This window comes from Bos grunniens, chromosome 18, assembly GCF_055505025.1.
Source record: "Bos grunniens cultivar Pamir isolate PY7600 chromosome 18, Bosgru_T2T1.0, whole genome shotgun sequence".
Classification (NCBI taxonomy): domain Eukaryota; kingdom Metazoa; phylum Chordata; class Mammalia; order Artiodactyla; family Bovidae; genus Bos; species Bos grunniens.
Window position 1 is genome coordinate 46030281 of NC_141182.1, and position 58880 is coordinate 46089160.

The 58880-nt window shown below is 49.9% G+C and overlaps 4 protein-coding genes across 6 annotated transcripts; 2 read left to right on the forward strand and 2 right to left on the reverse strand.

The window, feature by feature from the left end:
* Window positions 1-2007: 2007 nt before the first annotated feature.
* Window positions 2008-7355, reverse strand: LOC147353643 (protein FAM187B-like). Its single transcript, XM_086352257.1, has 2 exons — window positions 6586-7355; window positions 2008-2419 (listed from the first exon to the last, which is right to left on the reverse strand). The coding sequence occupies exons 1-2, from the start codon at window positions 7353-7355 to the stop codon at window positions 2032-2034; spliced, it is 1158 nt and encodes a 385-aa protein (XP_086208383.1). The 3' UTR covers window positions 2008-2031.
* A 2766-nt stretch (window positions 7356-10121) lies between these two features.
* LOC147353644 (protein FAM187B-like) lies at window positions 10122-13601 on the reverse strand. The gene has a single exon (XM_086352196.1). The coding sequence runs from the start codon at window positions 13567-13569 to the stop codon at window positions 12853-12855; it is 717 nt and encodes a 238-aa protein (XP_086208322.1). The 5' UTR covers window positions 13570-13601; the 3' UTR covers window positions 10122-12852.
* Window positions 13602-32326: 18725 nt separating this feature from the next.
* Window positions 32327-47336, forward strand: LSR (lipolysis stimulated lipoprotein receptor). 2 transcript variants are annotated; one of them, XM_086351977.1, is made up of 10 exons: window positions 32327-32465; window positions 33653-33997; window positions 39544-39663; window positions 41713-41769; window positions 42320-42466; window positions 45581-45742; window positions 45907-45966; window positions 46066-46197; window positions 46484-47115; window positions 47201-47336. In XM_086351977.1, the coding sequence occupies exons 1-10, from the start codon at window positions 32357-32359 to the stop codon at window positions 47234-47236; spliced, it is 1800 nt and encodes a 599-aa protein (XP_086208103.1). In that variant the 5' UTR covers window positions 32327-32356; the 3' UTR covers window positions 47237-47336. The 2 variants fall into 2 exon arrangements, with proteins under 2 accessions (XP_086208103.1, XP_086208104.1); XM_086351978.1 differs by lacking the exon at window positions 41713-41769.
* Window positions 47337-48322: 986 nt separating this feature from the next.
* USF2 (upstream transcription factor 2, c-fos interacting) lies at window positions 48323-58141 on the forward strand. 2 transcript variants are annotated; one of them, XM_086352146.1, is made up of 10 exons: window positions 48323-48548; window positions 48819-48865; window positions 48973-49091; window positions 49235-49435; window positions 49855-50005; window positions 50139-50226; window positions 50531-50589; window positions 57043-57137; window positions 57280-57408; window positions 57508-58141. In XM_086352146.1, the coding sequence occupies exons 1-10, from the start codon at window positions 48487-48489 to the stop codon at window positions 57595-57597; spliced, it is 1041 nt and encodes a 346-aa protein (XP_086208272.1). In that variant the 5' UTR covers window positions 48323-48486; the 3' UTR covers window positions 57598-58141. The 2 variants fall into 2 exon arrangements, with proteins under 2 accessions (XP_086208272.1, XP_086208273.1); XM_086352147.1 differs by having other exon boundaries at window positions 49235-49354.
* Window positions 58142-58880: the final 739 nt, after the last annotated feature.

The following is a 58880-nucleotide window of genomic DNA, read 5'->3' on the forward strand; positions in this document are numbered from 1 at the left end:
TGCCAGGCTCCTCTGTCCATGGAATTCTCCAAGTAAGAATACTGGACTGGGTTGCATGGCTGGGTGTTATCAGTTGCCTATTGCTGCTTAAAAAATAGCAATACATTTCATAACTTAAACAGCACCATTTATGATCCCCTAGTTTCTGTGGGTCAGGAGTCCAGACATGGCTTGGCCGAGTCCTCTACCCAGTCAAGGTGTTGGTCAGGATGTGTTCTTATCTGGTGGCTCAACCGGAGAAGAATATACTTCCAAACTCATTCAAATTTTTGGCAGAAATCATTCCCTTGCAGCCGTGTGCTAGAGACTCTGGCTTTCAGAGGGCTTCACCCTCAAAGGGTGACACTTGGAGCTCCCAGAGGCTGCCCACAGCTCCCTGCCAGGTGGGCTTCCTCAACACAGCTGCCTGCTTCATCAAGCCAGAAAAGCCTCTCCTGCTCTACATGGCTGAGATAGTCTTCTGTGATATAACCTAATCAAAGGAGCAACACCCAACACCTTCATAATATTCTATTGGTTGGAAGCAAGTCACAATGAAGGGTGGGTAGTCACACAAAGGCATGGACACTGGGAGTTGGGACTCCCTGAGGTCACCTTAAGGTCTACCCACCACAGTAGGGCACTAACAGCCTTGTGTGGGTTGTATGAACTTCAGTTCAGTGCTGTGCAGATAGGCCTGGGCATCAGACCTATGCTTGCCTTTGGCTGTTTCACTTTCAGCCGCTATGCAGTGAGCTGCTGTGGACACAGGGCACTGTGGGTTTCCTAGGAGAAGATCTGGGGGGCATCCAGAAGTCTCCTTTCTCTCTCCCATTGCCAGCCCCTTCCCAAGTTCACTGTGTGACCTCAGGCAGCTTGCTTGAGAGCTCTGTGCTTTAGTGTTCTCAGCTACAAAAAAGAGGTTCACAGTGTGGCTCATAGTTGGCTGTGAGGACCATAACGTTTGTGAAGGATGTGAGTTCTGACCGTGCCAGGCGGTCCCCCAAAATAACAACAAAAATAATTATTTTTGTTGTTCTCTGCCTCTGCTTCCCAGTGGGCCCCCCTTTAGCTCTCCACAAACACTCTCCCTTCTGGAGGTATCTTTGACTCCCTGGGTACCATGTGAAGCCTTAGGTGTTTCACCAACAGTGTCTGGGGTGTGAGGGGTGAGCACTGCCCTCTTCTCGGAGACAGAAGTTCTGGAAGTTTCAGATCTGCCCTGTTGTGCTTTCACAATGGAATATCAGGGCCATGAATTTTACAAGGCATTAATATTTATTTCTGACTCTTGCACTCTGTTAAATAGTGTATAACCTTTCCGGGAACAGCCAGCCAGGCCTGGTGATTGCCACAGGTCAGCGGGGCCAGGCCTAGTGCCTTGTCCCAGCACAGAGGCCTGTCTCTCCTTTCTCGGGGTGTCTGAGGGCGCTCTCGCCATTGCAAGAATCAGGAGGTGGGGTGCTCATCTGCTAACTGGGCCACCACTCTGGTGGCCCCTCTAACCTAGGGAGCTATGATTGAGGCCTGGAGGCCCCAGTGCCACTGAGACGGTGGGGGAGGCGGGGTGCAAGGAACGGGCAAGGAAAGGCAGCAGTCCAGTGCGGATCAGGGGCTTCTGGGGTGACCCACTCCCATCCCCCACCCCCCATCCCTGCCCTCATCCTTGGGAGAGTGTGGTGAGTGAGGTGGCTACGATTTCCACACCCAGAGACTCACTGCCCACATGGCCTCATTCCAGCCCTTCCTTCCTTCCTGTGAGAAGCACAAGGCTTTAGCCAGGCCACCAGGGTTTGAACTGGTGTCCCCCCACCCCCACCCCACGGTGACCAGACAGGAAGTCTAGCCTCAGTTCCCTCACCTGTGGCATGAGGATTGTGAATGAGTCGACAGAGCAGGACTTGGACCGGGGAGAGGTCAGTCACCCTTAGCTGCGGCCCTGTGTCGGGTCCACACACATGCAGAGTGAGGTGTGGGTGAGCCCAGAGCAGCAGGACGCGTGGGGCAATGAAAGCACAGGAGACCAGGTCTCCTGGACCCAAAGGGCTGACTTTATTTCACCAGGAACATCTTGTTTCTCTTCCGGCTCTGGGAAAAGCGGAATTGTTTGAACAGGCACCCCAGCACAGTTAAGACCGTGCCCACGAGCATCATCACGTTCAGCCCCTTAAGGACAGAGTTGGCGTTTTCTTTCCGGGTCTTCTCTGCCTCTGGTTGTTGTTTGGACTTTTCTGGGACCAGAAACTTCAGTGGATCCACACTGACCTTGGAGTTGAATTGAGCCATGAGCTCTTGCTGCACGAAGCACCTGTAAATGGCCGACTGGAAGACCTGCAGCCAGCTGCCGCCATTGGAGGAGTCCATGATGGTGCTGATGCTCTTGCCGGAGAGCTGGTCCTTCCACGTCAAGGAGAGGTTGTTGGCTTCCCACAATACGGGCCTGCGAAGGAGGACAAACTCAGTTGCAAAACCCCAGAGAGGGGGAGGGCAGACCGATGTCCGAAAGGAGGTAGAGATGGCAGTGCCCTTCTCCCTGGGAACAGCAAACAGAGCATCCCCCTCCAAGGAGAGCTATGCAGCAAAGAACAAAGGGAAGGTGGGGGCAGGATGGCTGGGAGCTCTCAGAGCCCAGCCGCTTACTTCCCCAGGACCACTTAACCAAATGCCTCTGCCTCTGTTTCTTCATCTGAAACCTGAGAGTGTCATGATTGCAGTGACCTCAGAGGGTTATTTGGAAGAATTAGCAAGACACTAACTGTGTGTGCACCTCTTTACCTGCCTGACCCTATTTCCTCTGCTCTCCCTCACTCACTCTGCCCCAGCCACACCTCCTAGAGGTTCCTCTGATGGCTGGGCACAGTCCTGCCCCGGATCTTTGCACTCAGCTTGGAATGCTCTCCCTCAATGCACAGAACTCTCTCACCTCCTCTCAGCCTTGGCTGAATGGCACCTTCTCAGGAACGCTTTCTCTGCTCTCCTTATTTAAAACTTTCACCTCCCTTTATCGCCAACTAAAATACTGGGTTCTCAACATTGTAAAAGCGATTATACTCCAATAATAAAAAAAAAGACTATGTGTTTCATTCATATCATTGGTTTATTGCTGCATGAGAGCAGGTATCTTTTTTGGTTATGTTCTTCATTGCCTCTCTGGTGCCTAGAGTTTAGATGCTTGGTTTATAAATGCTCAGTGAAAAACGTGATCAGTGAACACATAAATTAGGGATATAACACACCCATCATGGCTGGGAAACAAAAGGGACAAGCAACAGACAGTAATGACAAGGTGAAAGATTATAAAAGCAATAGTAACACCTGTTAGTGTGTGGGACCCTGTCGTAAATGTCTTTACTGGCATTTGCTCCCTTAGGAATCACAATGACCCTGAGGCCAGGTCCTGCAAGACCTCTGTACTTCCCAAATTCATGTCCTAACCGGAAACTCAGAATGTGACCTTATTTGAAAATAGAGTTGTTGCCATTGTAATTAGTTCAGATGAGGTCAGATGGGAGTTGTGAAAGGGAAAGTCGCTCAGTCGTGTCCAACTCTGCGACTCCCTGGACAGTAGCCTGCCAGGTGCCTCTGTCCATGGAATTCTCCAGGCCCCACTGGAGTGGGTAGCCATTTCCTTCTCCAGGGGATCTTCCCCACCCAGATCTCCTGCATTGCAAGCAGATTCCCTGCCATGTGAGCCACCAGGGTGGGAGTCTGGTGGGCCTTAAATCCACCGATATAACCTGTATCCATGAAAGAAAAGAGAAGAGGCAGAGACATGAGACACAGGGGGAGAACGCCAGGTGATGACAGAGGCAGAGGCTGGAGGGATGCAGTCACAAGTCAAGGCAGGCCAAGAACTGTGGCCACCACCAGAAGCCAGAAAGAGGCGAGGAAGGAGCCTATCCAGCCTCTCAGAGGGTACGTGGCCCTGTTGACACCTTGATCTGTCTGCAGAACTAGAAGAGAATTCCCTGTTGGTTGAAGCCACCTGGTTGGTGGTGTTTTGTTACAGTGGTCGTAGCAAACGAATACAACCCATATTATACAGATGGGGAAACTGAGGCCCAGAGAGGCCACAGGCTAAAATCACACAGCAGTAAAGTGGCAGAGGCCGAGATAGTAACCTCAAGTGAAATGCCCTTCCCCTCAGCTCCCTGGAGACATAGCAATTCTTGAAGCCTCAGTGACCTCTCTTTTCAAGTTCCCTGTGGTGGGCACTCAGGTGCCCCTTACTTGGCAAATGACATGGAATAGGTGTGCGATTCTAGATGGAAGGAGGAGTCACATGCACATTCACATTTCTGAATTGTGGGCTTTTTTTTTTTGAGGAAGCAGGTGTTACTTTTATACTTTGAGGAGGAGGAAGAAAGGAGAAAGGGAGACAAAAACATATGAGAGCAAGAAAAAGAGAAAGAAAAAGCTGGCATAAAACTCAGCATTAAAAAAAACCAAGATCATGGCATCTGGTCCCATTGCTTCATGGCAAATAGAAGGGGAAAAATGGAAGCAGTGACAGATTTTATTTTCTTGAGCTCCAAATCACTGAGGGTGGTGACTGCAGCCATGAAATTGAAAGACACTTGCTCCTTGGAAGAAAAGCTATGACAAACCTAGACAGAATATTAAAAAGGAGACATGACTTTGCCAACAAAAGTCTGTATAGTCAAAGCTAGGGTTTTTCCAATAGTCATGTATGGGATGTGAGAGTTGGACCACAAATAAGGCTGCTGCCGCTGCTGCTAAGTCACTTCAGTCGTGTCCGACTCTCTGAGACCCCATAGAGGGCAGCCCACCAGGCTCCCCCGTCCCTGGGATTCTCCAGGCAAGAACACTGGAGTGGGTTGCCATTTCCTTCTCCAATGTATGAAAGTGAAAAGTGAAAGTGAAGTCGCTCGGTTGTGTCTGACTCTTAGCGACCCCATGGACTGCAGCCCACCAGGCTCCTCCATCCATGGGATTTTCCAGGCAAGAGTACTGGAGGGGGGGTGCCATTGTCTTCTCCGCAAATAAGGCTGAGCACTGAAGAACTGATGCTTTTGAACTGTGGTTCTGGAGAAGACGCTTGAGAGTCCTTTGGACAGCAAGGAGATCAAACCAGTCAACCCTAAAGGAAATCAACTCTGAATAATTCTTCATTGGAAAGACTGATGCTGAAGCTGAAGCTCCGATCTTTGACCACCTGATTCAAAGAGCCAACTCACTGGAAAAGACTCTGATGCTGGGAAAGATTGAAGGCAGGAGGAGAAGGGGATGGCAGAGGATGAGGTGGTTGAATGGCACCACCGACTCAATGAACATGAGCTTGAGAAAGACAGATGGTGAAGGACAGGACACCTGGGGTGCTGCAGTCCATGGGGTCACAAAGAGTGGGACATAGTGACTGAACAATAACAACAACAGAAGTCACAGCTGGGATGACCAAGGGAAAGAAAACCAGATGGAGGCAATGAAGCCAGAGCCGGTAGTTGCAGAGCCCTCAAGAGGTTGCTCAGGCTCCCAACTTGCAAGGAAAGGGTTGCCACTGGCCAGTGGGGGAGAAAGGCAAAGGGGGTCCCCATGGCCAAGTATGTGTCATAAGGTCTGTGCTGCCGCCTCTCACCATGGATTCCCCCAGGCATTCCTCTGAGCTGAGGATTTCCCCAGGCATTCCTCATCTATGAATGAGCCTTCTTGGAGTTCACAGCTCCTTGGGTGAGGGAAGAAGGATGGCAGAGGATGTGGTTTAAGAAGAGTGTTTGCCTAGGGACCAGCCTAAAGGGTAAGTGCTGCCCTGTGAGTGGTTGCAGCTCTTATTGTTGGGGTAGTGACAGCCATTCCCCTCTCCAGGGTATCTTCCCCACCCAGGGACCAAACCCAGGTCTCCTGCATTGCATGCTGATATTTTACCATCTGAGCCACCAGGGAAGCAGGTGGGTGGGGGAAAACGTGAAGAAGGAAAGATTTTCCAGGGGCTCCAGGCAGGAACCCTTAAGAAGGAATGGCAACCCACTCCAGTATCCTTGCCTGGGAAATCCCATGAACAGAGGAGCCTGGTGGGCTACAGTCCATGGAGTTGCAAAGAGTCAAACATGACTTAGTGACTCAACCACTACCACCAGACAGGAAGACAGAACAAGAATGGGAGCTCCCAGGGACACAGGTCATGATAGGCATCCATCCTTTCATCCCAGGCTTGATGATCATTCCACATGAGTTTGAGGACTCAAGAGTCTCACAGCTTCCTGAGCTACCTACCTCACACTTCCATCACTTGCCTGAGCTTCTCCCATTCCAATCCTGACCACCCTGGTCCGTCTCCCCTCCTGGACTAGGGGCTTCCTAAGGACCAGATGTGCAGCTACCTGATGACCACCACGTCCACAGCACCACCCAGTGCAGGGCTGGGCCTAGGGTCAGCCGAGTACTCCTGGGTACTAGCTGTCCTTGTTCTATCTGTGTGTGGCTCAGTGGACACCAAGAGGGATATCCAAAGAAGCCCAAGTAGAGAGACTGCGGTACTGATTAGCAACACAGATTCCCTCCCTCTCTGCACAGGTTAACCACAAAGGCTCCCAGATGGGGAGAGCCTGGCAAGGGGTCAAGGGCAGGGCTGGTACTCGATTCCATCACCTGTAGATAGATCCTAAGGGGCAGGTGAGCCACGCAGATCCCACTTTGTTTCTAAGCTGGAAGTTGTCAAAAATGACATATTTCGCATCTATGAGTGTACACGGGATGTGGCAGGTCTCCACCTGCATCTCAGGCCTCAAGCGGCTGGACCACAACTTCTCATCTCCCAGATAGAGCCAGCAGGGCATTGGGTTTTCCAGGGACTCTTGGATGTAGCAGTACCCCAGGCGTTTGCGTTCACCTGGCTCCCCGCAGCGGTTACAGTCTTGCCAGGGCTCCCAGTGGGTGAAGACGAACTGCTTGCTACTCAGACTCAGGCTCTCATTCTGCAAGGGCTTTTGGTCCAGATCTTTGTGTGTAATATGTAGGGTGACGACATCTTGGAAGTCAATTTCATACCGCATCACTTTCTTGCCATCCTTGTCGTTGCAGTTATAAATGCCTGTATGGGAGGGTAGTGGATTTTTAATGAGAAGGTTGCCATTGAGCATTGTTACCATGTTGAGATTAGTAGTGGAATTGCTGGCCCAGGTGGTCTTGAGTGGTGTCAAGAATTGCCACTGTGCCCCAGGGGCATTGCAGTGCAGGATGATATCATTGTTTGAGAGCAGGGCCAGTTGACAATGCTTGTGATTAGGACAGCTGATAGGAAAGGGCGACTCGTGAACCGGGAGAGCAAAGCAGAGCAACAGCCACAGGGTGGTCAGCATGGTGGACTGCGACTGTGAAAGTGGGCTGGGCCCCACCCTGGACTTTGTGAGGTCATCCATGAACCTCAGGCCTCAGCCCTGATAGCAGGAAGAACTGTAGTCCACCTCCATGGGATGTGAGGTCACAATTCCCACATCTGTCCTGTGACAAGTTAGCAATCTTATTTCATTTCTCTCCCAAGCCTTCCACTCTGCTGGGGTAGAAGGACACAACTTGTCTATTCAGGATTTTCTCTATCACCTCTCTATTTTGGTGTTAAAGTGACACATGTGAGCGTTCAACACATTTTTCAGGGACCTCCCTGGTGGCTCAGGCGGTAAAGAATTCGCCTGTAATGCAAGAGACCTGGGTTCAATCTCTGGGTTGGGAAGATCCCCTGGAGAAGGGAATGGCAACCCACTCCAGTATTCTAGCCTGGAAAATCTCATGGACAGAGGAGCCTGGCAGGCTACAGTCCATGGGGTTGCAAAGAGTCGGACACGACTGAGCAGCTAAGCACACAGGCATGCTACCATGTTCTGGGCACACTTGCGAGTGCTGAGAACGGAGAGGTGACTAAATCCTCTCTGGTTCCCTTCTGACCTCCTACCCTTCCCCACCCAACTGCTCCGGCCATGCCGGCCTCCTGACTGTGCCCTGAATATATCAGGCAAGCAAAGAGCTCATGCCTTAGAATCTTTGTACATGCTGGTCCTCCCACAGAGGACCTGTGGGAGGTCTGCGAGACTCAACTCATTTTAAACAAATATATTTTTTTCTTGGTAGCCCCTTTCCCAGATTCTTTCCTAAACTCCTCAGCCAAAAATAAATAAATATTGAAAATCAAAATCACCAATAGAAACACAAAAATGTCAAAAGCATGGCACTAAATAGACCATGAAGAGGACCATGCTTGCTAACACAGTATGGGAGCTGAAACCAGAAGGCAGAGTGTCACCTTGTGTGGCCTTGGCTGGGAATGTGCATTGTTGGGTGACTCAATTTTCTTGCCACTCTGTGCATGTCTGCAAATGAATATGACTGTGGGTACCAACTTGGGGGTTACAAATAAATTCTAGTGAGTAGGTGAATTCACCAGTGTAGAATCCTTGAATGATGATGATCAGTCCAGTTCAGTTGCTCAGTCATGTCCGACTCTGTGCAACCCCATGGACAACAGCATGCCAGGCTTACCTGTCCATCACCAACTCCTGGAGCTTGCTCAAACTCATGTCCATCGAGTCAGTGATACCCTCCAAATATCTTGTCCTCTGGTTGTCCCCTTCTCCTGACTTCAATCTTTCCCAGCATCAGGGTCTTTTCTAATGAGTCAGCTCTTCGCATCAGGTGGCTGAAGTATTGGAGCTTCAGCGTCAGCATCAGTCCTTCCAATGAATATTCAGGATTGATTTCCTTGCAGTCCAAGGGATTCTTGAGAGTATTCTCCAACACCACAGCTCAAAAGCATCAATTCTTTGGCGCTCAGCCTTCCTTATGGTCCAACTGTCACATCCATACCTGACTACTGGAAAAACCATATCTTTGACTAGAAGAATCTTCGTTGGCAAAGTAATGTCTCTGCTTTTTAATATGCTGTCTAGGTTGGTCATAGCTTTTCTTTCAAGGAGCAAGCATCTTTTAATTTCATGGCTGCAGTCACCATCTGCAGTGAGTTTGGAGCCCGTGAAAATAAAGCCTTTCACTGTTTCCATTGTTTTCCCATCTATTTGCCATGAAATGATTGAACTGGATGCCATGATCTTAGTTTTTTGAATGTTGAGTTTTAAGCCAGCTTTTTCACTCTACTCTTTCACTTTCATCAAGTGGCTTTTTAGTTCCTCTTTGCTTTCTGCCATAAGGGTGGTGTCATCTGCACATCTGAGGTTATTGATATTTCTCCCGGCAATCTTGATTCCAGCTTGTGCTTTATCCAGCCTAGCATTTCGCATGATGCACTCTGCATATAAGTTAAATAAACAGGGTGACAATATACAGCCTTGATGTACTCCTTTCCCAGTTTGGAACCAGTCCATTGTTCCATGTCTGGTTCTATCTGTTGCTTCTTGATCTGCATATAGGTTTCTCAGGAGGCAGCTAAAGTGGTCTGGTATCTCATTTCTTTAAGAATTTTCCACAGTTTGTTGTGGTCCACACAGCAAAGGCTTTAGTGTAGTCAATGAAGCAGAAGTAGATGTTTTTCTGGAATTCTCTTGCTTTTTATTTGAGCCAATGGATTTTGGCAATTTGATCTCTGGTTCCTCTGCCTTTTCTAAATCCAGCTTGTACATCTGGCAGTTCTCAGTTCACATACTGTTGAAACCTGGTTTGGAGAATTTTGAACATTACTTTGCTAGCGTGTGAGATGAATGCAATTGTGTGGTAGTTTGAACATTCTTTGGCATTGCCCTTCTTTGGGATTGGAATGAAAACTGGCCTTTTCCAGCCCTGTGACCACTGCCAAGTTTTCCATATTTGCTGGCATACTGAGTGCAGCACTTTCACAGCATCATCTTTTAGGATTTGAAATAGCTTAACTAGAATTCCATCACCTCCACTAGTTTTGTTCATAATGATGCTTCCTAAGGCCCACTTGACTTTGCATTCCAGGATGTCTGGCTCTAGGTGAGTGATCACACCATCATGGTTATCTGGGCCATTAAGTTCTCTTTAGTATAGTTCTTCTGTGTATTCTTGCCACCTCTTCTTAATATCTTCTGCTTCTGTTAGGTCCATACCACTTCTGTCCTTTATTGGACCCATCTTTGCATGAAATGTTCCCTTGGTGTCTCTAATTTTCTTGAAGAGATCTCTAGTCTTTCCCATCCTACTGTTTTCCTCTATTTCTTTGCATTGTTCCTTTAGGAAGCCTTTCTTATCTCTCCTTGCTGTTCTTTGGAAGTCTGCATCCAGATGGATATGTCTTTCCTTTTCTCCTTTGTCTTTTGCTTCTTTTCTCATCTATTTGTAAGGCCTCCTCAGACAACCATTTTGCCTTTTTGCATTTCTTTTTCTTGGGGATGGTTTGGATCACTGTCTCCTGTACAATGTGACAAACTTCCGTCCACAGTTCTTTAGGCACTCTGTCTATCAGATCTAATCCCTTGAATCTATTTGTTACTTCCACTGTATAATCATAAGGGACTTGATTTAGGTCATATCTTAATGGCCTAGTGATTTTCCCTACTTTCTTCAATTTAAGTCTGAATTTTGCAATAAGGAGTTCATGATCTGAGCCACAGTCAGCTCCCAGTCTTGGTTTTTCTGACTGTATACAGGTTCTCTATCTTTGATTGAAAAGAATATAATCAATCTGATTTCAGTATTGACCATCTGGTGATGTCCATGTGTAGAGTTGTCTCGTGTTGTTGGAAGAGGGTGTTTGCTATGACCAAAGCGTTCTCTTGGCAAAACTCTGTTAGCCTTTGCCCTGCTTCATTTTGTACTCCAAGGCCAAACTTGCCTGTCACTCCAGGTATCTCTTGACTTCCTACTTTTGCATTCCAGTCCTTATGATGAAAAGGACATCTTTTTTGGGTACTAGTTCTAGGAGGTCTTGTAGGTCTTTATAGAACCATTCAACTTCAGCTTCTTTGGCATTAGTGGTTGGGCATAGACTTGGATTACTGTAATATTGAATGGTTTGCCTTGGAAACAGAGATAATTCTGTCATTTTTGAGATTGCATCCAAGTACTGCATTTTGGACTCTTTCGTTGGCTATGAGGGTTACTCCATTTCTTCTAAGGAATTCTTGCTCACAGTAGTAGATATAATGGTCATCTGAATTAAATTCACCCATTCCAGTCCATTTTAGTTCACTGATTTCTAAAATATCAGTGTTCACTCTTGCCATCTCCTGTTTGACCATTTCTAATTTACCTTGGTTCATGGACTTAACATTCCAGGTTCCTATGCAATATTGTTTTTACAGCATCAGATTTTACTTTTCACCACTAGACACATCCACAACTAGGCATTGTTCCTGCTTTGGCTCAGCCCCTTCATTCCTTCTGGAGCTATTTCTCCACGCTTTTCCATTAGCATATTGGGCACCTACTGACCTGGAGAGTTCATCTTTTAGTGTCATATCTTTTTGCCTTATCATAGTGTTCGTGGGGTCCTCAAGGCAACAATGCTGAAGTGGTTTGCCATTCCCTTCTCCAATGGACCACATTTTGTCAGAACTCTCCACCATGACCCATCCGTCTTGGGTGGCCCTATGTGGCATGGCTCATAGTTTCATTGAGTTAGACAAACAAAACCTCATCATAGCAGGACCGAGGGAAAGGAGCAGTGATCCCCACGAGAGACTGAGCCAGACCTGCCATTGAGTGAGTGTTTCTTGCTGAGGCACGGGTCAGCAGTGACCTGCTGCGGGGACAGGGGCTCTGGCTGCAGCAGACGTGGGAGCTGTGGCATGCTGGCATAAATCCTTTTGAAGAAGGTAGCTATTACTGCCATCACCCCTACCATAGTCTGGCCAGAGAAAGGAACACAGTCCCACCCATCAGCAGAAAATTGGATTAAATATTTACTGAGCATGGTCCTGCCCACCAGAGCAACACCCAGTTTTACCTACAGCCAGTCCCTCCCATCCCATGGGGTCGAAAAGAGTTAGACAGGACTGAGCGACTTTCACTCAGGAAGCTTTCACAAGCCTCTTATCCTCATCCATCAGAGGGCAGACAGAATGAAAACCACAATCACAGAAAACTAACCGAACAATGCTGTATATAAATACCAAATATATTTTTATATACAACAAGCAATTAGAAAATGAAATTTAAAAGATGCAACTTGATTTGCATGAACAAATCAAATACAAGGAACAGATATAATAAAATATATGTAAAACCCCTACATTAATAACTACTCATTATTGGGAGAAATAAAAGAAAGCCAAGAAATGAAAGTGTTTACAATGTTCATGGATTGGAAGATTAAATATTGTAATATATTGATTCTATCTTTAGATTCAATTATGTGCCAATTAAAAAAAAAAAAAGACTTCTTTCAGATGGAAACTACAAGCTGGTTTCAATTTTTTTTTATAAAAAGTAAAGAATAACCAAGACAATCTTGAAGAACAAAGCTGAAAAATCTATACTACCAATATCTTGGCTTATTGTAAAGGTATAATAATTAAGTTACTGTAGCATCGGTGTGAGGATGGATAGATAAATTGTATCAGTCAGAGTCTAGTGAGGAGATAGAAATCACAGTAAAGTCTATGTTGGCATGAGCATGGGCCAGAATGTCTTGGTTTCTAGGCTTTGTATTTGGTCTACCTATGAATAACAGGTGCCTATGAGGGCAGGGATTAGGTCTTTGTTGGTCACCACTGTGTCCCCAACATCACCTGCCTAGGATGTGGCTCAGAAGCCACAGTTGGGGATTCTTGCTGAATGAACATCTGAACAGCCAGTGAAGAGATTCTTTCCCGCACAGATTGACCTTGAAGGCTTATGGGCTGGAAGACAGACCCTGCTTTTCTATTAGAATGTAACCCCTGGCCCAGGTGAACACAGGAAACAAGGCCTGGGTTGAGGCTCAAAGGCAGGGCTAATGCCCGGGTCCAGTCACCTGTAGATGGAGGCCAAGGGGCAGGTGAGCTGCATGTTGCTGGTTGACTGGCCCAGCTTGGAAATGTCAAAGGTGAAGAATGGCTGGATGATCTCCTTGCTATGGTTGCAAGGTACAAGGCAGGCTTCCACCTGCATCTCAGGCTGCAAGCGGCTGGACCACAGCTTCTCATCTCCCAGATAGAGCCAGCAGGGCACTGGGTTTTCCAGGGACTCTTGGATGTAGCAGTACCCCAGGCGTTTGCGTTCACCTGGCACCCCACAGCGGTTACAGTCCTGCCAGGGCTCCCAGTGGGTGAAGATGATCTCCTTTCTACCCAGACTCAGGCTCTGATTCTGCAGAGGGTTTTGGCCTAGTCCTTTGTGGGTAATATGTAGCATGGTGACATCTTGGAAGTCTATCTCATATTCTACCACAAGGGCTGTGTTGTTGTCCTCACAGCGATAGAGGCCTGTCTGGGAGGGCTGAGGTTTGTTCAGTTGGAGGCTGCCCCCAGGCAGTTTCTTTATGTTAGGCAGTGAGGAGACCAAAAAGGGAGCTTCCCCCTGAAAGGAAGAAAAGTACCAGTATGCCTGGAGATGGTCACATTGCAGGACAACATCATTGCCTGAGAGCAGGGCCTGCTGGCAGAGACTCTTATAGGCACAGGTGACTAATATCTGGGCACACGAAGCAGGGAGGAAAAGGCTAAGCATCCACAAGATAGTCAGCATGGCTACCTACATACAGACTACAGAAGGAAGCTGGGAACCGCGGGGGCATTGTGAAGTCACCCACAGAACACAGGCGTCATCCCTGGATAGTGGAATGGACCCTGAGCCACTGCACTTCCAGGACTACAATTTAGTTCACGTCATCAAATAATACCTTAGAGTCAAAAACTCAAATGGCCGCAAGAGCTGGGCAGGGAACATGAGTGAACCTATGTCAGAACAAGTGAACTAAAAAGTCAAATTATTTATCCTTCACCTACTCACTCAATATACAATGATGGAATGGGTCAAAATGCATAATTGAGAAGTCACTGCTTTCCTATTTTGTAAATTGGGAGGGTTCCTTAATTAGCACCAAATCAGTTCCTTGAGGGGCTTCCCTGACAGCTAAGCAGTAAAGAATCTGCCTGAAATGCAGGAGACGTGGGTTTGATCCCTGGGTGGGGAAGATCTCCTGAAGGAGGACATGGCAACCCACTCCAGTATTGTTGCCTGAAGAATCCCATGGACAGAGGAGCCTGGTGGGCTACAGTCCAAGGGGTTGCAAAGAGCTGGACATGACTGAAGTGACTGAGCATGCACCCACAGCTCCTTGAGGGTGGGGAACTTCCCAAATCTTTGTTCACTGTGGCTTATGTCTTCACTGTCCAGGAGTCATCCCCTTTTCCATTATCCTCCTCGGGTACATCTCAAGTGGCGCTGGGAGACTTACCCTCCTTGGCACATGAGTTTCTCAGCCTATTTCCTGTGTCCCAAAGTGTGGGACCTAAGAATTCTTATAAGCCTCCAGTCAACTCCATGTGTTCTGTTCAAGATGTTCCTCATCTCTCTCTCACTGCCTGTACCTTAGACTCTATCAGGCATCCAGCGGAAGCCAGATTCTAACCCATTTTGCCTATCTCAGACTATCTTACATGTTTCCTGGGAGTACCTTAATTTATTTACAGATATTAACAATGGTTGAAAGTGAAAAGTGAAAGCGAAAGTTACTCAGTTGTGTCCGACTCTTTGCGACCCCATGGACTATACAGTCCGTGGAATTCTCCAGGCCAGAATACTGGAGTGGGTAGTCTTTCCCTTCTCCAGGGGATCTTCCTAACCTAGGGATTGAACCCAGGTCTCCCACATTGCAGGTGGATTCTTTACCAGCTGAGCCACCAGAGAAGCCCTAGAATACTGGAGCCTATCCCTTCTCCAGGGGATCTTCCTGACCCAGGAATTGAACCAGGGTCTCCTGCATTGCAGGCAGATTCTTTACCAACTGAGCTATGAGGGAAGCCCAACACAACAATGGTTAATAATGATTTAATTGGTACTAATCCTTGATTTTATCTTTGCCAAAAGCCAGGTTCTAATTGGACTTTGCCTCTCAAAGGTCTTCCCAATATGGGGCGAACTTTGGTCAACATTCACTCCTAGTGTCCTGCATTTCAACTGCTTCCTCTAAAGCTGCATGTTATCAATAAGTATGTTATCTGCTTCCCAAAGTATCTCTCCATCCTTCTGGTTTCAAATAAGCTTTCTTGTTCCCTGTGCTTAGTATCTAAGCCAATGACATGTGTTTTTATTTTTTATTACATCAGCACCCCACTCTTGATTCTAATTTCTGTTATCATTCCAGATCGGCTATTTGCTATTATAATAAACTTCACCGAAATCTCAATGACTTACAATCACACAAGTTTACTTCTCATTCGTGCTCTATGTCCCTTGTGAGTTGACATTATAATCACTCAGGCACACAAGATTATTGAGCAACAGCCATTGCAAACATTTCTAGTTTTATGCCAGAGGAGGAAGAAAGATTGCTCTGTACTATTTCATATTCATAATTAAATGCTCTAGCCTTCAGTGACACATGTCATTCGCTCACAGACCATTGGCCAGAAATGATTACCTGGCACTAGCATTTCCCAACACAGGAAACGAAATTCTGCTATGTCCAGGAAACATTTAGTACATGGTCATCAGCAATATCTACTACAAGGAGTGTACTTTTATGTGCTATGCTGTGCTAAGCTGCTTCAGTCGTGTCTGACTCTTTGTGACCCTAGGGACTGTAGCCTGCCAGGCTCTTCTGTCCATGGGATTCTCCAGGCAAGAATACTGGAGTGGATCGCCAATCATAAAGTTAATATTGTTGTTGTTGTTCAGTCATGAAGTCGTGTCCAGCTCTTTGTGACCCCATAAATTGCAGCATACCAGGCATCCCTGTTCTTCACTATCTCCTGGAGTTTGTTCAAACTCATGTCCATTGAGTTGGTGATGCTATCCAACCATCTCATCTTCTGTCATCCCCATCTCCTCCTGCCCTCAATCTTTCCCAGCATCAAGGTCTTTTCCAATGAGTCGGCGCTTTGCATCAGGTGGCCAAACTATTGGAGCTTCAGCATCAGTCCTTCCAATGAATATTCAGGGTTGATTTCTTTATGATTAACTGGTTTGATCTCCTTGCAGTCTAAGGGACACTCAAGAGTCTTCTCCAACACCACAGTTCAACAGCATCAATTATTTGGCACTCAGCTTTCTTTGTACTCCAACTCTCACATCCATACATGACTACTGGAAAAACCCTAGCTTTGACTAGATGGACCTTTGTTGGCAAAGTGATGTATCCACTTTCTAATATGCTGTCTAGGTTTGTCATAGATTTCCTTCCAGGGAGCAACAGTCTTTTCATTTCATAAAGTTAATGCCATTCCCCAAATCCTCCCATCAGATCTCTCCTCAAGTTCTGATGGCTAGAATCAGGTCCCATGTGCAGATCCAAATCTGTCTCTGAAAGGAAAGAAAATTCCTATGATCGGCTTAAGACTATAAGAATTTGTTCTCCAGGACTGGCAAAGTATAATCTTTAGAATTTTCCATCACAAATTGTGCTTGTTATAAAGCTTTCAAGAGATTATTGATGTCAAATTCTTGGAACAGCTGGGTTTGGATTACTTAGATGGTGGTTAATTAATGGGAGTGTGGCCAAGTGGTTTCAGTCCCAGGCTCTGGGATCAGCTTTTCATTTCTTGATTCATCTTTCATTAGAACAATCCATGCTCAGCAACTTCACTTTCTTGTGCCTGGCATATCCATTTATTCCATAAATAAGTATTGCTTACTCATCTTGCACCAGGCACTAAGGATTCAGGCTAAGTCCTTGGCCTCTTGGAGCTTACATTCTAGTGAAGAAGGTATTAACTGGGATAAGTTCAGATATGCTGTGTAACAGAAGAATTCTGGAATCTCAGTAGCTTAACACATTTTTTTTTTTTTTTCGCTCATCCTATATGTCCAGTGTGGGTTGGTGGAGAATTCTACTCCACACAGTTGTTTCAAATACCATGGCCAATGGAGGCTGCACCATCTGCAGCATCATTAGCTGCTATGGAATGAGAAGTGAGGAAAGTGAGTTACACACTGGCACTTAAACACTGACCTAGGAGGGATCTGGAGAAGGCAATGGCACCCCACTCCAGTACTCTTGCCTGGAAAATCCCATGGGTGGAGGAGCCTGGTAGGCTGCAGTCCATGGGGTCGCAAAGAGTCGGACTCGACTGAGCGACTTCACTTTCATGTTTTACTTTCATGCATTGGAGAAGGAAATGGCAACCCACTCCAGTGTTCTTGCCTGGAGAATCCCAGGGACAGGGGAACCTGTTGGGCTGCCATCTATGGGGTCGCACAGAGTCGGACACGACTGAAGTGACTTAGCAGCAGCAGGAGGGATCTACATTACTTCTGTCTGCAGGCCATTAAGAATGAATCATAGAGCTCCACCTAACTGTAGAGGGGCTGAGAAGTGTAGGGGACCATGTGGGATATTTGCTGAGCTATGTTATCTTTACCTTGGGGAAAAATAGATGGTAACAAGTAAATGACTAATACAACATCAGGTCATGGTAAGTGCTTTGAAGGAAAACAAAGTAGGGAGAAGGACAGAGAGAGAGTTTCATGAGTGGAATCGTGTCCTCCCCAATTCATATTTGGAATCCCTAACCCCAATACCTTAGAATGTGTCTCATTTGGAGATAGAACCTTTAAAGAGGTAATTAGGTTTATTTATTTAGCAACAATTTATTTATTGATTGGCTGTGCTGGGTCTTGGTTGCTGCACCCAGGCTTTCTCTAGTTGCAGTAAGCGGGTTCTCCTCTCCAGTTGCGGTGCGTGGGCTTCCCATTATGGTGGCTTCTCTTGTTCAGAGCCCAGACACTAGGGTGCCCTGGTTTCAGTAGCTGCAGAGCATGGGCTTAGTAGCTGTGGTTCAAGGGCTCCAGAGTACAGCCTCAGTAGCTGTGGTACACAGGCTGGCTTAGGTGTCCTGGGACATGTGGAAGGAATCTTCCCAGACCAGAAATCAAACCCGTGTTCCCTGCACCGGTAGGTGGATTCTTAACCACTGGACCACCAGGGAAGTCCCCAGGGATTTGATTTCACCAGGGAATTCCAAGGTAATTAGGTTTAAATGCAGTTGTTAGGGTGGGCCTTAATCCAGTATGCGTAGTGTCATTTTAAGAAGGTGGTTCCCCAGTGGCGCTAGTGGGAAAGAACTTTCCTGCCAAGGTAGGAGAGGAAAGAGATGCAGGTTCAATCCCTGGGTCTGGAAGATCCCCTGGAGGAGGGCATGGCAATTCACTCCAGTATTCTTGCCTGGAGAATCCCAAAGACAGAGGAGCCTAGCGGGCAACAGTCCACACGGTTGCAAAGAGTTGGACAGGACTGAAGCAGCTTAGTATGCATGCACACATGCACATCTTATAAGAAGAGAAGATTAAGACACAAACAACACAGATGGAAGGAGGATCATGTGAGGACAGAGTAAGAAAGAGGGTGCTGGAGCAGCGAGTGGTGGCTGTGCGGCACTGGAGCAGCACGTCAAAGATCAGAGAAACCCTAGTAAGACAGTAGGTGCTGAGTAAGGGCATCAGAGGCAGACAGACAGAAACCACAATCACAGAAGACTAACCAATCTAATCACATGGACCACAGCCTTGTCTAACTCAATGAAACTATGAGCCGTGCATGTAGGGCCACCCAAGACGGACGGGTCATGATGGAGAGTTCTGACAAAATGTGGCCCACTGGAGAAGAAAATGGTAAACCACTTCAGTATTCTTGCCTTGAGAACCCCATGAACAGTATGAAAAGGGAAAAAGATATGACACTGAAAGATAAACTCCCCAGGTCGGTAGGTGCCCAACATGCTACTGGATGGAGATCAGTGGAGAAATAACTCCAGAAAGAATGAAGAGACAGAGCCAAAGCAAAAATAACACCCAGTTGTGGATGTGACTGGTGATGGAAGCAAGGTCTGATGCTATAAAGAGCAATATTGCATAGGAACCTGGAATGTTATGTCCATGAATCAAGGCAAACTGAAAGTGATCAAACAGGAGACGGCAAGAGTGAACGTCGACATTTAAGGAATCAGCGAACTAAACTGGACTGGAATGGTTGAATTTAACTCAGATGACCATCATATCTACTAATGTGGGCAAGAGTCCCTTAGAAGAAATGGAGTAGCCATCATAGTCAACAAGAGTCTGAAATGCAGTACTTGGGTGCAATCTCAAAAACAACAGAATGATCTCTGTTCATTTCCAAGGCAAACCATTCAGTATCATGGTAATCCAAGTCTATGACCTAACCAGTAATGCTGAAGAAGCTGAAGTTGAATGATTCTATGAAGACCTACAAGACCTTTTAGAACTAACACCCAAAAAAGATATCCTTTTCATGGACTGGAATGCAAAAGTAGGAAGTCAAGAAACACCTGGAGTAACAGGCAAATTTGGCCTTGGAGTACAGCAAGGCAAAGGCTCGTAGAATTTTGCCAAGAGAATGCACTAATCATAGCAAACACCCTCGTCCAACAACACAAGAGAAAACTCTACATGTGGACATCACCAGATGGTCAATGCCAAAATCAGATTGATCATATTCTTTGCAGTCAAAGATGGAGAAGCTCTATACAGTCAGCAAAACCAAGACCGGGAGCTGACTACGGCTCAGATCAGTTCAGTTCACTGGCTCAGTCGTGTCCGACTCCTTGCGATGCCATGAACCACAGCACACCAGGACTCCCTGTCCGTCACCAACTCCCACAGTCTACCCAAACTCATGTCCATTGAGTCGGTGATGCCATCCAACCATCTCATCCTCTGTTGTCCCTTTCTCCTCCCACCTTCAATCTTTCCCAACATCAGGGTCTTTTCAAATGGGTCAGCTCTTCATATCAGGTGGCCAAAATATTAGAGTATCAGCTTCAACATCAGTCTTTCCATGAATACCCAGGACTGATTTCCCTTAGGATGGACTGGTTGGATCTCCTTGCAGTCCAACGGACTCTCAAGAGTCTTCTCCAACACCACAGTTCAAAAGCATTAGTTCTTCAGCACTCAGCTTTCTTTACAGTCCAACTCTCACATGACTACTGGATAAACCATAGCCTTGACTAGACGGACTTTTGTTGACAAAGTAATGTCTCTGCTTTTTAATATGCTGTCTAGGTTGGTCATAACTTTCCTGCCAAAGAGTAAGCATCTTTTAATTTCATGGCTGCAATCACCATCTGGAATGATTTTGGAGCCCCCCAAAATAAAGTCAGCCACTGATTCCATTGTTTCCCCATCTATTTGCCATGAAGTGATGGGACCGGATGCCATGATCTTCGTTTTCTGAATGTTGAGCTTTAAGCCAACTTCTTCGCTCTCCTCTTTCACTTTCATCAAGAGGCTCTTTAGTTCTTCACTTTCTGCCATAAGGGTGGTATCATCTGCATATCTGAGGTTATTGATATTTCTCCTGGAAATCTTGATTCCAGCTTGTGCTTCTTTCAGCCCAGTGCTTCTCATGATGTACTCTGCATACAAGTTAAATAAGCAGGGTAACAATATACAACCTTGACGTACTCCTTTCCCTATTTGGAACCAGTCTGTTGTTCCATGTCCAGTTCTAACTGTTGCTTCCTGACCTGCATACAGGTTTCTCAAGAGGCAGGTCAGGTGGTCTGGTGATTTCCCACAGTTTATTGTGATCCACACAGTCAAAGGCTTTGGCATAGTCAATAAAGCAGAAATAGATGTTTTCTGGAACTCTCTTGCTTTTTTGATGATCCAGCGGATGTTGGATCATCTTTTTTGTAGATCTTTTGTGAAGATCTTTTTTGTATAGTTCTTGTGTGTATCTTGCTCAGATCATGAACTCCTTATTGCCAAATTCAGACTTAAACTGAAGAAAGTAGGGAAAACCACTAGACCATTCAGGTATGACCTAAATCAAATCCCTTACAATTATACAGTGGAAGTGGGAAGTAGATTTAAGGGACTAGATCTGATAGATAGAGTGACTGATGAACTATGGATGGAGGTTCATGACAGTGTACAGGAGACAGGGATCAAGACCATCCCCAAGAAAAAGAAATGCAAAAAAGCATAATGGCTCTCTGAGGAGGCCTTACAAATAATGAAAAGAAGAAAAGTGAAAAACAAAGGAGAAACGGAAAGATATACCCATTTGAAAGCAGCATTCCAAAGAATAGCAAGGAGAGATAAGAAAGCCTTCCTCAGTAATCAGTGCAAAGAAATAGAGGAAAACAGTGCAAAGAAATAGAATGGAAAGACTAGAGATCTCTTCAAGAAAATTGGAGATACAAAGGTAACATTTCATGCAAAGATGGGCTCAATAAAGGACAGAAATGGTATGGACCTAGCAGAAGCAGAAGATATTAAGAAGAGGTGGCAAGAATACACAGAGAACTGTACCAAAAAAAATCTTCATGACCCAGATGATCACGATGGTGTGATCCCTCACCTACAGCCAGACATCCTGGAATGTGAAGTCAAGTGGGCCTTAGAAAGCATCCCTATGAACAAAGCTAGTGGAGGTGATGGAATTCCAGTTGAGCTATTTCAAATCCTGAAAGATGATGCTGTGAAAGTGCTGCACTCAATATGCCAGCAAATTTGGAAAACTCAGCAGTGGTCACAGGACTGGAAAAGGCCAGTTTTCATTCCAATCCCAAAGAAAGGCAATGCCAAAGAATGTTCAAACTATCGTACAATTGCACTCATCTCACATGCTAGCAAAGTAATGCTCAAAATTCTCCAAGCCAGGCTTCAGCAATATGTGAACCGTGAACTTCCAGATGTTCAAGGTGCATTTAGAAAAGACAGAGGAACCAGAGAACAAATTGCCAACATCCGCTGGATCATGGAAAAAGCAAGAGAGTTCCAGAAAAACATCTATTTCTGCTTTATTGACTATGCCAAAGCCTTTGACTGTGTGGATCACAACAAACTGTGGAAAATTCTGAAAGAGATGAGAATACAAGACCACCTGACTTGCCTCTCGAGAAATGTGTATGCAGGTCTGGAAGCAACAGTTAGAATTGGACATGGAATAATAGACTGGTTCCAAATAGGAAAAGGAGTACATCAAGGCTATATATTGTCACCCTGTTTATTTAACTTATATGCAGAGTACATCATGAGAAATGCTGGGCTGGATGAAGCACAAACTGGAATCAAGATTTCCAGGAGAAATATCAATAACCTCAGATATGCAGATGACACCACCCTTATGGCAGAAAGTGAAGAAGAACTAAAGAGCCTCTTGATGAAAGTGAAAGAGGAGAGTGAAAAAGTTGGCTTAAAGCTCAACATTCAGAAAACGAAGATCATGGCATCCGGTCCCATCACTTCATGGCAAATAGATGCGGAAACAACGGCAGACTTCATTTTTTTGGGCTCCAAAATCACTCCAGATGGTGATTGCAGCCATGAAATTAAAAGATGCTTACTCTTTGGCAGGAAAGTTATGACTAACCTAGATAGCATATTGAAAAGCAGAGACATTACTTTGCCAACAAATGTTCGTCTAGTCAAGGCTATGGTTTTTCCAGTAGTCATGTATGGATGTGAGAGTTGGACTATAAAGAAAGCTGAGCGCTGTAGAATTGATGCTTTTGAACTGTGGTGTTGGAGAAGATTCTTGAGAATTCCTTGGACTGCAAGGAGATTCAACCAGTCCATCCTAAAGGAGATCAGTCCTGAGTGTTCAATGGAAGGACTGATGTTGAAGCTGAAACTCCAATATTTTGGCCACTTGATGTGAAGAGCTGACTCATTGGAAAAGACCCTGATGCTGGGAAGGATTGAAGGCAGGAGGAGAAGGGAATAACAGGATGAGATGGTTGGATGGCATCACGGACTCAATGGACATGAGTCTGGGTAAACTCTGGGAGTTGGTGATAGTCAGGGAGGCCTGGTGTGCTGCAGTCCATGGGGTCACAAAGAGTCGAACATAACTGAGCGACTGAAGTGAACTGAACTCTGGAAGCCAAAGAGAGAAGTCTCAGAGTGAAACCAACTCTGCCAACACCTTGATCTTCGACTTCTAGCCCCCAGAACTGAAAAGAATCAAATTTCTGCTGTTTAGGTAATCCAGTCTGTGGCATTTGTTACAGCAGCTCTAGTAAACGAATACAGTGACTTTAAAAAACATTTTTTTCTACTTATTTGGCTGCACTGAATTTTTAGTCGCAGTATGCAGGATCTTCAGTCTTCATTGTGACATGCTGGATCTTTAGTTGAGGCATGCAAACTCTTGGTTGCAGCAATGTGGGATCTAGTTCCCTGACTGGGGATCGAACCTGGGCCCCCTACATTGGGAGTGCAGAGTCTTAGCCACTGGACCACCAGGGAAGTCCCTACAGTGACAATTTTAAATGGGATGGAAGGGCTCTTTGAAGAAGTGACATTTGAGCAGACCCAGGTAAGATGAGCCAGAGGAAGCAAAGTCTGGACTAAGCACATAGCACACACAAAGGTCTTGAGGTGGAAACATGTTTGGCATGTGTGAATGCAGTTTAGCCAAAGACCAGGAACACACTTGTGGCTGAAGAAAGTTGGATTTGTTGACTAACTTCAGTAAGGGAAGGTGCACACCATAGGAATGGTACAACATTTCAGTAAGAAAGTGTAAGAAAAGACTTGTAGAATTTGGGCTTGTTTTATGTGATTTGGGCAGGAGTTCAAGCACGCAGTGTCTGAGGGCACTAAGGCTGTCACCAAGTATACCAGCTTCAAGTAAATATAATATGCCTTGCCGCTGTTAACGGAGAAGGCAATGGCACCCCACTCCAGTACTCTTGCCTGGAAAATCCCATGGACGGAGGGCCTGGTGAGCTGTAGTCCATGGGGTGGCTAAGAGTCGGACATGACTCAGCGACTTCACTTTCACTTTCACTTTCAAAGAAGTGGAGATTTTCTTTGAATTGGGTGTTGTCAGGAAATGGAAGTACTTCTACCTTATCTAGAAGGTAAGAACAGGAAAGGGAGATGTTTGGTCTTCTGTGGCATGGACATTGTTCCTAATTGTCTGTGTTCAGACATGATTATGGAGTGATCTTGTTTTTGTCTTGGTTCATCACAGTCACAGAGAGATTTTGTGTGATGTTGATGTTCTATGAAATTGTTTATGTTCGATGACCTACCTGTGAGTTCTGGGACAATTTCTAGAAATACCACATCCCATTACTAGTGTCAGGTCAGCTGCCAGCTACCAAGGGCCGTTTTTCTTTCTCACATATTTGTGGAGCTGCAACAAAGTCTCTTCCTGAAATGAAGGCCTGGTCAAAAGGCTCTCTCGCTGTGAACCTCAGTTTCCTCATTTTCAAAATAGGGATTTTAATGGCTACACAGGGCTCTTACGAGGGTTTGATGAGATATTGTATATATAAAGTGCTCATTTTATATATGATTATGTGTGATTATTGTTTGCTGTTCATTGTTCAGTCACTAAGTCATGTCCGACTCTTTGCGACCAAGCCAGGCTTCCCTGTCCTTCACCATCTCCCAGCGTTTGCTCAAACTCATGTCCATTGAGTCGGTGATGCCATCCAACCATCTCATCTCATTATCCCATTCTCCTCCTGCCCTCAATCTTTTCCAGCATCAGGGTCTTTTCAAATGAGTTGGCTCTTCACATCAGGTGGCTAAACTATTCGAGCTTTAGCATCAGTCCTTCCAGTAAATATTCAGGGTTGATTTCCTTTAGGATTGACTGGTTTGATCTCCTTGCAGTCCAGGGGACTCTCAACAGTCTTCTCCAGTACCACAATTCTAAAACATCAGTTCTTTGGTGCTCAGCCTTCTTTATAGTCCAACTCTCACATCTGTACAACAGCTACTGGAAAAATTCTAGCTTTGAGTGTATGGACCTTTGTCGGCAAAGTGATGTCTCTGCTTTTTAATATGCTGTCTAGGTTTGTTATGGAGAAGGCAATGGCACCCCACTCCAGTATTCCTGCCTGGAGAATCCCAGGGACGGGGGAGCCTGGTGGGCTTCCATCCATAGGGTTGCACAGAGTCAGACACAACTGATGCGACTTAGCAGCAGCAGCAGCAGGTTTGTTATAGCTTTTCTTCCAAGGAGCAAGCATCTTTTAATTTCGTGGCTACAATCACCATCCACAGTGATATTGGAGCCCAAGAAAATTAAATCTGTCACCATTTCCACTTTTTCCCCTTCTATTTACCATGAAATGATGGGACCAGAATCCATGATCTTAGTTTTATGAATGCTGTTTTATTAAGCCAACTTTTAGTTTTATTAAAAGTTTTGTTTTTAGTTTAATTTTTTTTTCACTTAGTTCTTTTTTTTAAATTTGAATTTATTTATTTTAATTGGAGGCTAATTACTTTACAATATTGTATTGGTTTTGCCATACATCAACATGAATCCGTCACGGGTGTACACGTGTTCCCAATCCTGAACCCCCCTCCCACCTCCCTCCCCATACCATCCTTCTGGGTCATCCCAGTGCACCAGCCCCAAGCATCCTGTATCCTGCATCGAACCTGGACTGGCGATTCATTTCTTATGTGATATTATACATGTTTCAATGCCATTCTCCCAAATCATCCCACCCTCTCCCTCTCCCACAGAGTCCAAAAATAAAACTTTTAGTTTTATTAAGCCAACTTTTTCACTCTTGCAAAGAGGAGCTAAAGGGCTTCATGGTGAGGATAAAGAGGAGAGTGAAAAAGCTGTCATCATTGAGGGACGGGCAATAAGGAGCTCCAAATGTCAGGGTTTCGTGTTCTGATTGCTGATTACTGCTTCTGATCACAGATACGCAGGCATAAAGGCAGGACATCATTGTTTCAAGCTCCACTGGCTAATGTGACTTCCCAGAAATGTAAAGGGAGAGCTGGGTTTTCTCCCCTTTCCCTGCTATTGGGAGCCAGACATTTAAGGATTAGGACATTCAAAAACAACTGATACATACACAATACATGGGGATTTAGAAAGTCATTGTACAAACCCAGGGGAAGATGCAAGCTCAGAAAAGATCATAGATGACCTTCAACCAGGAATTCTATAACCGGCAAAACTGTCCTTCAACAATGAGGGAGAAGTAAAAACATAGCCAAATAAGCAAAAGCTTAGAGAGTTTGTTACCATTAGACTTGCCTGCAAGAAATCCAAAAAAGACTCCTTTAGTTTGAAATGAAAGGATGCTGGACAGTAACTTGAAATTACTTGAAAAAATAAAAGTCTCCAGTAGTTATAAATACATGGACAATTATAAAAGCTAACATTATTATACTAAAATCCAATTTTAGTTTGTCTACATGACTTAAAAAGCATAAAAATTTATTAACCTTTGTAATTGGGAAAACAATGTATAAAGGTATAGTTTGTGACCTTAATAATGGAAAGGAGATGATGGAGATGTATAGGAGCAGCGTTTTTACATGCTATTAAAGTTGTTGTCATTCATTTGCTCAGTTGTGTCCAACTCTTCTGCGACCCCATGGACTATAGCCTACCAGGCTCCTCTGTCCATGGGATTTCCCAGGCAAGAATACTGGAGTGGGTTGCCATTTCCTTCTCCATGGGATATTCCTGATCCAGAGATTGAACTCGTGTCTCCTGATTGGCAGGTGGATTCTTTACCACTGAACCACCTAGGAAGCCCACTATTAAGTTAATCAGGTATAAATTCAAACTGAAGTGTTATAAATTTAGGAAACTGTATGTAAAGTCATCGCATGGTAACCACAAAGGAAATAGCCATAGAATATACACAACAGGAAATGAAAAGGGAATCAAAATATTTCACTACAAAAACATTAACTAAACAAAGCAAGGGAGTAATGGGGCAATGACGGACTAAAAAGCAATACGGCATAGAGAAAACAAATAGCAAAATGGCAGAAGTCATGACCAAGTGAGATTTATGCAGGAATGTAAGGGTGATTAAACATAAGGAAATCAACCAATGTAATACATCATGCTGATAGAATGAAGAGGGGAAATCATGTGATTGTCTCAGTTGATAAGGAAAAGACAATTGACAAACTCCAACATTCTTTAATGACAAAAACTCCTGGAAACTAAAAATAAAGGGAAAATTCCTCAACATGATAAAGGGTATTATGAAAATTTAAAAAACCATCATTCACAATGGTTAAAGACTGAAAGCTTTCCACCTATGACCAGGAAATAGACAAGGATGCCAACTTTCACCACTGCTATTCAACTTGGTGCTGGAAGTCCCAACCACAGCAATCAAATGAGAAAAAGAAGTAAAAGGTACCCAAATTGGAAAGGAAGGGGTAAAACTATCCCTAATCTCAGATGACATGATTCTACATATAGAAAATCAAAAAGAATCCACTAACAATTGAACTCAGCAAAGTTGCAAGGTACAAGATTAACATTCAAAAATCCATTGTGTTTTTATACACCAGTATTGAACAATACCAAGAGGAAATTTTATTAAATTGTTAATTAACAATTTTATTTTACAGTGGCACCTGTGATTAAAGAAGTAAATGTTTAGGAACAAATCTAATCATGTAGGTGAAAGATTTGTATGCTGAAACTACAAAAGATTGCTAATAGAAATTAAAGAATATTTAAATAAATGAAAGAGATTCTGTGTTCATGAGTGAATAGAAAGACTTAAAACTGTTAAGATGTCAACAGTGCCCAAAGCAATCTGCGGGTTCAACATGCTGCCTACCAAAATTCCAATAGACTTTTTCAAAGAAATGGAAGCAAATCTTTTGTATAGAATTGCACTGGACCCTTAACAACCCAAATAATCTTGAAAAAGAATAAAGTTCAAGGACTTACACATCCCAACTTCAAAACTTACTACAAAGCTACAGAAATTAAAACAGTATGGCTCTGGCATAAGTGTAGACATATAGACCAATGGAATAGAATAGAAAACCCAGAAATAAACCCTTATATATATGGTCAATTGATTTTTTGGCAAGGGTGTCAAGATCAATTAGTGGGTAAAGGACAATCTTTTTAATAGTGATGGGAAAACTGGATAATCACATACAAAAGAATTAAGTTATACACTTACCTTATACCATATATAAAAAAATAATTTAAAATTGATCAAAGACCTAACTTAAGAGCTAAAACTATTAAACTCTCAGAAAAACACTGGTGAAAATATTCATGACCTTGGATACAGCAACATTTTCACAGACATGACACCAAAAGCACAAGCAACCAAAAAAAATAGATAAACTAAACTTCATTAAATTCAGAATTTTTGTGAATCAAAGGACACTAACAAGAAAGTGAAAAGAAAATTGATAGAATAGGAACAAATATTTGCAAATTATATATCTGATGAAGGATTAATATTCAGAATATTAAAAAGAGCTCCTGGAACTCCTACAGGGAGTTCCCTGGTGGCTAGTGGTTAGGATTCTGGGCTTTCAGGCCAAGGTCAGGGAACTGAGATCCTGCAAGCTGTGTTTTGCATGGCAAAACAAACTCCTACAATTCAACAACAGGAAACCAAACAACACAAGTCAAAAATGGGGAGATGTCTGAAATAGATACTTCTTCACAGAAGACATACAAATGGCCAAGAAGTAGACGAAAAGATGCTTGAGGTCATTAGGGAAATGCATATCAGAAGCCCGATGAGATGCCACTTTATGCTAACTAGGAAGGCTCTAATCAAGAAAAGAGATAAACGGAGTGAAGTCAGACAAAGACAAATATCCTATGGCTTATATGTGGAATCTAAAAACAAAAGATATAAGTGGACTTATTTACAAAAGAAACAGAGTCACAGATGTAGGAAACAAATCTATGGTTCTAAAAGGAGGGATAAACTGGGCGATCAGCAGGGCATATACATACTACTATATATAAAACAGATTACTAATAAGGACCTGTTGTACAGCACACAGAATTCTACCCAATACTCTGTAATGATCTATTTGGGAAAATAATAAAAAAAAAAGAGTGGATCTATGTATAACTGATTTATTTTCCTGTATACCTGAAACTAACACAACGTTGTAAAATCAACTATATTCCAATAAAAATTTAAAAAGAGAAAGATAAAAACAAGTGTAGGTGAGGATGTGAACCCTTGTGCATTGCTGGTGGGAATGTAAAAGGTGCATGGATATGGAAAACTATTTGGAGGTTCTTCATGTTTAAAAATTCAAATTTTCTATGAACTGGTAATCCCACTCCTAGGTATAAATCCAAAAGGATCGAAAGAAAATATCTGTATACCAGTGCTCACAGCAGCATTGTTAACAATAAGCAAAAGGTGGAAAACACCCAAGTATCTAACAACAGAAGTAGATGCATATAGTATCATGTGTGTGTATATATACAATGAAATACTATTCAGCCATAAAAAGAAAAGAAATTTTGTTTTCTTTGAAAATAAAACTTCATTTTATTTGAAATTAGTAATGGCTTTTCCAATGGTCATGTATGGATGTGAGAGTTGGACTGTGAAGAAAGCTGAGCACCGAAAAATTGATGCTTTTGAACTGTGGTGTTGGAGAAGACTCTTGAGAGTCCCTTGGACTGTACAGAGATCCAACCAGTCCATTCTAAAGGAGATCAGCCCTGGGTGTTCTTTGGAAGGAATGATGCTAAAACTGAAACTCCAGTACTTTGGCCACCTCATGCGAAGAGTTGACTCATTGGAAAAGACTCTGATGCTGGGAGGGATTGGGGGCAGGAGGAAAAGGGGACGACAGAGGATGAGATGGCTGGATGGCATCACCGACTCAATGGACATGAGTTTGAGTGAACTCTGGGAGCTGGTGATGGACAGGGAGGCCTGGCGTGCTGCGATTTATGGGGTCGCAAAGAGTTGGACATAACTGAGCGACTGAACTGAACTGAACTTCCTTATGGGCTTCCCTGGTGACTCAGCAGTAAAGAATCCACCTGCCAATGCAGGAGACACAAGTTCAATCCCTGGGTTGGGAAGATCCCCTGGAGAAGGAAATGCCAACCCACTCCAGTATACCTGCCTGGGAAATTCCATGGACAGAAGAACCTGGAGGGTTACAGTCCATGGGGTCACAAAAGAGTCAGATGGGACTTACTGACTAAACAACAACTTCCTTATATTGGAGCATTGGTGAAAATTCAATACTGATACAAGTGTACATTTCTCTGGGGGGGTCAAAGTACCTACATGAGGCGAATTTTCTGAATTTCTTTTAGAGGTAGGATTTTTAAACCATATAAGATAATTAGAAACAATGTATACAAACAACATGTGTCATATAAGCCACAGCTCAAATTTAAGCTGCATAATTGAACTATTTAAATTACCTCAACTAACATTTGCTAATATTAAGAACACTGCATATTTTCAGTAACTTAAACGGGAGAAATCTTGATTTTTATATATGCTACAGTGTAGATGTATCTTGAAACATATGTAGTGAAATGAGCCAGACACAGGGGTCAAATGTCATTGATTCCACTTAAATGAGGTACCTAGAATAGGCAATTTGATAGAGAAAGAAAGTAGGACAGAGGTTACCAGGGGCTGGGGGCAGGTGGGAATGGGGAGTTATTGTTTAATAGGTACAGAATTTATATTGGGGGTGATGAAAAGATTAGGGTATACCTAGTGCTTATGAGTGGGCTTCCCAGTCGGAGCTAGTGGTAAAGAACTTACCTGCCAATGCAGAAGACATAAGAGACAGATTGGGAAGATTTGGGAAGATTCCCTGGAGGAGGGCATGGCAACCCACTCCAGTATGCTTGCCTGGAGAATCCCATGGACAGAGGAACCTGGTGGGCTACGGTCCATAGGGTCACAAAGAGCCGGACAGGGCTGAAGCACCTTAGCAGGCACGCAGTGGTTATGAGTACACAACCATGTGAATGTAATTACTGCCACTGAATTGTATCCTCGCAAATGATTAAACTATCTTATGGTATGTATATTTTACCACAATAAAAAAAAAAAAAAAAAAAAAGAAGTGGGTGGACCGAGGCATGTGAGGTTGAAATTTTATACAAGTGGTCAGGGAAGGTGTCACCGCAAAAGTGACCTTTAAGTAAAGCCCTAAAGGATGTGGAGGATCAGGTGGATAACTGAGGGGAAGGTGTTCCCAAAATAGTGAAGGCAAGGGGCCTGAACTGGGAGGGTGAGTCATTCCCGAACGCTGAGTTGAGTAAGCCACGGGGTGAGTGCAGAGGTTCAGAGAGGGATCAGGCCACTTCTGCTGGGAAAGGGAGTCTTGGGAAAGTTTTGAGCAGAGGGTCGGGATCCAACTTGGATTTTAAGAAGATCCGTCGAACAAAGCATCCCTGGGTACCTAACCTGCCTCTCGGGGAGTCTCTTCAGAAGCTCTTCGTTCCCCAGATGAATTTCCCCTAGCCGCCATCGGGGGGCAACAGAGCCGCGTGAGCGCCTCGCATTCCAGGAGCCTGGCCTCGCCCGCCCCGCCCTCGGCGCAGGTGGCCCAGTCTCTAGGAATCCTTAGGCGGAAACCCGTCCCTAGTCCCATGCCTTCGCTCGGCCCCTTTAAGAGCCATAGTTTCCGGAGGCCTGACCCTGGGGCGGTAGACTCCCGGAGGCCAAACCAAGAGTTAGGAATGGGGGGGTGTAGAGGCGGAGAAAACTTCCAAAGTAGAATTCCAACTTTTCCTGGGCTCGATTCCCCTTGGGAGTTCCCTAAAGGCGGCAGACTTCCTTTCCGAGAATTTGGCTCGGTTGTTCATATCACCTAAGTGGAAGGCGCGCGAGGGCTGCGGCGCCTCCGTCCCCTGTGACGGGAGGACCCCCAGGGTTAGTGGCAAAGTCAAGCGCGGCAACTAACAGGCCTCTTCCAGCCCAAAGCTCGCTCAGATTCGCCCCTCCCCGTGGTGTGTACCTAGGCGGGTCCATCGCCAGCCGAGGAGAGGGGTGTGGGAAGAGAGGGAACAGGTGCGCGGCGCGCCCCGCCTCTCTCAACAGGTGAATCAACGCCGTTGAGTCTCTGTTCTCGTGATTCACACTCTGCCCGGCATGACCGAAGCAGGAGAGGGCCGGACCGCGATCCCTGGTCTTCAACAGCCCTCCCGGCGGGCTGGTCACTTGGTTCCAACCCTCTGGGCAGGAGCGCACCTGGGTCAGCCCACTTCCGGGGAGGGAGGTGGAGGAGCCCCTCCCCGCCGCCCACCCCCTAGCCCTGCCCTCAGCTCTCACCCTGTGTACCTGGGCCGATCCATTCCCCGGAGCCACGGGGGGTGGAGTGGCTCGCAGAGCCACAATGGGACAAGCAAGTTTCTCCCTGAAAGCTGGACACGTGCTCTTCATCAACTATGTTTCCTCTAGTTAAAAATCCTAGAATAGGGTAGGGTGGGCTTGGAATAGAGACAAGGAGCGGAAGCGGGAAGGGGAGGAGCAGGCACCCCTCCCAGTCTTGGTGGGGGCCGCGCCCCCTACCCTCCCGGTACCTGGGAGGGGACGTGCGGGCGCGACGCGCCCAGACAGCCGCGATGGCGCCTTTGGCCCGCCCGTTCTCCGGGGGACTGGAGTCCTGCCCGGGTACCCTGAGCTGGGGCGCGGTGGTCTTCGTGTGGCTTTTTCTGAGCACCTTGTGCACAGGTACGGAGCGCGGGGTCCCTGGTGCTGCAGGACGCTGGGAGGGCACTATAGAAGGGCGATGCCTGGAGTTCCAGCGCCTGGGAGGCAGGAGAACTGGGGGAGGGGGAGCGCAGAGACTAAGACCTCCTGATCCCCAAGGTCTCCGGAGATCCCTGTGTGCCAGAGGGAGAAGAATTCTCTATTAGTGCCTGAGAGCGCTCCTCCGCCCTTGTTCAGAGATAACAGGAAGTGAAACTCCCGGGACAGCGAACCCGGGAGCCGCAGGGAGAATGGGACTCTTTGTGGGGTGGGGGTGAAGGACCACCCGATCACTGACAAAGGCCGGGATGAGGACTCGGTAGCAGGTCGAGATTTCTGAGCCTTGGGGTAACAGGAAGAAGGCACCTGAAGGCTGGATCGGACGATTCCTAGGGGGTGAGATCAAGAAGCAGCGCCCAGGCGTCGGGTGGGTGCGGTATTGAAAATTCCCCACCCCCTAACTCAGTCATGTCGTAAGAATATCTGCGTAAGAGTCTGGTGAAACGGACTTATGAACTAACTTGGAAACCATCTTCTGCTGGATCTGATGTTTGTGGGCAGGGGGTTTCAGGGGGACTTTATCTTTCAGCAAGCAGTTTTGGCATATTCATTTGAGATGGCTTTGGGTAGGGCAAGGTGAAAGGCTGGTGGTGACATAACTGGGAGTTTAGCTACTATATGGCGAAGCAATCCAAACAACTCCAGAATCACCCTCCCCTCCGCCCCCCCCCCCCCAATTCACAAAACCCGGAGTAACTTGGAACACTTGGTTGTTTTTGAAAGGGGGGCCTCGAGCACTGTGGGCTTTGGGGGGGCCATTTGGGCTTGTCTGTACAGGCCACAGACCCTTTCCATGAGAGGGTGGCCAAGGGAAGAGGGGACTGGAAGCTGCACTCTGCAGAGGCTGCACTCTGGTTAGAGGAATGGACAGGATGTTCCAAGGAATCTGGCTGTGTGACCTTGCAGTGGCCACTTCAACCCCCTGGGTCTCTTAAATGGGCATGATTATCAGAGCTGCCTTGAGGATTAAGGAACAATGTGTGCCAGGCGCTCTCTAAAACCATACACTTGTAAATGTCAGTGATGTGACAAGTAATGTGGCTTCTTCCCACTGAAGTACTTCCTTGCGCTCACAGCGGTCCCTCTGCTGACTCTCTTCTTGTCCTCAGCCCCCACCAGCGCCATCCAGGTGACTGTGTCAGACCCCTACCACGTGGTGATCCTATTCCAACCCGTGACCCTGCCCTGCACCTACCAGTTGACCACGACCCCCACGGCGCCCATCGTGATCTGGAAGTACAAGTCTTTCTGCCGGGACCGCATCGCTGATGCCTTCTCTCCTGCCAGTGTTGATAACCAGCTCAACGCCCAGCTGGCGGCTGGTAACCCAGGCTACAACCCCTATGTGGAGTGCCAGGACAGCGCACGCACCGTCAGGGTTGTGGCCACCAAGCAGGGCAATGCCGTGACCCTGGGAGACTACTATCAGGGCCGAAGGATCACCATCACAGGAAGTATGTGGGCAGGGGATTGGACGGGGTGGGCTTGAGTTTTGGTGTTGGCTCCCTCTTAGAAGTTCATCAGCATAGGTGTCTGAAAGCACTGGCCAAGGGATGAATTCTTCCTTCTACCCATCCATCCATCCCTTTATCTAACAGCAAAGATTTACCAAGCACCTAACGTATACCAGGCACCACTTGAGGCCCTGGAAATACAGCAGTAAACAAAATTATCAAATGCCTTCCCTCCTGGAGCTTGAATTCCAGTGAGACAGACAAATAAGGCAAACACAAGCCTGACAGGCTATGGTTCATGGTGTCACAAAAGAGTCAGACAAGACTTAGCGACTAAACAACAATAATAAACATATACTTTCAAGTGCTTAAAGGTAAAGAAAAGTGGGTAATGGAGAGAGAGGCAGGGGTTCTGTAATAATACTTGTAATATCAGCAACAATAAGTAAAATTTATATAAGTAATAGGGGCTTGCCTGGTGGCTTAGTGGTAAAGAATCCACCTGCAATGCAGGAGCTACAGCAGACATGGGTTCGATCTCTGGCTTGGGAAGATCCCCTGGAGGAGGGCATGGCAACCCATTCCAGTATTGCCTGGAGAATCTCATGGACAGAGGAGCCTGGTGGGCTACAGTCCATAGGTCACAAAGAGCAGGACGCGACTTAGCATACATGCATGCGTATAACTAATAACCTATAAAAGGCCTCCTGTGTGCTAGGCTCTAATCCAGGTTGATGTGAATTAGCTCACGTAGATGATAATAATGGAGTAAGTAGCTTCTGTTACTGTTACTTTACAAAGACCCAGAGAGTTAAAGTGACTTGCACAGGGTTACATAGCTAGTGGGATTATAAGTCAGCCCTTTGGAGCCTAGTCTCCAAGCTAGTAACCCCTCTGCTTACCCAGGAAGGTCAGCAAAGAACCCACCTGGAGGAGGTGACAGGAGTGAACCGAAGGAGTGAGGGATACTAATGGAGAAAGCCTACATCTTGCCAGGTGCTTTATGCCCATTTTACACTCAGGACAACTGAGTCACAGAGAGATCAAATAGTTCATCTTGGTGCACACATAGTAAAGGTCTGGCCCTGAGATTTGAACCTAGCCCTTGTCCTTCAGGGTCATGCTACCTACTCAGAGGAGGTGCCTCTTGGGACCAGGTTAGGGGTGGGGAAGTCGTTCATTCATTGATCCACTCACTTGGCATTTATTGGGCATCATCTAAGCGCCAGAAGCTATGGTAGTTGCTGGGGCTAGAGAGGTGATCAGGACAGATGATCCCTGCCCTCAAGGAGGTGATACTTCCGTGGGATGAAATAGGCAACAAATAAGCAGCAAAAGAGTAAGAGGATTTCAGAGGGTGCTGCCGAGTGCTACAAAGAAACCCCACCTGGGTGATCGGTGATCATGATTCAAGACTGCTGTGAAGATAATTTGAAGAGGAACTGGGACTGGGCCCTAAAGAATCCAGTGGGCAGAGAGGAGGGTGATGGGCAGCAGTGGGCAAGGGATAAAGGACGAGTGTTTTAATCATGGGCATGGGGGTAGAGGAGGGAAGGGGTCATCCCTTTGTAGACCCCAGGAGACCAGGCCTCAGAGCACACCCCTTCCCTCTCTGTCTGGACCATGGGCAGTGACCCAGCCTCTCAGTCTTGCTTCGGGGAGGGACTAGCCCTGCTGGCCTTGAATTTCCTTGGGCAGCTGTTCCTGTGGATAAAAGACTTTCAGCGGGGGTTCAGCCTCTATAAGTCCCTACCCCATAATCCAGGGGCTTCTCCAGCCTGGATCAGGTATGACCGGCCAGCACTGTTAGGACAACTCCCGTACTGAGAGTGCCCTTGAAGGCTGGCTGGAATCGTGTCCCCTTTGCTGAGTCCATCATGGGAGTGACCTTCGGGCTCCATCTGGGGCAGATTCTTCCTGCTCCAGAGGCCCACAGGCCCTGGGTTTTCAACCCTGGGCCTGGGTTTGATACAGGCCGTGATTTATAAACATCCATTGTGTGTATGTCCCTTCAGGAAGCCCAGTAGCCACGGGAGCTTCCTCCATTTCAGCTTTGAGGATGGAGAAAAGCAGAGCTGCCTCTGCTGTTCCTAGGGTCACAAGCCACCCAAGTTTTAAAAGTGAAAGTCGTCCTGGGCAAGCCAGAGTGGCGTGCCTCAGCTTGGGTGGTTCCACTTCCACTTCCGTTGTTCCCCGCTTTGGGTGATGGGGCGCCTGGATCGGGGCCCTATTTCTACCTCTTCAGGCTGCTTGGGAACCATGTGCACCCCCTCTTGGTAGCGCTGGACCTGAGAGCCCTCTGAGATCATGAGGGCCGCCTCTGCGGTGTGCAGATGAGGAACCAGAGGCCCAGGGAGGGGGAGGGAAGCCCAGCTCCTGTGCCCAGCTGGAGACCTGGCATTTTCTCCCTGTATCTAAAACAATTAGAGCAATGCCCAGCCCAGGTGATGTCAGGACCAGACCCAGACTGGGAACAGGGTGCGGCCGGGAGGAAGGAGGTGAACTCAGGCCTTAGAAAGGATCAAAAGAAGCCGGAAAGCCATGTTTTTCGTGAGTTTTGAAAACATCATATAGGCCAAACAAAATGCATTGAGGCCCAGATCCGGCCCACAGGACCAGATTTCAGCTCCCGGCCTAGGAGCTCTTGGAGTGGGCAGGGGCTGCCTTCAGGCCCTACTCCAGCTTTGGGCAGGGCCCTGGTCTAGGGTTCTGGTTTTAGAGAGGTGCGTTCAGAGTCTGATTCAAAGATACGAGTGGAAAAAACGATGGGCTGAGAGGGCGTTATAGAGAATTCAGAGGATTTGGGAGAATGTAGATTAGAGTTTTAGGATGATTCCATGAAAGAATATATACAAAGGTACCTAACACATAGTAAAAAATCAATAACTGGGGGCTGGATGCTTGACCATAAAGGAGAATGTCAGTGCCCAAGGTCACCCTACCTTCCCGTCACTTTAAACTCAGTTGCCACCTCCACGACAGAGGCACTTCCTGTCTGAGTTCGGTACTGCTTATCACCATCTGAAGCACAATATGTTTAAATTTTTTATTTGTCTCTCTTTCCAGTTAGGAGCTTGAGCCCTGTCTGGGTGGGGATTCCTAGCTGTCCTCTAGAGCAGTGGTTCTCAAACATGTGGGTCTTAGGGTCACTTTACACACTTACTGAGGTCCTCAAAGAACTTTGTTTTTACAGCTAGAAAATTGAGAAAAGTTAAAAAAAATTTTTTTAATGATAATAAAGTATGCATGCTGTGCTAAGCCGCTTCACGTGCTATGCTAAGTGTCCGACTCTTTGCAACCCTGTGGACTGTAGCCCGCCAGGCTCTTCTGTCTATGAGATTCTCCAGGCAACACTGGAATGGGTTGCCATGCCCTCCTGCAGGGGATATTCCTGACTCAAGGATGGAACTCATATCTTTTCTGTCTCCTGCATTGGCAGGTGGATTCTTTACCACTCGTGCCACCTGGGAAGCCCTAATAAACTATAGATTAGTCTAAATAACATACTTTTATGAAAAAATAACCATATTTCCCAAAACAAAAAAACTTTCATGAAAATGTATGATGTTGCTTTTATATTTTTGCACATCTTACAGTCTGGCTGCATAGAAGCTGGATTCTCAAAGCAGCTTCTGCATTCAGTATATTGTGATAACACATGCCTGTAACTTGTGGAAAACTCCACATTATACTCATGAGATTAATGAAAAAGGCAAATATCTTACTATTACGGTGAAAATAACTTTGACCTTAGGGACCCCCTGTGAAAAAGTCTGGGCAACCCCAGGCTTCACGGAGCACACTTTTGAGAACTGTTGCTCTCTAGTATGGCAGTACCTCAGATACTGCCTGAAACATCAGATGCATTCAATGCGTCAGATACTGAATGACTGTATCACATGCCTAATTGAGGATAGCCACGTGTCTAGAACACTGAGGAAAGTCAGTGTGAGGAGGAAAGGGGTTCATTTCCCGATACTGACCAGGGCCTGGGGACTCCAGGTTCTGCTCACCTGGAGCCCACCTTACCCTGGGGTGGGCTCATGGCCAATCAGCCCCTAAGCAGGCTGATAGAATTTGGCAGTAGGGCAGGGGAGCTGTGTCAGTGGGGTGGAACCAGCCCTGGGAGGGTCTGAGAACACAGAGCCAGGCCAGAGGACCAGCCGGAGTGCACGCCAAAGCAGGGTGAGCCCAGCACGTGGTGGGGGACAATGAGCAGGCCGGCATGTCTGGGGTCTGGCGAGTAGAGGAGGACGGTGTAGATGAGGCTGGTGTGGTAGCCAGTGGTCAGATGGCTCCAAAGGCCTTGTGGGCCAGGGTAAGGCGTTGGAATGGTGTGCTGTCGTTGTTCAGCCACTAAGTTGTGTCTAACCCTTTTGCCACCCCATGGACTGTAACCCACCAGGCTCCTCTGTCCATGGGATGTCCCAGGCAAGAAATCTGGAGTGGGTTGCCATTTCCTTTGCCAGGGGATCTACCCGACGCAGGGATCGAACCTGTATCTCCTGCACTGGCAGGCGGATTCTTGATTGCTAAGCCACCCGTGAAGCCCTTGGAATGGTGTAGGTAGGCACTGAAAGGAGGTTTTACTATGGATGTGAGGTCTTTCCAAAGAAGGAAGGCGGCTCTGGTTCTTTCATTCCTTTGGCAACTGACTGATGCTCGGGTACTGCCGAGTGCGGCACACACAGTGGCTGCCCTCTGAGCCGTCCTGGGGAAGGGTTGGAGGTTCTTGGGGCAGGTGCTGGGTAGGTCCCTGGGAGCCAGAGCAGCTGGGGAGAAAGGCTGTGAGGATGCTCTGTGAGGATGTCTCTGGCTGGTTCCTATGGTTCCTACCTCCTGTGCGCCACAGGCCCAAGGTGGAGTTGCCCACCCCGTAGAATGGCTGAGGGATTTAACTAATTAGGGCCTGAGGAGTAGAGAGGAAACCGGATGTGGGGATGTGCAGAAAGACTTTCATTATTGCTGTAATTAACAGGCTCCTTGCCTGGGGCTGTGTCACAGGAGCGTCCCTAGCCCTGGGCCTTGACCTGATAGCTGGATGGAGGAGGGAACTGGTCTAAGTCTCTCCCTCACACCCCCGCCTTCTGCTGGGTGTGTGAGTCTCCTGCTTCCTGGAATCTGACCTGTTTATCTTTGCCTCCTTACCCAGGCCCCAGTCCCTAGGTCTGCCCTAAGCTCCATGGCGGGTCGTGTCAGGGGCCTGACTTTTGTTCTGAGAGGTGGGATGGGGAGGGTAGGGGAGGGGGGATTGTGGGGGGTGTAGAGGCCGTAAGCTGACTAGAGTCAGACCATCCCGGCCCACCACCCCCGTTTTCCCCACAGCTATACAGCTCATCAGTAATTTCAGCAGACTGCTCTTTTCTCCAAGACAGGAAAGATAACAGTCCCACCTCACAGACTGCTTGAAGTTCCCCATGTGAAAGGTTTAGAACAGAGCCTGAGAGGTGTCAGGCCCTCAGGATGAGGGATTGAATCCCCCCCGCCCCCTTCCCCCCAGGCGCCCCGCACCCGCTTGGCCCTCACCCGTCTACCCCCTGCCACAGATGCTGACCTGACCTTCGACCAGACGGCTTGGGGGGACAGCGGTGTGTACTACTGCTCCGTGGTCTCAGCCCAGGACCTCCAGGGGAACAACGAGGCCTATGCAGAGCTCATCGTCCTGGGTGAGTCTGGGCCCTGAGGGACAGGGTTGGGGATGGGCCTCTCCTGCTACTCCTGTGTGTCCGCCCTCTGCCCTCCTGCTTTCTCTCTGGGCTCTGTTGCCTGCTTTGCTCTCCCCCCACAGCACCACCAGTCACTTGGGCTTATCTGTATCCTCCACCCCAGACAGGGACCCCCTCCCCAACCCCGCAACATTTCAAATAAGCCAGAGCCAAACCAGGAGTGGAGAGGAATGGGGCCTCTACCCCTTCCTGGCCTCAGTCTTTAAGCACAGAAATGGTCAGAGTGGATGGGCATTGAGCCAGGAGGGGTGATGGCGTGTGTAACCGAGAAGCTGCTTCATCCTTACCCCGCAACGCGCACCCTCCCCGCCCCGCCACTCCCAAGGCCACATCTTACCCCACAGTCCCTCTGCCCTGCTGGGATGGTGCTGTGTGGTTTGCATAGTTAGTGCTCCCCTCAAGCAAGCCCTCCCCCCACATACCCAGGAGTGGGCTGGGATACCCGCCAGCAGCCCCCGCCCCGCTGTGAGGCCCCCCTGCCACGTGTGGAAGGGATGCTGCTGTTAGCCAGATGCTCTGTTCTCGGTTGACACATAATAGGCCCGTGTGGCATGTGCTATATGTGACATGCTGTTGGGCCACACACTGCCATCATCACACGCATGATGCAAGGTGACCCACGTGTGCACGAGCACACAGGATGGGGGACCACGCCCCAGGGTGCTCAGATCACGTGACAAGAGTTCACGTCTGGGTGACAGAATGCACGCACCCACGGCCCATAGAACTCGTGCGTGTTCTTCTGTAAAATGCACAGTCTACATCAGCATGTCTCAAAATTTAGTCTCAGGAGCCAGTTACACTCAGGTTACTGAGGATTGCAAAGAAGGTTTGTTTAAGTTTTTGTGGGTTACATTTACAGTTGCTTAACATATTAGAAATTGAAACTGGCACACAAGCATTACCATCAGAGCAAATGACGTCATCATGTGTGATGGAGCCTCAGGAAAGCTCCGCTGTATCTCTACTGAAGGAGAGTTAAAAAGGGCAGTGGCTTAGTTATCCGGAACGTGGCTTGGCCTCCGGGATGGGACCACACTTTGAGAACCACTGTTTTACCTGCTGGACGCCCCCTCCTGGGGACAGGCGGCATGGGGTGCTGATGTACAGCCAGGTGTGTGGACACCCCTGGAGATACAGCACTTGTGCGGCACAGAGTGGTGGGTGGCACCTAAAGGAGGCACCAGCTGGGTCATGAAACTTACACAGGGGACCTTGGTGGGCAGAGAACCTGGGCCATACTGTGATTTTTATGGGCTGTAAGGCACTTTTAAAAATTATGTTTGTTTTTATTTGGCTGCGACGGGTCTTTCTTAGTTGCAAACTCTTAGTTGTAGCATGTGGAATCTAGTTCCCTGACCCGGGACTGAACCCAGGGCCCCTGCCCTGGGAGCAGGAGCATGGAGTTTCAGCCACTGGACCACCAGAGGAGGCCCCCTGGACTGTAGGCACTTTTGCTTTCAAGGGCCTCTTCCTCCAGATTAAAAACAAAAATTCTTTTACAGTTAGATTGTTACAAAGACCATTCATTACTATGTATTCAGTATTGTTACATTTTCTTCTTCAGCCTTTACAATACAGTTAAGACATTTTCCTGGGCCCTAGTGTACTGTCTTCCTGAGCCTCATGGACTAGGACTGTCCTTACCTGGGATGGTAGGACCGTGTGTGTGTGGAAGAGATGGAATCCCAAACTGAGGTCCCACCTCCTGAGCCCATGGGATGTGTCCTGGCACCCTTCTGGGCAACAGAATCCTCTGTGGGGACAGTGTGTGAGTGAATCATGTGACACAAGCCTTCTGGAAGACAGCACCCACAGGGGATGGGGGTGTGGAGGGCAGGAACCGCATGCTAGGACCCTCCTAGGCACCTACCCCATCTCTTCTGCAGAGCACGCCTCCACCCTAATGTGCCTGGAGCTGGGCTTCAGGGCAGGGATGGCCTGGGCTGGCCCTGGTCAGCATAATCTGTCTCTCTTTTGTCCCTCCAGGCAGGACCTCGGGGGTGGCCGAGCTCTTACCTGGTTTTCAGGCGGGGCCCATGGAAGGTACGGGGGTTGAGTTCCCCCACATACCACTTATCGCTTCTAAATATCCTCCCCCTTTTCTAAACACAGTTTGCTCGGACCCCACTAATAACCCCACCGATTCCGGGCGTCTAGCGGCCTGGCTCTGGGCCGTGGGCTGGGCTGGCTGGCGAGGGGCCTGGGGTGTAGACAGAGGGCTCCCGTGACTGGTGCCTGTGGTGCTCTTCTAGCGCTCGGGGTCTGGGCAGCTGGCTCTGTCCCCTCTCAAGGATACAGCCCATCTTCTTCTGGCTAGGTCTGCTCTCATTTACTGCCTTGTCCAGATGAGCCCCGGGTGGGTTCCCTAACCTTGGGGCTGACCTGGGTTGTAGTGGAGTGGGCATCCCTCTGCGACTGTACCCCAGCCCCTGGCTTGGAGACTCCAACAAGGGCTGGGGCTGCAGCTTTCCCGATGGGCTTTGCAGACAGGCGCCGTCCCCGCCACCGCCCCCTCCCCACTCCGCCCCCAGTGCCCACATCCCTATTCCCTTCCAGGCCTCCTGGCTCAGGGCCAGTTCTTGTGTCCCCGCAGACTGGCTGTTCGTGGTCGTTGTCTGCTTGGCGGCCTTCCTCGTCGTCCTCCTGTTGGGCATCTGCTGGTGTCAGTGCTGCCCCCATACCTGCTGCTGCTACGTCAGGTGCCCCTGCTGCCCGGAAAAGTGCTGCTGCCCCGAGGCCCGTGAGTACCCTCACCCGCCGCACGCCCACTCCCACTCAGCGTCTGTCCTGCTGCCCCGAGGCCCGTGAGTACCCTCACCCGCCGCACGCCCACTCCCACTCAGCGTCTGTCCTGCTGCCCCGAGGCCCGTGAGTACCCCTCACCCGCCGCACGTCCACTCCCACTCAGCGTCTGTCCTGGGCCCAAGGGGAGGAGGCGCCCGTCTGCCTGCCTCCTGGGACAGTGTCACTCTGGAGGTCATGAGGAGAGTAGTTTGGGGAAAAGTGGGCCAAGGAGGACCTGCTACTTTACATTATCATTTACATCAACTCTGCACTTACTTTTTTACTTTTCATTTATTTCAAGTCTTTCCTTTTGAAGGTAAAATTATGCACAAGGTAAAAAAAAAATTCAAATAGTACAAAACATTGTTCACCGGGAAGTAAAAGTCCTTTTAAAAACAAAATCTGAAGTGAAAGAGGTCAGAAACCAAGCGAGGTTTACAGCCCCCCAAATTTAAGCACCTTTTAACAACCCACATCCACATAAGGATGCTGGATTTTTCCACGGATGCCGTTTAAGGACCATCCAGCGCATCAGATTGAGGGCAGGAGGAGAAGGGGACGACAGAGGATGAGATGGTTGAATGGCATCACCGACTCGATGGACATGGGTTTGAGTGGACTCCCAGAGTTGGTGATGGACAGGGAGGCTTGGCGTGCTGCGGTTCATGGGGTCACAAAGAGTCGGACACAACTGAGCGACTGAACTGAATTGAACTGAGCACATCAGAGAGGGTCTGGGATTAGACATGGACCCGAGGTGGAGGGGGAAGAAGCAAACAGGAGAGGTGGGAAAGGAAGAGAGAGGTGCCTCCCTCCTGCCGCCCCACTTCCCCCCTTGGGGACATCAGTGCTTCCAGTTCCCTGGTTACCTTCCCGAGAGCACCTCTGTACTCAGTTATTGGGAAGTTTCCATCAACTCTGACATGGAAGTTCTAGACCCAGACACCTGCTCTCTCGTTCCTTGTACTAAAAGTAGGCCGTGAAAACATACTTCTCTACTAGTTCTCAGTGAGGGCGCCTCACCTTTTCCTTTGTCACTGTCAAGTTCACCATATCTTTGGTTGACAGACAGATGACCCTGGCGGCTAGAAAGAAATAACTTTACATGTTAGGAGCACCTAGACTAGGAGAGACAAACAGAGGGACAGACCTGCCCCCTCTCATGGCACCTGCTCATTTCTAGGCCAAGAGTGAACACGTGGTAGAAAGAATTACCCCGGTGGCTCAGATGGATGTGTGTTAGCATCCTGACATTTAAGGTTTCCACGCGCCGTGACTCCAGTGTAATTAACACAGTCCAGGTTAAAATCATAGGCAGTCATCGCAAGCTTGGGCAGGTGGAGGTTTGAGGCCTGGCTAGACCTCTTTACCTGTTGGGAAGTCCACTGAAGGACTTCCCCTCTCAACCTCAGTTTCCTCCTCTGTAAAATGGGGCCACAGCAGAGCCTGCTGTACAGCATGAGTCAGGATCCCGTGAACTGGTGTGTCCCGCATTTAGAGTGGGGCTTGGCCTACACAGAGCGTTCCACGCCCACAGCTGTCAGACATTGCTGCCGTCAGCATTGGTAATGACCGAGGGCCAGGATGCAAATTAGAGCCCCTACCACTCACACCATGTGACCTCAGGTGAGCAGCTGGTTTCCTTCTCTGCAGGGTCCTGCCATCACGGGGTGTCATGAGCATTAAGGGAAATGCTGTGTGTCAGGGCCCAGCACAGGGCCACGGCTCATACCATGCTGGCTAATTTTCTGGTCACTGACTGAACTCAGCAGTGGGCAACCTGTTTCACCACCGCCTGGAGAAATCAAATCCACTGCTCTCTGGAGGCCCACACTGGCCATCTCCTCCCTCTCAACATTTTTAGTTGTGGGTGTCTTGCCTATTACTTGCGGGGGTGGGTGTTAGTCCATTTCACAGGTGGGGTAGGATTCCCCCCAGGGGTGCAAACAAGTTTGCAGTTAACCCCGCTAATTAAGGCAGGGACCAGGACTGTGAATGCCAGTCCCAGGGCCCAATTTCCTCCACCCTGAGACCCTGCTCCCCCAAACTGAGATCCCATTAACTCCCCGCCAGAGGCCCTGTTATTTCTGCCACAGCCACAGCCCTCCTGAGCCGTCCTAGAGCAGCAACTCCCAGAGCTAATTATAAAACAGCACATCTGCCAACTGCTGAGGGGCTTCTTCGGTGTGTTGGTGGGGGGGGTGCAGTAAGCACTGAGCCTTCTGCTGCCCAGCTGAACTGGGTGAAGGGAGCTTTCTGAGCCTGATGCCCCACTCCATCTTCCCAGTGGGGTTTGGCCTACACAGAGCGTTCCATCATCTTTGGAGTTCCAGGACGAAAGCAACTTGCCTAGGCCCGTGACTGCCTCAGAGCAGCCACCAGACCCCAGCCTCTTGCCCGGGGAGGAGGGTGCTGGGGAGGATGTGCCCTTGAGTTGTCAAGCCTAGAACCGGGCGGGGGCGGGATGGGTGTGGCCCCCAAGGTGGAAACACTAGAGGAGATGCTTTGCTGGTTGGCTGAGGAAGTGAATGCTGAGGTTCCCAAGACGGCTTCCCATCACCTCGGGGTCTGGAAGACCCTGCAGGGAGGACCCAGCAGGCAGGAAAGGGGAGCAGGCATGGGATCCCCGCCCCCAGATGATCCATTTTTCTAATGCAAGGGCTCGGATGTCAAAGGGAACACTTATTTCTGGCTTGTGGGTCCAACACATTGGTGTTTATCTACAAGACACCTCTGTCCCTGTTGCTCTGTAAGAACGCAGGTCCAGAGTGGCTGTGTCCTATGATAAGTTGGCAGCAGAGTTTGACGTAAAACCTTGTCAGATGCTGGGAAACCACTGTACTGTCAAACAAACTGGCATTCCTGATTGGGGCCGCCGGTGTACACCCTCCCATCCTAAAACTCTTGTGGGGAACGGCTCAGGAGGTGTGGACTCAACGCAGCTCATGTCCTCTGACCTCAGGGACCCTATAGCAACCAACCAAGCACACAGGGAAGCTCTTCAACAGGGGACTGGGGAGAAGGCCTGTGGCCCCTGGGGCTCTTCTCATGCTGTGTGTGTTCTCCCCAGTATACGCTGCAGGCAAAGCTGCCACTTCGGGCGTTCCAAGCATTTACGCCCCCAGCACCTACGCCCACCTCTCCCCTGCCAAGACCCCGCCCCCGCCAGCCATGATCCCCATGGGCCCTCTCTACAATGGGTACTCTGGAGACTTCGACAGGAATAGCTCAGGTGAGGCCCTGGGGACAGCCAGGAGTAGCTGGTGGGAGGTGGAGGGATGCAGGGAGGCTGGGCATATGGCTATTAAGGGGTCTGGAGTTGGAAGAGGGAATTGGGGGCAGAGGGCAGGGGGCTGGGAATGCACGGTTTTGCTCCTGACAGCCAATCTCCCCCAGTTGGCGGCCACAGCTCCCGGGTACCCCTGCTTCGTGACACAGACAGCAGCGTGACCTCTGGTGAGAACCAATCCTTACGAAGTTGAACATGCCTATAGGGGAGGTGGGGTGGTCAGCATCCAACCTCTGGAACTGATCACCTCCAACTCCTATCCCTAGAGATCCGCAGTGGCTACAGGATTCAGGCCAACCAGCAGGACGACTCCATGCGGGTCCTATACTACATGGAGAAGGAGCTGGCCAACTTCGACCCTTCTCGACCCGGGCCCCCCAATGGCCGTGTAGAACGAGGTGAGCCTTAGGATCTGAGGGATTCTTGAGGGGGCTGGGGGAAGCAGGTCTCCCTGATAATTGCCCAGGGACGCTTGCTCCACATCCTGAACACAATCCCTCATTCCCTACCATGGCCACAGTGAAGTGTACAGAACCCTGCAGATCGTCACTAAATAGGTGAGAAGCCTGGGGCTCCCTTGAGAAGAATGTATGAGCCAAATGAGTGACACTGCTGGGCCCCTGGGCTCCTGACATTAGGTCCTGACCACCTCCCACCAGTAAGAGACACCTTCCTTCCCTACAGCCATGAGTGAAGTCACCTCTCTCCACGAAGACGACTGGAGATCCCGGCATTCACGGGGCCCTGCCCTCACCCCCATCAGGGATGAGGAATGGGGTCACCACTCCCCCCGGAGTTCCAGGCGGTGGGAGCAAGAGGCCCCCCTGGAGCGGCCAGGGAACAGCCGGGGTGCGGGGCGGCCCCGAGCCCGCTCTGTGGATGCTCTGGATGACTTTACCCGGCCAGGCTCTGCTGAATCAGGGAGGAGATCTCCCCCAAGCAGTGGGAGGAGAGGCCGGGCCTATGCACCGCCGCGAAGTCGCAGCCGCGATGACCTCTATGACCAAGACCAAGACGACTCCAGGCACTTTCCACACTCCCGGGATCCTCACTACGATGACTTCAGGTCTAGGGACCAACCTCATGGTGACCCTCGGGCCCGCTACCAGCGCTCCCGGGACCCTAGGGATGATGGCTCCAGATCCAGGGACCCCCCCTATGACGGGCGGCTACTAGAAGAGGCCTTGAGGAAAAAGGGGCCAGCGGAGAGGAGGCCTTACAGGGAGGAAGAGGAAGAAGAGGCCTACTACCCTCCAGCGCCTCCCCCTTACTCTGAGACTGACTCCCAGGCTTCACGGGAGCGGAGGCTTAAGAAGGTGAGTGATAAGGCCCTGAAAGCCTTCCTGGACTCTCTTCTCCAGTCCTCCCTGGCTCACATCCATCTTTCTTTTTCCTTTGCAGAACTTGGCCCTGAGTCGGGAAAGTTTAGTCGTCTGATCTCAACATTTTGTATGTAGTTTTTGTACTTTTTTTTTTTTAATTGGAGGGATCATTGATGATCTTCTCTTTGTAAAACTAATAAAACTTCTGATCACAAGTCTTGAGTCCGGAGGAAAGCATTTGTTTTGTCGCGCGAGGTGGGGAGCCCGGACAGCTGCTGTGTGTGTCTGCAAAAGGCCGCATGTCCAGTTCTCTCATGGGACCTGTGTCCGGAGCCAGGAGGAAAGGACCGGCTCTGCCTTCTCCGACTCTCCACCGGCCGGAGTACGTGCCCCACGCTAGCTCCGCCCCGCCCTGCGTGCGCGCTCCGGCCCCGCCCAGACGTGCGCATGCGCCCGGGGTATCCGCTTTCTCGCACTTCAGTCCGGTCGACGAGGGCGCGCGTGCGCGCTCCCCTCCATCCACCCAACGCCCCCCTCCCCCGCCCCACCCCCCCGACCTACTTTACTGTCTCCAAACCCAGCCGCCTGCCTCGTCCCCGGCGACCAGAGGCCTTCTTCCAGGTCCCCCGGAGTTCCATCCGGGCCCACGTTCCACTCGGGCGGCCCGCCGGCGGGTGCCGGGAGACAGCGGCAGCGACCTCGCTCCCAGCCGAGACCTGGGCCCGCGCGCCCGCCCTCCGTCGGAGACAGACAGCGCGCGCGCTCCCCAGGGGCTGCCCTCCCCCCTCGCGCGCGTCGGCCCCGGGCTCGCGCCGCCGCTGCCGCCGCGCGCGCGCAGCTCAAGTAAAGGAGGAAAAAAAAAAGGGGGAAAAAATAGAAAGCGGCGGCGGCTGCAGCAGCGATCCGCCGCCGTACTGGGCCAGGCCGGGCGGCGGACACGCAAGCCGGCGATCCGGGGGAGAGGCGGAGGCCATCCTGGGCGGGCCGGGTTTAAAAAAAAAGTCGCGGCGGCGGCTACTCAGGGAAGGAGGCCCGAGGGCCGCGTGCAGCGGGCGGGGGGCGGCTGCGCTGCGTCCCGGAGCCTAGAGCCGCCGGGAGCCGGCCGGCGGGCGAGCAGGCGGAGGCGGCTGCTGGAGCAGCGGCGGCGGCGGCGGCGGCGGCGGCGGCATCTCCTCCTCACATGACCCCACTGTTTGTCCCCGTGATCAGCGCGAGCGGCTCCCGTGTCTCCTCCGTCCCCTCCTGCCGCGCGGCGTGAGCGCCGGGCTCGGGGCCCCCCCGGCCGCCCGCCCCCTCCCCTCCCTCCCCTCCCCTCCCCTCCCCTCCCCCCCCGGGCCCGGCGCCCCCCCCGCCCCCACCCCCCCCATGGACATGCTGGACCCGGGTCTGGATCCCGCTGCCTCGGCCACCGCTGCTGCCGCCGCCAGGTAAGGGAGCCCGGCCGGCCCGTGCCCCCGCGCGCCCTGGTCCCGGCCCTTCGGCCTGGCGACCGGGCCGCCATGATCCCGAGCGACCGCCCGGCCCAGCTCAAAATGGAGGCCGCTAGGGAGGGGGAACCGGCACGTATACCCCCGGTCCCCGGTCCCCAAGGGGCCGCCGTCGCAGACTGGGCTGGGCGGGATGGGGGCCCTGCACCTGGACGAAGGGGCGGGGGCGCGGGCAGCCCTGATCCCCTCTTCTTCCTGTGCTTCTCGCAGTCACGACAAGGGACCCGAGGCAGAGGAGGGTGTCGAACTGCAGGAAGGTGAGTGCTCGCGGGGCCCACCAGGGCCGCGACCTGCGCCCGGGAAGGCACTGGGGGCGCCCTGGTTCGCGCCACCTCTGACCATCCCCGCGACCCTCCGACCGCAGGCGGGGACGGGCCTGGGGCGGAGGAGCAGACGGCGGTGGCCATCGCCAGCGTCCAGCAGGCGGCGTTCGGCGACCACAACATCCAGTACCAGTTCCGCACAGAGAATAATGGAGGACAGGTGAGGCTACGGGCCCGGAGCCCGGCGGGCAAGTGGAGGGCTGAGTCCCGGACGGGCGGGCAGGCGGGCGGGCTGGGAGGGGCTCGGACCTGGCCCCTGCCCGGGCCCCAGCGCGGGTCTCTCTGCTCTGCCGCCCCCTGCAGGTGACGTACCGCGTAGTCCAGGTGACTGATGGTCAGCTGGACGGCCAGGGCGACACAGCAGGCGCCGTCAGCGTCGTGTCTACGGCTGCCTTCGCAGGGGGGCAGCAGGCTGTGACCCAGGTGGGTGTGGATGGGGCCACCCAGCGCCCCGGCCCCGCTGCTGCCTCTGTGCCCCCAGGTCCCGCAGCGCCCTTCCCACTGGTAGGTGCCCAGCATCCTCTGGGGGGATGGAGAAGGGGCACTGGACACTGACTTTGTTCTTGGGGAGCGCCAAGGGGGTGGGGCACGTGGGACTAAGATGCTGCCTTCAGGCCCTCAGGTCAGATCTCTTGTTTTGCACGGTGAAACCTGGGGCAAGACCTTCGGAACATCTTTTTTTGTTTGTTTTGTGAAATGGGAATCATGGTCACAGGGCACTCTCTTAGAGTTAAAAGTGGGTCAGCTCCCCAAGTGATTGCTTAGTATCTGTCAAGTTCCAGGGCTGTGAGACACAGGGCAGAGTGGGACACAGGGGTTCCCCACTCTCTGTAGAGAATGCAGTAAACATCAAATATGGTGGCTAGGGGATGGATTGGGAAGCAAAGATGGCTAAGGGTGGCCTCTGTCCTCCTGCTCCCTAGGCTGTTATCCAAAATCCCTTCAGCAATGGTGGCAGCCCGGCTGCTGAGGCTGTCAGTGGGGAGGCCCGGTTTGCCTATTTCCCAGCGTCCAGTGTGGGAGATACCACGGCTGTGTCCGTACAGACCACAGACCAGAGCTTGCAGGCTGGAGGTAAAGGAAGGAAGGGGCCAGGGCGGAAGGCAGGGGAGGCAACAGGCCTAGCAGGGAGGGAAGCTCCCCCCCAACCCCTAGCCAGTTCTGACTCTGCCCCCAGTTTTAGTGCTAACCCCCACTTTCCCTGCAGGCCAGTTCTATGTCATGATGACGCCCCAGGACGTGCTTCAGACAGGAACGCAGAGGACAATTGCACCTCGGACACACCCCTACTCCCCGTATGTGCAGGAGACCTGGTCCCAGGAATAGGGGACGCTGGGAGGGCCTGTCGTGGGCACCCAAAAAGAGGAGGTTTTCCCGGGATGGGAACCAGGCAGTTGAATACACAGCAGGCAGTTGGTGTATTTTTTGGTCAGCTTTTGCTTTTCTAGTTTAAGTAAAGAAAATACCATTTTCTCCCTCTCTTTGTCTCTGCATATCGATTTGTCTTGCAGAGATCATTTTTAAGTCTGACTCCTTAATAAATGTTTGGACACACAGGCTGGAGGTAACATGTACCCATTTTTTTCCATACTCTTCTAGGAAAATCGACGGGACGAGAACGCCACGGGATGAGAGAAGGAGAGCTCAGCATAATGAAGGTAAGGTCAGGCAGGAGCTGCTAGGCCTCATGGGCTCAACCCCAGCTGGGTGTTTGGAGTCACAGATCAGTGGCCGGGTTATTGATCCAAGTACTCGAGAGGTGTTGGTTGAATGCTGGGAAGGCAGAAGCAGAGAGGCTACTTGTCAGCAGCAGATATAGGCAGGAGGCATGAGCTGTGGTATATTTGTCTTCCTGGCTGGTGACTCTAAAGTAATGACCAGCAGTTTAAATGGCGAGTTTCACATTCATGTGTGGATTTTCTGCTCCTCTGGGAAAGTTGGGCTGCTCTGGTGCAGCTGGACCTGCCTTCCCATGTGGCAGCTGGTTTGCTCAAGCCCCCCACCCCACTGCTTGCCTGGCTTCCAGAAGTAGCTCAGATCTGAGAGAAAGTACATCTGAAATGAAATTGCAGGCAGTCTGTGTCTCTGGCTCAGGCCAGCGCATGAACATGTCCAGGGAACACTTCCACCCAAATAGCCGTCATTTGGCAGATACTTCCTGAAGGAGGATTCTAGGCTGGGCAGTATGTGCCCTGTGCTAGGTATGGAACCTAGCGTGGAGTGTTTAGGAAACTCGGGTTGACTCAAGGTAGTGTGTGACTGAACACTGACAGGTGATATTTCCCCAGGGAGGTGGCCTTTGGGAGTGCCTGTCCAGCAGAGGGAAGCACAGGAAGTCAGGGTGGAGAAGGGTTGCTCCGGGGGTGCTGGTTTGGTTGTAGCAGAGGTTCCTTGTGGAGTGCTTGGGAGGGCCAAGGAGGGCCTTGAATGTCAGGGTGAGGCCTTGAGAGTCCTCACTGTGTTTGATGGGGGGTGGCTGATGCAGCTATGCTCTGAGCGGCTCGGTGAGTTCAGACCTTTACTCAGCACATATGTGCTAGGTGCCAGCCCCTGTTCTAGGCCTCAGATACACCCAGATAATGGAACAGGCACCTTGGCTCTCAGAGGGTGTTCATTCTGGTGGGAGAGACAGAAACTACACAAAGGTGCAATAAGACGTCAGGGAGCGTAAGTCATGTGTCATGTGAAGGAAGATAAGGCTGGTAAGGACTTGGAGGGTTATGGTGGCAGGGAGCTTTGTGGGCCTCTCTAGAAGTGACGCTTGAGCAGGCGCCTGAATGGGCTGCCCACAAGCCTGAGGAAGAGTCCCAGACAGCGAGGGATAAGCAAGTACAAACACCCAGCCCGAGCTGGAACAGACTCGGTGTGATTGAAGAAGAGCAGAATTCAGGAAAGGAAAGAGGAAGTTGGCAGAGTCATGGGAGGACTGGCCAGGGCCAGATCACATGGGTCTTGTCACAGGCCCTCCCAGGGCCCCCACTCCTGGATCTTTGTGCTGGTTCGAGGGGAAGTCAACAGAGGGGTTGTTTATGGAGACTGGATACTAAGGGTGACGGGATGCCAGAAGCTAGGAAAATAGGAGGTGACTGCACCTGTGGGCCTCAGACAGGACAGGGCATGAAAGGGGGTCAGGGGAGGGGACAAGCTGTAGGGGAGAAGAGGCCAAGGCTGAAGAATCAGGATTTTATGATGGGGTCAGGTTCATTTAAAGGGAAGCAGTGAGCATGAGCTTGGTTTTGGGGTGTGGTGGGTTTGAGGGGTCTCCTATTGGCTCCCAGGCAGTCCCAGCTCTGCTACATACCAGTCGTGTGACCTTGGACTGGCTCTTCATCTCTGTGCCTGTTTAGTCCTGTGTACGAATGTGTTAACATGACTACCCCAGAGGCTCATAGTGAGGGTGCAGCACGTTGAGACGTGAGCCCTCAGCTACCCCCAGGCTATTGTGCTACCTGCTAAGACCACAGCAAACAACTCTTGGAAGATGAGCCAGTCACTCTCCACCCTGCTGTCACTATGCCTCTCACTGGGTTAATCCAGCTCCAAAGTCTTGACTCTTCCTCATCCTATAAAAGTCAGTCCTGCTCATGACCTTGCCCTTTCTGACCAGCTGCAGCCAGCCCACTCTGTCCTAACCTGCAGAACGTTTGACCCACCCTCTGCCCGGCAGCCTCCCTGTACCCTTGGCAATCTGGCTCATTTCTCTACCAAAACGGCGCCATTTAAGGTCACCCATGATGACCTCATTGCCAAATCCACTGGCTTCCTTTCCTGCCTGCACTCCAAGCATCTGGCCCTGCCCATTCCCCTCCTCTCGGGAACGTTCCTTTCTGCTCTCCTTGCCCTGGTTCTCCTTCCGAGCCTGTTCCTGAGGGCAGGGCTTCCTGGTCACCTGGAAAGCTTGTTAATAATCACCATCTCTAGGTCGTCCTCACGAGATGCTGAATGGGTAGGTCCGAGGGTGTCTGGGAGTCTGCGCTAAAACAAGTTCCCCAGGTGACTCTTCATGATGGGTAAAGTTGGGAAGCTGCTTTGGCTGTTAGTATCTCTTGGGGTCCAGCCCCTTCTTCCAGTGGTCAGGAGAGTGAAACATCAGGCCTGGGGACGGTCAGTCTCCCCTAGTCCCTGTCTCCAGATGTTGGTGTGTGTCATTTCTCCCAGGAGAGAGTCTGCGGGCTTTCTCCAGAAAAGTATGTGACTCCAAAAAGATGAGACTGTTCCCTGATGTCCTCCCAGGGCTCCCCAACCCCGTGCACTGCCAACAGCTGTCTTTCTGCTCCATCTCTCTCATGCTCCTCCGGACCCATATTTTGGGGTGCTCGTTCCAAATTTCTATTGCTGGTTGTCCTTGAAGCATCTCACACTCAACTTGTCCAAACCAGAACCTGCCGTTGTCCCTCCTTCCCAAAGCCTCCTTCTTCCAGAACAGCAAGAGGGATCCCTGTCATGATTACTCAAGCCAGACCTGAGAGCCCGGCCACTTCAACTCTGCCCTCTTTGTCCCTCACAGCCACAGGACCCGAGACACTGTGCCAAAGTGGACCTCCAATCGACCTTTTCTGCTTTTCCCTCTTTGCCGTGTTTCTTGATACCACAGGGGCCCATCTCTGGGCCACAGGCAGATGTCTTCAGGGCCCCAAGGAAGTCAGTATACCTGGTGTAGTAGAAAGGGGAGTGGTGGTCCCCAGCAGTGACTGGGGGCCAATGTGTCTGTCCTGCCTGAAGGGTGGTCTCACAGTGCCCGCCGTTGCTGCTGTGTCAGAATTTGGGCTCACTACTCAACCTCTGAAGAAGCCAGAAATCCAGATCTTTACGTGAAAACTGATTGCTTAGATGCTTTTTCTATTTCTTGGTTCCTACTCATACTGTGACCAATTTATGTGTTTTGCTTAACTGGGGTTTAGTTTGCTGGGTGTCTTCCCCCAGCTTTTTAAGACGATTTTTAAACCTTTCTTTTTTCTCAATACAGGCCTTTATAGTTGCAGATTTCAGTCTTATACTGCTTTAGCGTTATCCCATTTGGACACGTTGTGTTCTCTTGTTATTCAATTTGGAATGTTTCTTGTTTTCCTGATTATTTTTTCACTGACCCATGGGATTATTTAGAAATGTGTTGTTTAACTTATGAATGTTTATGGGTTTTCTGGATTATCTTTTTTTTTTTTTTTTTGAACATTTATCTATTTGGCTGCTTTGGGCCTTTGTTGCATCATGTGGGATCTTTAGTTGCGGTGCCCAGACTCTCTAGTTGTGGCGTGAGGGCTTAGTTGCTCCACAGCATGTGGGGTCTTAGCTCCCCAAGCAGGGGTTGAACCCACCTCGCCTGGATTTGCCAGGCGGATTCTTAACCACTGGGCCACCAGGGAAGTCCCCTGGTATCTTCTTGTTACTGATTTGTAAATGAGTTTTGTTGTGATCGGAGAACATACTCTGTATATAACTTAAGTCCTTTGGAATTTATTGAGACTTTATTTTATGGCCCTAAATACAGTCTATCTTGGTGAAAGCTTCTGTGTGTGCTTGAAAAGGCATATCTGCTGATGTGTGTGGAGTGTTCCATCAGTGGTAACTAGGTCAAGTTGGCTGACAGTGTTCAGATTTTCTGTCTTCATTTTTTTGTCTACTTGTTTTGTCAGTTACTGAGGAGTGTTGATATCTCTAGTTATATTTGTGGATTTGCCCATTTCTCCCATCAGTCCTGGCAGATTTTGCTCTAAATTGTGTTTTAAATGTTGTATGGCTATGACTTAAGCCTTCTGAAGAACAGACATGGCCTTGGTTTTGACTGGTCTTCCTCCATTTCAGTTGTGCCGAAGTGGTCTCCCCAAGCCACAGGCCTGACTACATGCCAAGAAGGGCCCCAGACTCGAGGGCCTAGACCCCTCGGGGAAGAGAACACAAGGTCCAGATCCACTGACAGGGCATTCAGGGCCTTCACAACCTATTTCTGCCACCCTTTCCGATCCCCCTGCCCCAACTCCTGCGCCCACCAGAGTGTTTCCATGTCGCCTTTTCTGGGTTCATGATGCCTGTCTGCCCACTGTCCTTCCTCTCAGAAACCAGCCCCATCTTAACGTTCTAAACCTTTCTCTGAAGAGACAGTCCACCCCACTCCACGCTGAAAGCAGTACTCCGCCCGGGCATTCCCCAGGCACTGGGCACTGTCTTCAGTTGTAACTCCCAGTCTGTGGTGTCAGTGTCTCCCATTCACGTGAATTTCACGTTGGTGCTGTGAGTGCTGGCACGACAGCGGTTGAGTCTGCCATGGACTGGCCTCGCAGAGTGCCCTGCACATAGTAGGGCAAGCAGTAAGTTTTGAAGAAGTGAATACGAGCCAGAGGTGTCCCTTACCCCCTGCCCGGCCCCCAGTGAGGAAGGGAGGAGTGGGCATGGGATGCGGCTGCAGCATGGGACCCAGGCTCAAGGATGTCAGACTGCAGGAGGGTAGCGAAGGGCAGCTGTCTGCTCGCGAGCTCCTCAGGTGGCACCTCAGAATGGATGTGGAGGCTGGGCCGGACTCTTAGCTCAGCTGCTGTTCGGGGCCACAGAGTCCCCAAAGACCGTAAGACATGACCGCCCTGACTGGGAAGGTTCACTCACCAGGGTAGTGATGGGGCACATGGCTGTGTACTCACTGACCCCAGGGCCAGGGTCAGGCGAAGCTCGATACCGGGCAGTATTCTTATCCCTGTGGTAAAGGGAGGTTGTGGGCAGCAAGAGAGGAGAATGAGGGAGGAAGCAAGTCCATGTGGGAGGGTGTTGTCACCCAGGCCAGAGTAGGGGCACTTGGAAGGACCGGTCAGCAGTGAGAGGACAAAAGCAAGTGCCAGGGGAAGGCAGTCTGGTTTTCTTCTAGTGGCCAGGCACGTCCTTTGAGGGAACAGCTGGGTTGAGGGGCAGTGCTGGCCTCAGGAGGAGAGGGGGTCAAGGGCAGCCTTCTGGCCCACCCTACTTTTCTCACTCGCATCCCGACCCTCTCCCCCAGTTGCCCAAGCCTGAGAAAATACTCTCCTTTACCCTCCTTTCCAAATCCCACCCACAGTCTCCCCTTCCTATAGTGACCACCTGCATCTGTCCATGGACTGCCTTGGCAGGAGGGTGAGACTGTGGGGCCAACTGGGCTTTCTTGTGTGCCCCTAGCAGTGCCTCGTACTGTGCTTAGAAGGTGAGGAAAGGCTGGGACAGCTTTCTCAGTGAGCCCCAAACCAGGGGTCTCAGGCTGCAGTGCAGGCAGCCCCCAGGCAAGTCGTGACAGGCCACAGCAGAGATGCATACGAGCCCTGTCTGCAGGGGTCAGCTGCCACTCAACTCAGCAGACAGAGTGAGACAGAGCAGACAGAGTGTTATAAATCACACATCTGGACTTTCCAAGTAAAATCTGCCAGTAGCTTGTCAAACCTGGTCTTCAAGATAGGGTTCGTGGTGTTTCTGGGTGACCCAGTGCCCTGATGATGGGCCAGGCCCCTGAGAACTGCAGTGCCAGCTGGGGAAGCTGAGACTTGCTGCCGGGGCCATGGAGAAGGATTGTAAGTGGAGTGAGATGTGGTCAGACTGGGATTTTAATGATGAAGAGAAAAACAGGACTGTGGGGTCCAGAACTCGGGATACATGAGTACCGCCATGGAGAATCAAGTTCAGGGGCTGTGGGGACCAGAAAGGGTCATCCGGGTCCTGTGTAAAGGGGCTCTGGCCCCTTCTTGCCTCCCAGGGACACGTGCCCACTGTGCCACAACTCCTTTTTTCAAAAGAGGCCAGTTGTTATGTGAACTTTTCTAATTTTTAAATGTTGACTCAAATTTTTCAAAACCTGCTGGGCCAACCAACAGAACAAACCCCGCAGCCCCTCAGCTGTCGATGCTGCGCTGAGGGTATATGTGGCACTTGAGGGTGGCACTTGAATTTCTCGGTTCCTATTGAGGAACCATGTGGAGCGGGCTAGAGCCAGCTGCCTGGGTTCAGGTCGGGCCCCTGCACTTGCTGGCCATGTGACCTCGGGCGGGCCCAGCTGTGCCTCGGCAGCCTCGGCTCTCGCGGCATCTGCCTCGGGAGGTAACTTGCCCGGGCATAGAGGGAGCACACTGGACACAGCCTTGTTCCTACTCTTTTCGCCGCAGTGGAGCGGAGGCGGAGGGACAAGATCAACAACTGGATCGTCCAGCTTTCAAAAATCATTCCAGATTGTAATGCAGATAATAGCAAGACGGGAGCGGTGAGTGTCCCCCTGGTCCCCCAGCCCCCTTGCAGAGAATCCGTCTTGAGTGCTGGGCGCGGGAGTTGTCTCGGGCTGAGACGACTGGTGGGCATTGGCTGCCAGGCAGTGCTCACTGATGCTCATGCCCACCACTCCCCAGAGTAAAGGAGGGATCCTGTCAAAGGCCTGCGACTACATCCGGGAGCTGCGCCAGACCAACCAGCGCATGCAGGAGACCTTCAAGGAGGCCGAGCGGCTGCAGATGGACAATGAGCTCCTGCGGCAACAGGTGAGCCACAGGGCTGGGAGGGCAGGGACGGGGGGCGCCCAGGAACCCCAGGATGCGGGGAGCCAGCTCTGGCTGCTTGTCCCCCGTCGTGTCTGGCAGATCGAGGAGCTGAAGAACGAGAACGCCGTGCTCCGCGCCCAGCTGCAGCAGCACAACCTGGAGATGGTGGGCGAGAGCGCCCGGCAGTGACACCACCTACCATGCGGCGGGGGCCGCCTCCGGGCCCCCACCGTCCCCTTCCCCAGCCCTTAGCACAGAGAGGGACAGACGCCCCTCCCCCAGCTGCGTTTTTTATAGTAGATTTTTAACAAAAAAATGGGGAGAAATAATGCATTTCTGTGGATAAGCGCCCACCGCCCTCCTCAACTTGGAAACCATATCTCCTCCCCCATTTGTCTGTCTCCCTTCTCCCGGCCCCCACTCAACCCGGCACTTCTGGTGGTCTCACCTGGAGGCCAGAGGGAGGAGGACAGAGCCCCTGCCACACCCCGCTGCCTCCTCGGACTCCCGAGGTACTGAGACCAGGGTGCTTAAGGGGAGGAGGGGGTCCTGCGAGGGGCCTGGACCCAAGCAGGGAGGCCACGTCCCACACCACCTCTTGTTTCTGGAACCCTGCTCCCCTCTGGGTGTGTGAGTGTGTTCTAATTTTCTTTATGGAAAAAATGGACAAAAAAAATAGAGAGAGAGAGGTATTTAACTGCAATAAACTGGCCCCATGTGGCCCCGCCTTGTCTGTCTGTGTATTTGTCCATCTCAGATGTGGGGAGGGGGTCTGGGGTCTATGCAGGGCTCCCGGGGACAGGACCTCGCTCTTCTGTTCGTGGCTGAGTACCAGTCCCGGCCATCCCGCGCCGCCCGGTACCCAGTCTGTTGGTTGTACAGATGGAGGAATTAAGGGATGAATAGTGTCTTTGAGGCCCCAGGTGGTGCATATGTGGTGTGGGGGGCAGGGGGAGCCAGGGTCAAGGATATGCCACATGTTTTTGGAGGAGAGGCTGGGGTCTTTCATGTCACCAGTTCCTAAAAACAGGACTATCTCCTGACTCTGCCCTTCTGGGCTAACGCCCTCCCCTCTGCACTAGCCAATGGTGGGGCCTGGCCTTGAGCCCCCCACCCTCAGGGAGGGCAGATGGCCAGGAAGCCAGGCTTGGCCCGTCAGCCTGTCGCCTTGCACTGCGACTCTGGCGCCTGTGCTGTGACCCCTGCCCCTGGTTGATGATGAAACCTGGCCTGAGCTGAGATGATGCAGTGATGCCTGGGGGGTGCTGCTGTGTCTCCCTGTGGGTGAGCATGCAGCCCCCATGCAACTCCAGCCACTCCCAGAATCTAGGTCTGGTCACCTTGCTGAGCTCGCCACCCCGCACCCATCCCAGATATCCCCGGCTGCTTTCTTCCTTCCCTCTGAGAGCCCTGTCTCCTGTCCTGGCCATTTCTCTTTTGGAGAGTGAGGCTGTGTGCAGCTGGGGGAGCCT

Excerpts from the sequence above, each read along its gene's own strand:
- LOC147353643 (XM_086352257.1), bottom strand. The coding sequence starts at position 7,355 with ATGGATGACCTCACAAAGTCCAGGGTGGGGCCCAGCCCACTTTCACAG. Across the intron at positions 2,420-6,585 it reads CCCTTAGGATCTATCTACAG|GCCCGTATTGTGGGAAGCCA; the intron begins GTGATGGAATCG and ends CCTCCTTCGCAG.
- LOC147353644 (XM_086352196.1), bottom strand. The coding sequence starts at position 13,569 with ATGCTGACTATCTTGTGGATGCTTAGCCTTTTCCTCCCTGCTTCGTGT.
- LSR (XM_086351977.1), top strand. The coding sequence starts at position 32,357 with ATGGCGCCTTTGGCCCGCCCGTTCTCCGGGGGACTGGAGTCCTGCCCG. Across the intron at positions 42,467-45,580 it reads GTGCTGCTGCCCCGAGGCCC|TATACGCTGCAGGCAAAGCT; the intron begins GTGAGTACCCTC and ends TGTTCTCCCCAG. Across the intron at positions 47,116-47,200 it reads GGGAGCGGAGGCTTAAGAAG|AACTTGGCCCTGAGTCGGGA; the intron begins GTGAGTGATAAG and ends TTTCCTTTGCAG.
- USF2 (XM_086352146.1), top strand. The coding sequence starts at position 48,487 with ATGGACATGCTGGACCCGGGTCTGGATCCCGCTGCCTCGGCCACCGCT. Across the intron at positions 48,549-48,818 it reads ACCGCTGCTGCCGCCGCCAG|TCACGACAAGGGACCCGAGG; the intron begins GTAAGGGAGCCC and ends TGCTTCTCGCAG. Across the intron at positions 50,227-50,530 it reads CGGACACACCCCTACTCCCC|GAAAATCGACGGGACGAGAA; the intron begins GTATGTGCAGGA and ends ATACTCTTCTAG.